Source organism: Crinia signifera, chromosome 19 (genome assembly GCF_055691185.1).
Source record: "Crinia signifera chromosome 19, ASM5569118v1, whole genome shotgun sequence".
Taxonomy (NCBI): Eukaryota; Metazoa; Chordata; class Amphibia; order Anura; family Myobatrachidae; genus Crinia; species Crinia signifera.
The window spans coordinates 25,629,143-25,701,231 of record NC_139226.1 but is presented as its reverse complement, the minus strand read 5'-3'; the positions used below and the strand labels follow the sequence as shown (position 1 = coordinate 25,701,231).

Here is a 72,089-nt window from a genome sequence, read left to right as displayed (position 1 = left end):
GGGATCCGAGGTAGTCCCCAGGGGTACCTAAGTAAGGAAATCCTACTGACCTGGTCCCCGGCGACGACCTCGGCATCCTCTCCAGCTGAAGCGCTGCTCCCATCTGGTACCCGGCTTACAGGACTTTCACCGGCGCAGAGATGTTTCTTCCTCAGCGTCTCTAGACAGAATGATTTCTGGCCAATCAGGAGCCGAGAAAGTCGGCTCCTGATTGGCCAGAAATCATTCTGAATACAGACGCCGAGGAAGAAACATCTCTGCGCATCTAGAGCAGAGATGTTCCTTCCTCAGCGTCTCCAGTCAGAATGATTTCTGTCAATGTCGACCTAGATCATGTCAACTTTTTTAATGTGTCAATCTACTGTCTGTCAACCAATAGTGATCAACCTATTGACTGTTGACCTAGACACTGTCGACCTAATAATTCACACCCCAAACTGCCATCATGGGTTGTAGTTTAGCAAGACCTTGCTTAACTACAACCCACACTGAATCAGGCCCACAGTGCAGGATACAGTGTGCGTCAGATACAGTGCAGGATACAGTGTGCGTCAGATACAGTGCAGGATACAGTGTGCGTCAGATACAGTGCAGGATACAGTGTGCGTCAGATACAGTGCAGGATACAGTGTGCGTCAGATACAGTGCAGGATACAGTGTGCGTCAGATACAGTGCAGGATACAGTGTGCGTCAGATACAGTGCAGGATACAGTGTGCATCAGATACAGTGCAGGATACAGTGTGCGTCAGATACAGTGCAGGATACAGTGTGCATCAGATACAGTGCAGGATACAGTGTGCGTCAGATACAGTACAGGATACAGTGTGTGTCAGATACAGTGCAGGATACAGTGTGCATCAGATACAGTGCAGGATACAGTGTGCGTCAGATACAGTGCAGGATACTGTACAGTGTGCATCAGATACAGTGCAGGATACAGTGTGCGTCAGATACAGTGCAGGATACAGTGTGCATCAGATACAGTGCAGGATACAGTGTGCGTCAGATACAGTGCAGGATACAGTGTGCATCAGATACAGTGCAGGATACAGTGGACCTTATTCTGGTCCACACGCAACGCTGCAAAATTGCAGTCTGGATGAAATGCCGCCCGCCGCTCGCACAGCCACCCCCCCCCCCCTTCACTCAGCAAATTGCGGGGGCTAAATCATTTGATGGTTGCCCGACCATCGAATGATTTGGAAGGTGAATGAAAAACTAAGGCACTCTCCATGCATGTTCCCTGTACAGGAAAAGGGCGGGCAGCTGACATCCGGTGATGTCAGCAGCCCGCCCCCTGGCAGCTGCGCCACTGCGCCATTTGCATTGGAATGCCCGTGAAACGCTTGGCATTCCCATGGGTGCAGCCTATCGCTGCCCCACACTGTGAACAGGAGGGCGAACTACCAGTTCGCCGTGCCCACTCGAACCCAGTGTATGCACATGCGTAGACACTCAACATCGCGCCCCCGTGCGAACGTATGTTATATGCAGTGCAGGATATAATGTGCTAAGGATACAGTGTTTTCAAATATAGTGTGGGACAGATACAGTGCACATCAGATACAGTGGGGGATACAGTATGGTTTGTATACAGTGCAGGTTGGATACAATGCAGGATACAGGTCGAGAGACAAAAGGGGCTGGATGCTGTGACTATTGGATGTAGAGCAGAATATATATAGTGCGACATACAGTGTGGGATAGATACAGTGTGATTCAAATACAATGAGGGATATAGAGCAGGTTGGATACAGTGCAGGACACAGTATGGGTTGGATACACCAAAAGCACAATTACAGGGGGTGCCGGTGTTGTCAGCAGCGCAGGAGTGGTGGTGGAGTCTGCAGCACGGGGCAGTGCAGTTCTGAGGAGGGTGGTGACTAATAAAGTCACTGGGAAACAGATGATTGGCTGAGAGCCCTGATAGACGGTGGATGCTCATTAATTTCTTTATACTCAGCCTGCAATATAACTGCAACATAACATGAGGAATAATGGTCCAATAATCCATGGCTAGTACTCACCGTAGATGTTCAGCTGAATCTGTCGTGTGTAACAGTTTTGTCATTCTGTTTTCTGTTTTTAGACATTATAAAGTAAAAATATAATTTATGGTTAGTACTCACCGTAGATGTTCAGCTGATACGGTTCTATTTTAGTCTGTTCAGTGTTGGTATTTTGAGCATACAGTGTGTATGTCCCCTGATCAGTGTATGTGATATTATCCAGTCTCAGGCTTCCGTTTCTATACATCTCACATCTTCCTGCATACCGACCAATACACTGAGGTTCTCCACCAGGAAAAAGGCCAGCTATTAGGTTTCCGGTACCACCAGCAGCACTGACATAATTATATTGTATTATATTTGGTAGGAATGGGATAGTCACATGAAAGGTAACCGATCTCCCAAGCTCTCCGTCCACCACCTGATCAGCGGCAGCACCTGCAGGGGATAATGCAGCACATCAGCATCACTGCGCTTACACAAATAAGACATGTAACTGTGTCCATATCATTGTCACAAGCTCATAGAACACAGTAATATTGGACTGATACTGAATTTTCTGATGTTTGTTCAGTTCCCAATAAAACACTGAGAGAAACCTGTCACGTATAAGACACCTATAACTTAACATAGGAGATCTACAGGAATGTTACCTGTGATTACTGCCCCAAGCAGCAGCAGCATACAGGGGAGGATACACGTATAGACACCCATTGGTGATACCTCCTGTCTGGGTCTGGTGCTGCAGTCTCTGCCTCTGTGCCCCAAACTGGAACCTTTGTCCTCTACTCTCCAGGTCCCAGCCGGCTTCACTTTCTCTAAAGGGAAATCTGTGAGATATTAATTAATAACCAGATGCTGTGGGATAATGCAGGGTAATAACATACACAGCTTCCTGGTAGCTCTGCCAATAACTCACATCGGAATCGGTACATCTGTCAGAATGAACTTAGGTCGACTGGCAGGAAGGTCGACCTGACTTAAGGTCGACATGGGCCAAGGTCGACATGACTTAAGGTCGGATTTGCATAAAGGTCGACATGAGGAAGGTCGACTGGTCATAAGGTCGATATGGGTTTTTCACTGTTTTTTTATCCAAATGTCGACACAGTCGACATGGACACAGTTGGCAATGAGAATCGGACCCTCGCACCGCTCGCTTCGCTCGCAATGCTTCAGGCACGGTGGCTCGCTGCGCTTGGCACAGCTTTAATAACCTCCTCCACGCCCTAGTGGATGGTAGGGCATGAAATACTGCCTGTTGACACATGTCGGCTCAAAAAACAGTGAAAAACCCCATGTCGACCTTATGACCAGTCGACCTTCCTCATGTCGACCTTTATGCAAATTCAACCTTAAGTCATGTCGACCTTAAGTCAGGTCGACCCTTCTGCCAGTCGACCTAGTGGGGTCGACCTAATGACTGTAGACCTAAGTTTATTCTAATAGATATAGTACTTGATGGCTGGCGCTGCTTCTGGATCTGTGTGCTTGTAAATGTCTGAGTGTATTGGATTGTGGGTCTATGACTAGTTAATATTCTTATCTATGTCAAGAGAACGATAAGGCAGATCTATGGTGCAACTCAATTTTATTATAGTAAATGCAAATACATATACGTGAGGGGGTGGTTGGGGGCAAATGGTGCCGATGGAGTGGGGAAGAAAGAAGTACCTGTGGGGAGCTGGCGTCCCAGACTCCCCAGGGAATGTCCTTATGGCAGGCTGCAGCCTGCTGGGGTGCAGGTTATCCTCTGAGTCGCTTCCCCACGAGATGTGGGGTGTCCGCGGTGCCTTCAGGGATCGGTGGGTGTGTTCTGGGTGCCGGGCTGTCACCTCATCTGGACCAGCTTGCCCCTGCTGCCAGCGTGAATAAGGGATGCAGGCAGCGGGTGTCACTGGCGGTCTAGTGGCCGGCTGCACACTGACACTGACAGCCCAATGATGCCTCGCTGTCGCCTTCCGTATGTCTCCCCGGTCCTGGTGCTCACGTATCACCGCTTGTGCTGCGGTGTGACCGAGCGGTGTCCAGTCCTTCGGGCGCCGGGTGATGACGTCACCGGCGGGAGTTTCGTAGCGGCGGTGGTGAGACGGAGATTGCGGTGCTGAGAAGCTGTGCTGAGTGTATCCCTCGTGGTGGTGGGATGTTCAGCAGACGAGTACGTACTGGAGTGGAAATCTGCTTAATCGCACCGGGTCTCTGATGTGGGATCACGGTGCCGATCGTGGGTGCCGCTGGCGGGGTGGCTCAACGGTGCTGGGTGAGTGCTGGAAAGTGTCCTCCAACGCGTTTCGGTCCTTCTGTGGACCTTTTTCAAGGATACAGTGTCCATTTGCAATGCCAGTTTATGTAGTTCACCCTGGTTTCTGATTGGGTCGTGGATCCCAGTTGCTCATTGGTCAGTGGAATGTGGGCGGGGTCAGGGGCTCCATTCATCGGGAGACTGGTGTAACGGGGGATCGATACAATGTATATTAAATGGGCCTTGGTTGTAACTGTATCGCAATTTGAATACACTGAGCTGATATTGGAATGGAAGATTGTGCTACTGTTTCATATGTCTTAAATGGATATTGGAGAGCATAATGGGGAGTATACTGAAACTGATGATGGAATATGGGATTGTGCTGCTGGTTCCTGTGTTTTGAATAGATACTCGGGAGCATAATGACAGGTTAATGGTGGAGATCTTCTGATGTGGTGGCTACACAGAATAAATGGAAATGGATCATGTTGCTAATTACTCTGTCTGAATCTATAATTGGGAGCTGGACAAGAGGTAGGATGCTGAGAACTTATAGTATGGTGGCCACGTTGAAATCTACATTAAGGCCCCTTGGTTCTAAAGTATGCAAGGTGTATATCCATTTAAGCTCTTCTTTGTCAAGGGCTTTCATGTAATCCCCTCCCCTCCAGTTCCTACTGGGTTTGCAAATAATGAGGTATTGTAGTGAGTGGGGGTTCTGTTCATGTCTTTCTTTGTAATGTAATGATAAGCTGTGTTGCTCAAATCCTTTCTTTATGTTCCTTATGTGCTCAGCTAGTCTAATTTTAAACGGTCTAATGGTGCGGCCAACATACTGCAAGCCACAGGGACATGTGAGAAGGTATATGACCCCTTTACTATTGCACGATAGCTCCTGTCTAATTTTGTGGGTTTGCCCTGTGGTGTTTGAAGTGAATCCATGGATCTTCCTTTCTGTGTGGCCCGTGCATGTCCTACAACCAATACAATCCCCACATTTCCGGAAACCCCTAGAAGGACTGGTTAGGTGCGTCTGTGTGAGGGTTGTGGGCGGGATGTGATTCCGGACTAAGGATTTCTTCAGGTCGGGTGCCTTTCTGTAGACCACCCTTGGTTTTGGTGGAAGTAAACCCCCTAAAACCTCATCCTTTAGCAGGATGTTCCAATGTTTGTGTACCATGTTCTTAATCTGACCTGCTGCCTCACTGTATTGTGTTATGAATAGGACGTCCTCATATCCTGTGTTCTGCTTGTGTGTGGTTTGTTTTGTCAGTAGCTCCCTCCTATCCTTCTCTTGAATTCTGGAATATGCTGCCTGTAATGTCTGTGGATTGTACTTCTTGTCCTCTAACTGTTGTGTGAGAATTGCACTCTGTTCTATGAATGTGTCATTTTTCGAGCAGTTACGTTTAAGTCTGGTGTACTGTCCCAACGGGATGCTTTTGAGCCAGTTGTTGTGGTGCCCACTGTCTGAGAAGATAAAGCTGTTGACGTCAACCGTTTTGTAGTGTGTTTTTGTCTCTAATTGTCCATTCTCTATGTAGATCACTAAATCCAAAAATTCGACCCTGTCTCTGCTCTGATGTATTATTACCCTGTCTCTGCTCTGCTGTATTATTCTAATAGATGACCGCATCCCCTCACATCCTATGTACATAACAGTAACCACTCAGTGATGTGTGGTCTGGGCCGACGCTGGAGGCAGAATAGTTTGGTAGTTTGCTTTAATAGCTTCTACGTCATCAGCATGGTGACAGTGAGCTGCGGTGAGGTAATGGCTGGGGAGGCACTGGCTGGTATCGCAGCCACATCTACATACACACGAGTGGTTACAGTGAGGTGCGGTGAGGTAATGGCTGGGGAGGTACTGGCTGGTATCAGAGCCACATCTACATACACACGAGTGGTTACAGTAAGCTGCGGTGAGGTAATGGCTGGGGAGGTACTGGCTGGTATCACAGCCACATCTACATACACACGAGTGGTTACAGTGAGGTGCTATGAGGTAATGGCTGGGGAGGCACTGGCTGGTATCACAGCCACATCTACATACATGATTGGTTACAGTGAGGTACGGTGGGGTAATGGCTGGGGAGGCACTGGCTGGTATCAGAGCCACATCTACATACATGATTGGTTACAGTGAGGTGCGGTGAGGTAATGGCTGGGGAGGCACTGGCTGGTATCAGAGCCACATCTACATACTGTACACACGAGTGGTTACAGTGAGGTGCGGTGAGGTGATGGCTGGGGAGGCACTGGCTGGTGTCAGAGCCACATCTACATACTGTACACACGAGTGGTTACAGTGAGGTGCGGTGAGGTGATGGCTGGGGAGGCACTGGCTGGTATCACAGCCACATCTACATACACACGAGTGGTTACAGTAAGGTGCGGTGAGGTAATGGCTGGGGAGGCATTGGCTGGTATCAGAGCCACATCTACATACACACGAGTGGTTACAGTGAGGTGTGGTGAGGTAATGGCGGGGGAGGCACTGGCTGGTATCAGAGCCACATCTACATACACACGAGTGGTTACAGTGAGGTGCGGTGAGGTAATGGCTGGGGAGGCACTGGCTGGTATCAGAACCACAACTACATACACACGAGTGGTTACAGTGAGGTAATGGCTGGGGAGGCACTGGCTGGTATCACAGCCACATCTACATACACACGAGTGGTTACAGTGAGGTGCGGTGAGGTAATGGCTGGGGAGGCACTGGCTGGTATCACAGCCACATCTACATACACATGAGTGGTGACAGTGAGGTGCGGTGAGGTAATGGCTGGGGAGGCACTGGCTGGTATCACAGCCACATATACATACACATGAGCGGTTACAGTGAGGTGCGGTGATGTAATGACTGGGGAGGCACTGGCTGGTATCAGAGCCACGTCTACATACATGATTGGTTACAGTGAGGTGCGGTGGGGTAATGGCTGGGGAGGCACTGGCTGGTATCAGAGCCACATCTACATACACACGAGTGGTTACAGCGAGGTGCGGTGAGGTAATGGCTGGGGAGGCACTGGCTGGTATCAGGGCACATCTACAGACACACGAGTGGTGACAGTGAGGTGCGGTGAGGTAATGGCTCGGGAGGCACTGGCTGGTATCACAGCCACATCTACATACACACGAGTGGTTACAGTGAGGTGCGGTGAGGTAATGGCGGGGGAGGCACTGGCTGGTATCAGAGCCACATCTACATACACACAAGTGGTGACAGTGATGTGCGGTGAGGTAATGGCTGGGGAGGCACTGGCTGGTATCAGAGCCACATCTACATACACACGAGTGGTGACAGTGAGGTGCGGTGAGGTGATGGCTGGGGAGGCACTGGCTGGTATCAGAGTCACATCTACATACACACAAGTGGTGACAGTGAGGTGCGGTGAGGTAATGGCTGGGGAGGCACTGGCTGGTATCACATCCACGTCTACATACACACGAGTGGTTACAGTATGGTGCGGTGAGGTAATGGCTGGGGAGGCACTGGCTGGTATCAGAGCCACATCTACATACACACGAGTGGTTACAGTGAGGTGCGGTGAGGTAATGGCTGGGGAGGCACTGGCTGGTATCAGAGCCACATCTACATACACACAAGTGGTTACAGTGAGGTGCGGTGAGGTAATGACTGGGGAGGCACTGGCTGGTATCAGAGCCGCGTTTACATACATGAGTGGTTACAGTGAGGTGCGGTGGGGTAATGGCTGGGGAGGCACTGGCTGGTATCAGAGCCACATCTACATACACACGAGTGGTTACAGTGAGGTGCGGTGATGTAATGACTGGGGAGGCACTGGCTGGTATCAGAGCCACGTCTACACACATGAGTGGTTACAGTGAGGTGCGGTGGGGTAATGGCTGGGGAGGCACTGGCTGGTATCAGAGCCACATCTACATACACACGAGTGGTTACAGCGAGGTGCGGTGAGGTAATGGCTGGGGAGGCACTGGCTGGTATCAGGGCACATCTACAGACACACGAGTGGTGACAGTGAGGTGCGGTGAGGTAATGGCTCGGGAGGCACTGGCTGGTATCACAGCCACATCTACATACACACGAGTGGTTACAGTGAGGTGCGGTGAGGTAATGGCGGGGGAGGCACTGGCTGGTATCAGAGCCACATCTACATACACACAAGTGGTGACAGTGATGTGCGGTGAGGTAATGGCTGGGGAGGCACTGGCTGGTATCAGAGCCACATCTACATACACACGAGTGGTGACAGTGAGGTGCGGTGAGGTGATGGCTGGGGAGGCACTGGCTGGTATCAGAGTCACATCTACATACACACAAGTGGTGACAGTGAGGTGCGGTGAGGTAATGGCTGGGGAGGCACTGGCTGGTATCACATCCACGTCTACATACACACGAGTGGTTACAGTATGGTGCGGTGAGGTAATGGCTGGGGAGGCACTGGCTGGTATCAGAGCCACATCTACATACACACGAGTGGTTACAGTGAGGTGCGGTGAGGTAATGGCTGGGGAGGCACTGGCTGGTATCAGAGCCACATCTACATACACACAAGTGGTTACAGTGAGGTGCGGTGAGGTAATGACTGGGGAGGCACTGGCTGGTATCAGAGCCGCGTTTACATACATGAGTGGTTACAGTGAGGTGCGGTGGGGTAATGGCTGGGGAGGCACTGGCTGGTATCAGAGCCACATCTACATACACACGAGTGGTTACAGTGAGGTGCGGTGATGTAATGACTGGGGAGGCACTGGCTGGTATCAGAGCCACGTCTACACACATGAGTGGTTACAGTGAGGTGCGGTGGGGTAATGGCTGGGGAGGCACTGGCTGGTATCAGAGCCACATCTACATACACACGAGTGGTTACAGTGAGGTGCGGTGAGGTAATGGCTGGGGAGGCACTGGCTGGTATCAGAGCCACATCTACATACACACGAGTGGTTACAGTGAGGTGCGGTGAGGTAATGGCTGGGGAGGCACTGGCTGGTATCAGAGCCACATCTACATACACACGAGTGGTTACAGCGAGGTGCGGTGAGGTAATGGCGGGGGAGGTACTGGCTGGTATCAGAACCACAACTACATACACACGAGTGGTTACAGTGAGGTGCGGTGAGGTAATGGCTGGGGAGGCACTGGCTGGTATCACAGCCACAACTACATACACACGAGTGGTTACAGTGAGGTGCGGTGAGGTAATGGCTGGGGAGGCACTGGCTGGTATCAGAGCCACATCTACATACACACGAGTGGTTACAGCGAGGTGCGGTGAGGTAATGGCGGGGGAGGTACTGGCTGGTATCAGAACCACAACTACATACATACGAGTGGTTACAGTGAGGTGCGGTGAGGTAATGGCTGGGGAGGCACTGGCTGGTATCACAGCCACAACTACATACACACGAGTGGTTACAGTGAGGTGCGGTGAGGTAATGGCTGGGGAGGCACTGGCTGGTATCACAGCAACATCTACAAACACACGAGTGTTTTCTACACTCACACGAGTCATTAGCGCACGCAGGGGGGTTTCTGAGTACCCAGAAACCCCCCCAGGAATCTAAGGGCCCTAGACTGAAAGCTGAGGGTCCCCTCTTTCCAAGGGTACAATAATTTTAAAAATCGGCCCTGGGGAACCGGAGAAATCTGACTTCAAAGCAAAGTCAGATATTTCAGATTCTTTCTGACATTGAGGGTGACATTCTATGGATTGAGATAAATGCGCATGCTTTTATATCGCATCACATCGCCGCTATTCGCCCTTTTTGAAATCGCATTTTTTTGTAATAATTCGCATATTTAATGGGATGCGCTTTGGAGGCTGAAAAGTGCGAAGTGGTGCGAATTTAAGTAACAAAAAAGTGCGAGTTCTTCCCCCGGTCATGTGCGAGTTTTGGACCAACCGGAGTGCGATTTACAAAACTGTTTCCGCATGACTAAGAACCCCCCAACCTATTGGCCCACCTCTGTCCCCTCCATTATGCATCCCACCCCCTATATAAAGGGGCATTGGCGCCATTTCACTCTTTGATAGGAAGTAAGGAGCATGGAGAGGAGCAGTGGCAGTGTGAGTAGAGGAAGAGGTGTTGGTGGCAGAGTGAGGAGTGGCAGAGGGAGCAGTGGCAGAGTGAGGAGTGGCAGAGGAAGCAGTGGCAGAGGGAGCAGTGGCAGAGGGAGCAGTGGCAGCAGCCAGCCAAGTGGGAGAGCCAGCAGTGTGGCAGGCAGTATGGCCACAGCAAGGCCAGTCCCAGACCAGGCCCTGGCCGTCCAGCCCCAGCAGGAGGAGGTGGAGGATCCGCTGGCATCCCCATCCTATAGCCAAGACCTTGACCATACCCCACAGCAGCTGCAGGAGGGCCACATGTCAGAGGTGGAGGAAGATGGAGGTGAGGAGGAGGAAGACACTGGCATGGAGGAGGAGGGGTACATGGCTGGAGTAGAAAATGAGGAGGTAGAAGCTGGCCGCACAAAAAGTGGCCGAAAGGTCCGATTCTCCTATGAGGAAAATGCTGCACTTGTCCTGGCTATCATGCCTGTGTTTGACCGGTTACTGGGGAAAAGTCACCACAAGACCACTGCACAGCGCAAAAGGGCTATGTGGAAGGACATCACCCAGGCGGTGAACGCTGTAAGTCAGCACAAGCACCTGGTCAGAAATGTCAAGAAGAGATTCAATGACATCAAAAGGCAGCTGAAAAGTAAAATGGCCATGGAGTTGGAGGAGGCCACCAAGACTGGCGGAGGAAGCCCCACCACTGTGTGCTACACATCGTATGAGGTGAAGTTGAAGCGCATCATACCCCCTGAGGTCCTGCCTGGCATGCACGTGGCGGATACCGATAGGCCGCAAACGCCATCCAGAGCTGGTAAGTGTGACCACATGCAATCTTAAATAAACATGCCAATGTTTTCTAACTGTAATCTTCACTTGAATTGTTATGCTAAGTAAAGTGCTGCTGTGGAACTACATAGCCCAGCAAGGTCATGCACAAGAAATTGCCTGCTCCTACTTTCAAATTGCTCATAATGCTGGGCCTTGTAGTTCCACAACTGCTCATATTGATCAACACTGTAACATTCTTTCTAGCAGCCTAAGATGTATGTGGCCAAAAACACAGAGGTGTACTGGTGGTTTAGCTGCCATAAGGAAGGATAGAAACATGCAGCTTACACTGACATGTACTACCAGGGAGCGCTGTGGTGTGCAGCACAATAATTACCACTGTTTCTTATAGCAATGTAAAAAAATTTATTAAAAATAAATAAAATATCAACAATAATAATTGCAAAATGAAATATCTGAAGTGCACATATATGTATTATTATTATTGATATTTTATTTATTTTTAATAAATTTGTTTACATTGCTATAAGAAACAGTGGTAATTATTGTGCTGCACACCACAGCGCTCCCTGGTAGTACATGTCAGTGTAAGCTGCATGTTTCTATCCTTCCTTGTTCCGCTTGAGTTACACAAACTCTGACAGGGAGCAGCAGCGGTGTGCATTGGTGTGATCTCTCAGGTGCATAAAAACCAGCGCTTCTATATAGCCCTTCTGGGCTTCCCCTCCTTTCTATGTTTAGCTGCCATGCCTACATACCACAGATTATCCAATAGTTGTCATGTGTACAATAGTTTAATAATAATCTAACAAAATAATCTTGGGGAAAAAAAAAAATGTGGTGAATAAATAATGCAGTCCTTATCCAAAGGAAGTATTGTCCATTATTGTCATTTGAATGCATGTTTGCTGAAAATGCTTATCCATTGCAAGGTCCATAATGGCTGCCCATCTTTTCTTGCACAGATTGTCCATCCCGAAGTGCTGCGGCATCCAAGAAAAGAAGGCCTGTTGCTGCAGAATCTGTGGAAGCAGGTAAATGAACAAAAAACACGCCATTACACATACAGTACACACACCCATGTCACATCAACAATATCTCACACTACATTCATCTCCTGCGGCTACATTGCAACGGAAATGAATGTAATCTGAGCTAGACATGTGACTTATTATTAATGTCAATGTTACATGCTGTATCGGGGTACATGTGTAAGTACATAACACCCCTAGGTATGTGCGTCCAGCATCTCAAGCCCTTTCTAAAACAGTACAGAAGAGAGTCTGGCCTATATATGCATCAGTACTTACCTCTTCATCTGTATCCACAGGTACTATACAACTAGGGACAGACCAAACCGATTCTTCAATGATGGTGTTAGACGAAATGGACATCATTCTTGAACCGGTGGAGACCTTTGCGGCAGAGGAAGAATACAGACCTCATCACAGAGTGATCTTCCCCCAAGTGGGGTGTCTCCCAACCCACCCCCACCCACAAACACCCCCCCACCCACAAACACACCCCATACAGCAGCTTCTGCTTCCCAAGTAGCATAGGCGAATCTAGAATTATGGTAATGGGTGGTCCCAGATCCAGACATAATAGCAGGGGGACCATTGCGCGGCATACGGGGCGTGGCCTCATGGGAAGGAGGAGTGGCCTCACAAAAAGGGGTGTGGTATTACACTTTAGACCATACACAGTAATGCTATTACACATTTTAGCAAACTCCGTAATACCCATTACACATAAAGCCACACGCCGTAATGCCAATTACACATAAGGCCACACACCATAATGCCCATTATACATTGTGCCACACATCATGATGCCCATTACATACTATATAACAAAACGTAATGCCCATTACATATTTGCCACATAAGTGCTGCTTACCTACGTGCTCATTGCTAGGGGGTTCTTGCTTGATGACACCATAGTACCCATTACACATGATGCCGCATACCATAGTACCCATTACACATGATGCCGCACACCACAGTACCCATTACACATGATACTGCACACATAATGTCCCTTACACATGATGCTGCACACATAATGCCCCTTACACATGATGCTGCACACATAATGCCCCTTACACATGATGCTGCACACATAATGCCCCTTACACATTAAGCCACACATTATGCGTAATGCCCCCACATACCGCCACTTGTAGCGTCCCTTAAGCAATGTCCCCAAAAGTGCCACTTACTGTAAATTTTTATATGAGCCTTCGCTGCTGCAGGGAGAGATGGAGAGCGGTGCAGCTGCTTCTATGGGGAGGGGAGCAGAGCGCAGCGCAGAGCACGCCCCCACTCCCCTCCTGGTGTCCCCTCATGGGAAAGCGGGGAGAAGAATTGGAGCGGAAGCTGCAGGGGTGACAGTCATTGACAGCTGGGCAGAGAGCAGGGGGCTGCCCGGCTGTATTCAGAGCACTGCAGGTCACAGTTGTTTGAAAAAATACCCCTTTCACAACAGAAAATGCAGGGATTTACCCGGGAATATGGTCCCAGGATCATGCAGGGACATTCCCAGGCTGACCCCTTATACACCAGCCTAGTCCCTGTATTTTCTGGTGTGAGGGGGAGAGACAACCACTCCCCTCTCCCTACCCCCCTTTAACCAACCAGCTATATCTTCGGAACCAACTGACCCATTTACATGAGACCAGTATCATATTGAAGAACTTTTGAGTTGGCTTCGAATGATTTTGGTCCCGTGAAACTGGGCTGTTTGGTTCCAGAGAAATCTGCCCTCAAAGAACATAAACAGTCATGAAATTACATTTAAAAAAAAAAAAAAACGGTTTAACCTCAATATCCCTGGAACCAATTAACCCATATGGATCCAGTCTTATATCAGATTGAAGGCCCAGCGATTTGGGTTCGACTGAGATCAACCTCGAGCTTCACTGATGCCGGAGGGGGAACTGGCAGCCGCTGAATTGGGTGGGGGTCGGAATTAGCGGGTCCCATGTTATCCTATAGGGAAAACGTTCCAGCTTTGCCTGTCAGTATCTCCGGTTCCCAGGGGGCTCGTTGGAAAGCCCCATCCCTCAGCTAGAAAATGGGCTAATGGGTGGTCCGGGGCACCCCCGGACCACCCCCTAGATTCGCCTATGGCTGTCAGTCCTTATAGACAGTCCCCCCTCAAGGTACTGTAAGTACAACCACGGAGAAGGACGACAGAACAGTATAGTGAACAGATGAATCTGGTGGCAGTACATAAAAAAATCTTAAACAATGATATATATTGATTACAGAAAATGTTATATTAAAAATATGACATTTATTGATACATTAGAAAACCCGTATAAATCCCATATAGGGAACATAACAAACATACACACATTACCTACACAGTATGGTCACATGCTTACAAATTAAACCATTAAAATAGTGCAAATATCACTCTTAAATGAAGAATAACCAGGTATCTAAATTAAATACAAACTCCAGAGGGAAGCGAGTCTCTGCAAAACCTTGGTATTTTCAGGCCCAATGCCGGGAAAAGTTCCTTCGTAAATGTTATGAAGTGGCACAGTGGAAATATGTGGATTAGTGGTGGCCTTCTCACTGCCGCGCGTGTAGACCCGTCTGAGAGCAGGCGTCTTGTTACAGATGCTGAGTTCCAAAGTTCTTGCTGAATCAATATTCATTGTGGTGATTTAACATGGGTTTTCGTATCTGGGCGATACCAAAAACAATTTCCAGATAAATTGCATGTTTTCATCCCAGATTCAGCACATTATCTTCCAAACACAGAAAAATGGCGATAAATGATTAGTCCTGCGTGATAAAGCCTGAGAATACCTCCCTTTATCACACCTGTGAAATGAACAGGTCTAATTGAATTCCCCCATAAAGTATTAGAATGCTTTATAATTATATATTGTTGTTTATACAACGGATATTACCTCACTGGGCAGTATTCAATGTAGATATTGACGACGTGCAGCGAATCCTGTTTAGGATTCGCTGCACAGTCGCCACTGCCCGCCGTGTTCCGGAGCCTCGCTGTCCCCGGTATTCAATGAGGCAGGGGCTCGCTGCCCCTGACCTCGAATTTGAGCTCCTGCGGCGGACGCCGCAGGGAGCCTGAGGACGGCGGCAGGCAGGGAGATGGAAGTCTCGCTGCCTGCCCCAGAACGTTTGTGGGGGGGAGGTGGGCTCCCCGGGAGCCAGGCAGCACAGGCTGCTCCCCGGGAGAGCCAGCAGGGGAGCAGGTATTCACTGCACCCGATCATGCATATGTAATGATCGGGTGCAGTGAATATATAAATATCTAATGAGCGGCTCGGCTCCCGATATTTTTTTTTTATTAAATATATATTCATGTGCTGTAAGCACATGAATAAAAATAGCATGCCCCTCCTCAGAATAAAATTCATGATTTTTTTACACCAAATGTAAAAAAACAAAAAACTTTAATTTAAAAGTTCACATTCCACTTCACCATAAAAAGATAGCGATTGCTACTCGGTGAAGCATGGCGATAATAACCTTGAAATGTATTCGCCATCTGGTCATTGAATACTGTAGGGTGATTCACCTTTTTAGTCAAAAAATCGCCTTACAGCACGAAAATAGCACAAAATCGCCATAGAACATGGCAAATCTGCCTCATTGAATCCTGCCCACTGTCTGTTTTTTAAAAGTTGTTTATAACTAATTAATTTAACAAAGTTTTCAGAGATGCCACCCATATTTAATTGGATAATTCCTCAAAAACATGACCTTCCGGGGATTTGGGGAAGCTCATAAGGTCACCAGAAAGTGACAGGAGAATATTCGGTACATACTGCTGCCCTTGTTATCTTGAGGGAACATTGATCATGTTGCTGTATATGTTTCTGTCCGTGTGTATTACAGTCTGCAGATAAAACAGAAACAGTAATTACATACAAATAAACACAGATCATAAACAGCAGTGAGAGGTTATGTGACTGATGTGTACAATTTGTTATTAAATATTTAACATTATGGGCTATTAAAATACTGCTATTTGGTTATTTAAATATTATTTTTTGATCAGCACGGACAGTGTAATGGTTAGTGTTACTGCCTAACAACGCTGCGGTCATGGGTTCGATTCCCACTGTGGCTCTAACTGTGCTGAGTTTGTATATTCTCCCTGTGCTTGTGTGGGTTTCCTCCGGGTACTCCGGTTTCCTCTCCCAATCCAAAAATATACTGGTAGGCTAATTAGCTCCCACTAAGCTCCAGTAAGCACCACTGGGGCAGGGACTGACGTGAATGTTCAAATATACTCTGTAAAGCTGTGGTATATGTGTGCGCTATATAAGAAACTTATAATAATAAATAAATATTCAAGTGTTCAGCAATGATATACTGAAACCATGGTCAGAAGTTTGTTGCCTACACTATGCAACAGCTTGTTCATGATAAAAATGTGTGTGTGTGTTTGTGTGTATACATCTACAAGAAAACATAGGAGCACTCCATAGTGCAATACCCAAAGCAAGTTTTTATTGTTTAAAAGACTTTGAAGAACAAATAGAATTGAGGTCGCTTTTTTTGTTCTTAAAAGCATTTTAAACAATAAAAATTTGCTTTGGGTACTGCACTAAGGAGGCCCCTATGTTTTCTTGTAGATTGACCGACCCCACGAATCTGGGTGTTTGTGAAAGGAAATAATAAGATTAAAGGGTACTTGTTTCCTATCTGGGCGCCCAGGTTTTCTACGTACGGCACCGTAATGAAATCGGATCGCATCGCATCGTACACATACACCATATTGAACGATGCGATGCGATCCGATTCGATTTCCTATAGGAAACAATGTGAAATGGCTCAATTTAGCCAAATTATCATAGGAACAATAGTAAATGGGCCAAAAACACCCCTGAACATTGAAATGTCCCCCCAAAAGTAGTTGACGCCACCCCGCCATCAACGTGAACCCGAAGCGTGGCGAGCGCAGCGAGCTTGCGAGGGGCGGCGGTACGCGTCCTCCGACCTTTTCATGCCCTACTATCCACTAGGGCGTGGAGCGAGAATAGAATAGCGTGGCGAGCGCAGCGAGCCACCGAGCCCGAAGCGTGGCGAGCGCAGCGAGCCCCGCGAGGGGACGCGGATACCTTCACAGTTATACGCGTCCCCTCGCGGGCTTCCCAGGTGTCCATGGCGACGCGGACACCTGGGAAGCCCGCGAAGGGACGAGTTTACCTGTGAAGGTATCCGCGTCCCCTCGCCACGCTTCGGGCTCGGTGGCTCGCTGCGCTCGCCACACTATTCTATTCTCACTCCACGCCCTAGTGGATAGTAGGGCATGAAAAGGTTTGGAGGACGCGTACCGCCGCCCCTCGCGGGCTCGCTGCGCTCGCCACGCTTCGGGTTCACGTTGATGGCGGGGTGGCGTCAACTACTTTTGGGGGGACATTCCACTGCTCTGTGGGTTTTTTGGGGGTTTCTGGCCCATTTACCATTCTTCCCTATGCTGATTTGGGTAAATTGATCCATTTAACATTGTTTCCTATGGGAAATCGAATCGGATCGCATCGCATCGTACACACACACGATATTGAACGATGCGATGCGATCAGATTTCTCTACGGAGAATAGCATGGTGCGCAATTAACTTAGCGGGCGCCCAGATAGGAAACAAGTACCGATTTAAGTGCTGGATATATGTGTTGTGACTACGAACAGGGGGTGGAGAGGGGCGTGAAGGGCTATTTGGGCTCATTACCATATGCATACGCCCCGCGTTTCATGGGCGTTCCCATGCAAACGCTGGGCGTGCGTATGGTAATGCAGTCGTGACGCACGTGTAGGGGGCGGACATATGACATCGCCGGATGTCAGCTGCCCGGCCAGATCCCTGCTTTTGTACGGAAAAATGTCCGTGTGGTCTGAGGTTGCGGGAGCTGGTGGAGCACACGGTCCTGCATTCGATGGTCTGCGACCATCGAATGATGGGGGAGGTTCCCTGAGATGGAGGAGGCGTATTCCGTGAAAAATACACGTGCGGTCCGTTCGGCCAGCTTCTTACCGCGTACGGACGGAGTTGGCGATCCGTATGGAAGGCGGGGTTTCGCACGCACGGTCCTGGCCGCATATTCGGATCCGGCCGCACCGATCAGAATAAGGGCCTCAATACTGTAGTACTCTGATTTTGGACGTTGAAAGGACTACTACTTCTCTTCTTTTTTCGATTATATCTATCTATCTATCTATCTATATATCTATATCTATATCTATATCTAGAGCAGGGTAGGATTGTTTAGATCCAATAAGGGCACTCACCAGCGTCTCATCATGTAGAATTTATTGGTACATTACCAGTCACAGAAAGGATGTAGGTCTACGTTTCGGCCACCAGGTGGCCTTTCTCAAGACACACAACAATTGACGTCTTCACAGCATGAGGGTCCTGACCCTCATGCTGTGAAGACGTCAATTGTTGTGTGTCTTGAGAAAGGCCACCTGGTGGCCGAAACGTAGACCTACATCCTTTCTGTGACTGGTAATGTACCAATAAATTCTACATGATGAGACGCTGGTGAGTGCCCTTATTGGATCTAAACAATCCTACCCTGCTCTATATTTGGGACACATCTGTGTCGCCTTAAAGGAGCACCCCACATTTTTTCAAAGCTGGCTGGGAGTGCGGAATCTCGAAATATATATCTATATCTATATATATATATATATATATATATATATATATATATATATATATATATATATATATATATATTATTTAGCATCTTGCACCTACAGTATATTATCAGCATCATCCCAGTAGATGTATTTTTTTCATACCTCATAATGTGGATTTTGATTTGCAGAATCTGTTCCCTCCGTCTGTATAAGACATAATAAACATTTTTTGCAAGCAAAACATAAAAGTATCAATATTAATGAATCATACCGCTACAGAAACAACAATGAGAATAATAACTGAGTGAGTGGCCAGTACAGGTTAACAAATCAGTAGGAGGAGTACAGACATACTGTAGTTAGCCAATCAGAAAACTGAAAAATTGAAATACATAAATAAATAAATCAGGTGCATCCAGAAAAGGCGGCCATTCGTCATCATAGTTATCTACATTCAGGACTCAGAGAGGCGTACTGTACTTGCTGAGCGTAATTAAATTAAATTGAAATGTTCTAACTGTACTTGGCCGATGCTTATATAATGTTAATGATATTTTTTTTAACAAAGTGGTAAATATTACATACTGTATCTTAATAAAGAGGTCAATTATAAGTAATTTCTGAGGGGCAAGCAGAACATTTTTATCAATACATAGACATCGCTATTAATCTTTTATATGACGTTCTACCCATTATTTCATTTCTGAAGTAGAGTTATCTTGTAGTGTATGATATGTTACAAGTTCAAGAATACACTGATAAACCAATGTATTCTGACCCCTGTGATATCACAATTCAGTGGCGTAAGTTTGTCACAGAGGCAAGATATATATTGGTACCCCCCCCCCCACCTTATATAATATAATAGTGTACGTGTCTGTTCTGAAATATATGTGTTTTATACACACACACACACACACACACACACACATATATATATCGAGAGAGAGAGAGAGAGAGAGTGAGAGAGAGAAAGAACACATATATATTTCAGAAATCAGTTACAGAAGGATATCAATGGCTTTCTATTAACTGGTTTATTAGTTTTTGAAACTAGCAGGGGAGGAGAGGTGCCCCCTTGGGAGCAGGAGCCCGGCGGCGGATTACTCTATTGCCTCCCAGAGTTCATCCCTGTGTCACAATTACATTTAATATATGGACCCTGGTATCTGTGCACTGGGCTACCAAGAGGGTCCCAGTGCAGCATAGCCCTGAGCCAGAACACTTTAGGTGAATGTGGTTTAAATGTTTGTAGCCCACCTTAAATTACAAACAGTTTCAGTTTTAAAACACAAACCACAAAACCCCACAAATATAAATGATTATCTCTATATTACACCCACACTGCACACAATGTACCTTTGCTCTTCTCAGTATATTTTCATAAATGGGTCCTGATGGAATATTTGTATTCTCATAAACAGGAATATTTGGGGGGACATCTAGAAAAAAGCAAATTATAAATATTTATAAAAAGAATTGTGGAACTGTATGAATTGTATAGATCTCTCTCTCTCTCTCTGTACATACACAAAGAAGAATGGCACTCCAAATAATCCTCAAACTGTCAGATACCGGTGTGCGAAATCTGGATGTCAGTGGTGATCACTTAGACTTCCAATAAGCGACACAACACTGTCAATGCTGCCGTTTCTATTACCAACTATAATCTCCCTGAAACTAGTTTACAAAAGTAGGCAAGTATGGTGCTCCTTGGCCTGTATCTCAGCACTGAGTTGCAGGCCGGGCAGTGATGGAGGCACTGTGGAGGAGAGCGGCACCCTGACTGGGGGGAGGGGCTGGGTTTTGGGAGCTGCAGGGTGCTAGAGTGTACACAGAGAATGTACTACTTGTGGCTCTATTAATGCAGGGTTTATCATACTATTATACAGATCAGTAGTTCCATACTGTATGTGCATTACGTCCATGTGTGGCTTATCTCCTACAGCATAACCATGGTAGTGCGCCCAAAATGGCTGCCTTATTTGGTATGCCTGCGGATAGGATGAGAAACATATGGACTCGATGGGACACTAGCACTAGGGCGCTGAAACCACCCATTTTATGTTATCTCTTCTGGGCGTGACCTATTTGTCCCAAGGTAATCCTACGTTGTGCGCCCAAGATGGCTGCCGCACCTGGTACCTTTTATGGTTGGAATATATAACCCATAGAAGTTATTACCCAAAATGTCTGCACCAACCCAGCAGTATGCTTATTGTGCTCTCTACGTTAAGTCATTAATTCTCTCTGTTTTCCAACTTCATGCAATTCTAATGCTTTTCTAATGCCTTTTATTGTATTTTAAGTGACTTTGAGCCCTATGGGAGAAAAGCGCTACATAAATAAAATTATTATTATATATTACATCTATGTTCGTATAAGCATGAAGAAATAAGGTATATTATAAATATAAATACAGTATATTATAAATAAGCCATAAGTACATACTTTTCTTTACTATGAAGAACACAATGAGTGTAACGATAGCCACCCCAGCGAGCACGCCTATCACGATACCGGCTATCTCCCCGCCATTCAGTCCACCAGGAGCAGCTACAGGATAAATAATAGAACTGTACATCAGGAATTTTCTTTTGATTTTACTTTAAAAGATAACAGAAACGATGTTCAATTGAGTTTTATAGGGGAGGGGCTGGCATGCAGTTGAGGACAGATACAGCTGTCACCGCCCCCAGGCTCTTCCGCCCAGTGCAGCTGCCCCGCCCACTCTTTACACCGCTGGTAGCGCCTTTCTCCCTAGCCTATCCTCACTATACAGATCTCATACAGTGATTGCCTTGTATCCTGGCACTAACACTGTATACTATGTGCAAATTGTTATTGCACAGGAGGAAAACCCCACAGATCGCTCTTGCTTGGACTTTGCCTTGATAAAGCAGCAGTGATACCTATTACAGATAAGACTGGAGAGGAAGTTGTTACATTATTACACTTACCTGTGACACATTGTATTCACTGCAGCCTCACAAATGTAAGAGTTTAGGAATGGTCAGATCCTGCAGCCATGACTGGGATGGCGTACAATACATTGTATGCAAAAGGACCGCATCCGGTGTATCATATGCTATCCTGCTACCGGGTGAGTTGGCGGGGTATTGCATGAGAGGTGATACCTTTGCATTAGTGTATGGGGGCAGAACGTATTTGATGGAGATAAAGTCCCAACCAGCTCCCAACTGTCATTTCTCAAACACAGCTTGTGGCATGGCAGTTAGATAAACTACTAACCAATGAGATCCTCTCTCTTCACTTTCTCACTGTCCATGGCTTAGTAAATCTCCCTCTAAGTTTGAATTTCAGATGTTACTATATAAATCTAGGCTGTATACTATTTACAATAAATACATGGTACTGGTGGACTTTCAGTTATATAAATAATATCACTTACCCTTTGCTGTCACATTGAGTGTAAAGATGAAGGTGGCGTTCCCAATAAAATTGTTGGCTCTGCATTCGTATTTCCCACTTTCTCCTACAGTCACATCAGAGATCCGGAGTCTGGATGTGTAGTCAGTAGAGATCACTATGAATTTACCTCCATTTGGTACAGGAGTGTGATTTGCAACGTACCAGAAGAACTTAGCAGGGAGGACCTTCGGTGTAGGAGCGCTGGTTCGGGACTGGGGTCCAGCTGTCAGAGTCACTGTCATTACTGCCGGCTGCCCCTCTTCCACTGCAGTGTTTGTATTATTGTTATGTCCTGGAGCCTTTGGGGGATCTGATGGAATACAATCAGAAGAACTAGGCTAAGTCACTTCATAGCGTTCCCTCATCCTGACCATCAATGTTCAGTTCTACCTGTAGCTTCATCTTGGCCCAAACATGTGGGAGGAGCTTCCGCTGTCTACAGGAGTATGGGTCATGACATGCGTTGGGTCAACCACTGAAGGTTGACACATGAAATTAGTCAACATGGCTAAGGTCGACACAAGCATTAGGTTAACAATGGGAAGGTTGACCGTCAACATTTTTCAAATTTTTTATTAAAATGTCGGCTCGAAAAAACATAAAAAACTCAGGTCAGCCTTTTGACTTTCGACCTTCCAACCCTGTCCACCTTAGCCATAAACTGTGTCGAGAAGGAGTAGACTCTACGTGATGGGGCACTCATGGTTTTTTTTTTTTTTTATTTTATTTTATAAGATCATTTTAAAAACATCTCGGTTATGTTCACAGACAGGTAAGTGGCAAAATGTGAGTGTAACATCCTGACTGTTTGTGGCTGACAATTGGTCGGATACTAGGTCCTGTAATCCACAATCTTCAAACGGCTGTATTAGGGATGGCCATCATTGCCATTGCCATGGATGGCTGCCATCGATGGCAATAGTGCAACTGGCCATCGATAGTGTGAAACTATGCAATGAATGGCGATCAATATTTTTACCTTTATATTTATCGATTGTCATCCATTTTGTTTGACTGATTGGCCTGTGGGCCAATAAAAACATGGGGGCGAGGCTTCATGGGTGTTGGGGGGCGGAGCTATACTCCGTGTCCCGGCACTTTGAAAAAACAAAAGCAGAGCATCAGTTTTGCTGTGCCATCGATGGAGGGAAACCATCTGGTTCTCCTCCCATCAGTGGTAAAAGTATTCGACATCGGCCATAAATCATTTGAAATCATCGATGGTCGATGGCCATCCCTAGGCTGTATACGTGAATTAATATTCAGTTACAGACTGGTGAGATCTGTTCACTATGAACATAAAGCAAAATTATTAAGGGGATGTTTAGGGACCCGAAAGTAAAGTTTATTTTATAGGAACCTTGTCCTATTGGTGCAGTCCCTGAGCCCTGTCAACCTTTAGTAGTCGACCCAATGCATGTCAACCTAATGAACGTATCCCATCTACAGCGACCTGTTATTACCCCTATATTACACTATAATGTACGTTACCTCCATAGATCATATACATTTGGAGGTTTAGTTAAAATTTGGATAAGAATATTGAATAGAACAATGGGTGACATCACTCTAACATCTTGGACTATGACATCACAGCCATCGGTGATGGAACAGTTATATAAATGTGCAGTAACAGATTCACAATACAGCTTATTATTATGATATCCAAGCTTATCTCACCAAACAGCAGCATACAGCTGTTGGTTCTCCCCATCTGATCCCCCAGGCAGGTCAGATTAGATCCTTGGAGATTACTCTCTAAAGTCAAGTTCCTGCTCACTTGGTTTCGATTGGTCTCTATTGTGTTACTAAATATCATGGTCACGTTGGCTGGAGGTTCCCCTCCCGGCCAGGAGCAGGTGAGCTGGAGACTCTGATTGTAAGGTTGTGCGAGACATTGAATGCCCTCTGCTGGGCGCCCTGCGAGAAGAAATGAAGGAGAGTAATTAGTATACTGAGATTTAAATATGATTATTTGACCTTCTGCATTATTAGATATCTGTGCCCGGGCTCAGGGGTGCGCATTGTACATTATTATTACTAATTGAGCGCATGTCCAACCTGCGGCCCTCCAGCTGTTTTGAAACTACACATCCCAGCATGCCTTGCCATAGTTTTAGCATTCCCTAATAGTAAAACTGTGGCAAGGCATGATGGGACGTGTAGTTTCACAACAGCTGGAGGGCCATAGTTTGGACATACAGTAACTGCTCTTGATGATATCTGCTGTCCTCAATACGTGTCATGGTAGAGAGGGTGAACTACAAGCGATCAGAAAAAGATGCAGGAGGTGAATCCTGGCAGGCATCATGCACTAGGGAAAGTACCCATTACACATGATACTGCACACATAATGCCCCTTACACATGATGCTGAACACCGTAATGCCCATTATACATTAAGCCACACATTATGCGTAATGCCCCCACATACCGCCACTTGTAGCGTCCCTTAAGCAATGCCCCCAAAAGTGCCACAACCTGTAAATTTTTATATGAGCCTTCGCTGCTGCTGCAGGGAGAGATGGAGAGCGGTGCAGCTGCTTCTATTGGGAGAGGAGCAGAGTGCAGCGCAGTGCAGAGCACGCTCACACTCCCCTCCTGGTGTCCCCTCTAGCCGAGTGGACATTTGAAATATTGTGCGCGCTGTTGTTGTGCGTGATGTCGGGGAAACACGCCAGGCGCCGGCACCTCATGATTAAAGGGGGGGCGGGTTGAGGTGAAAGCGGGGAGAAAATTGGAGCGGAAGCTGCAGGGGTGACAGTCATTGACAGCTGGGCAGAGAGCAGGGGGCTGCCCGGCTGTATTCAGAGCACTGCAGGTCACGGCTGTTTGAAATAATACCACTTTCACAACAGAAAATGCAGGGATTTACCCAGGAATATGGTCCCAGGATGGGAGAGACAATCACTCCCCTCTCCCTACCCCCCTTTAACCAACCAGCTATATCTTCGGAATTAACTGACCCATTGACATGAGACCAGTATCATATTGAAGAACTTTTGAGTTGGCTTCGAATGATTTTGGTCCTGTGAAACTGGGCTGTTTGGTTCCAGAGAAATCTGCCCTCAAACAACAGTCATGAAATTACATTTAAGAAATGAAAAAAAAAAAACACGGTTTAACCTCAATATCCCTGGAACCAATTAACCCATATGGATCCAGCCTGGTATCAGATTGAAGGCCTAGCGATTTGGGTTAGACTGAGATCAACCTTGAGCTTCAGTGCTGCCGTAGGGGGAACTGGCAGCCGTTGAACAGGGTGGGGGTCGGAATTAGCGGGTCCCATGTTATCCTATAGGGAAAACGTTCCAGGTTTGTCTGGCAGTATCTCCGGTTCCCAGGGGGCTAGAGACACAGGGCTGGGCTCGTTGGAAAGCCCTGGCCCTTAGCTACAAAATGGGTGGTCCGGTGCACCCCTGGACTACCCCCTAGATTCGCCTATGTATGTGCAGTCTGTCGATAATCGGCCACCATACGAATTCACAGCTGTGGGAACAGGTCTGAATCGGGCCCACTGGATGTATAATCCAGATTAGCAGTGGTACAAGTCATCTGTTGATTATAATCTATTTGTCTGATACTATACATTTATTACTGTCCATTCAACGGTGTATGTGTGATACTCTGTATAACATGGGTTATACGGTATACCGAGCGGGGGTTGGGATCATTTGGTCTACAGCATGATGGTCGACACTCATTAGGTCCACACCATTGGGTCGACATGGGAAAAGGTCGACAAGGGTCTAGGTCGACATGGTTATACAGTAGGTCAAAAGGTCATTAGTTTGACAGGTCATTAGTTCGACAATGTCTAGGTCGACAGTCAAAAGGTCGACATGGGGTTTTTCACAGTTTTTTTACATGAATGTCAACACAGTCAACATGGACACAGTTTAAAGTGCACGGCTCGGCACTAGTTGATGGAAGGGCATGAAATACCGCCTCTTGGCACATATCGGCTCAAAAAACATTGAAAAACCCCATGTTGACCTTTTGACTGTTGAACTAATGACCTTTCGACCTAGACCCATGTCGAGCTTTTCCCATGTCAACCTAATGGTGTCGACCTAATGGCTGTCGACCATCATGCTGTAGACCAGGGGTCCTCAAACTATTTTGCTCTGGGACCCCATTAGACAATAAAAAGTATTACGGGACCCCACCAAGTTACTGCAGAAGGTCATCACGTCACATGTGTAGTCAGCAGACAGCACATACATGGCAGCATTGTGGAGGCACAGAGTGATGGGAGGAGTCTGATATACCATAACCCATCACATCACACGTGTAGTCAGCAGACAGCACATACATGGCAGCATTGTGGAGGCACAGAGTGATGGGAGGAGTCTGATATACCATAACCCATCACATCACACGTGTAGTCAGCAGACAGCACATACATGGCAGCATTGTGGAGGCACAGAGTGATGGGAGGAGTCTAATATACCATAACCCATCACATCACACGTGTAGTCAGCAGACAGCACATACATGGCAGCATTGTGGAGGCACAGAGTGATGGGAGGAGTCTAATATACCATAACCCATCACATCACACGTGTAGTCAGCAGACAGCACATACATGGCAGCATTGTGGAGGCACAGAGTGATGGGAGGAGTCTGATATACCATAACCCATCACATCACACGTGTAGTCAGCAGACAGCACATACATGGCAGCATTGTGGAGGCACAGAGTGATGGGAGGAGTCTAATATACCATAACCCATCACATCACATGTGTAGTCAGCAGACAACACATACATGGCAGCATTGTGGAGGCACAGAGTGATGGGAGGAGTCTGATATACCATAACCCATCACATCACACGTGTAGTCAGCAGACAGCACATACATGGCAGCATTGTGGAGGCACAGAGTGATGGGAGGAGTCTAATATACCATAACCCATCACATCACATGTGTAGTCAGCAGACAGCACATACATGGCAGCATTATGGAGGCACAGAGTGATGGGAGGAGTCTAATATACCATAACCCATCACATCACATGTGTAATCAGCAGACAGCACATACATGGCAGCATTGTGGAGGCACAGAGTGATGGGAGGAGTCTAATATACCATAACCCATCACATCACATGTGTAGTCAGCAGACAGCACATACATGGCAGCATTGTGGAGGCACAGAGTGATGGGAGGAGTCTAATATACCATAACCCATCACATCACACGTGTAGTCAGCAGACAGCACATACATGGCAGCATTATGGAAGCACAGATTGATGGGAGGAGTCTAATATACCATAACCCATCACATCACATGTGTAGTCAGCAGACAGTACATACATGGCAGCATTGTGGAGGCACAGAGTGATGGGAGGAGGCTAAAATAACAGACAATTCAACAGATCTTTCAGGCTCCTTGAATCACTGACAAAGATTAGAAAAGTCATCAGCCTGATGGTCAGCAACATGGAGTCACGACCCCATGCTGAGAAGGCTGGGACCCACTTTGGGGTCAGGACTCACAGTTGAGAACTGCTGCTGTAGACCAAATGACCGCATCCCCCGAGCGGGTACGGTGATAATGGGAATGTGTGGTCTGGTTGGTCAGACATGTACAAGTACTTAAATGTAAAATCCTCATCCCACTCACTACTGCACATGATAGCCGGTCACCAACCTATATTCTTCTTTCACATTGTATTTTTTACTCGGGCGGCGGAGTAAAGCAGTGAAGTGAAGGAGAGCTGGCGGGTGGAGGGGGGCAGCGGCGGGGGCAGAATTTGAAAAACAACAGTTTAAAACACTGGGCAGCCCTCTGACTGGCTGAGAGAGCTCTCCTTCACCTCACTGCTTTACTCCGCCGCCCGAGTAAAAAATACAATGTGAAAGAAGAATATAGGTTGGTGACCGGCTATCATGTGCAGTAGTGAGTGGGATGAATTGTTAGATGGGAGAGAATTAAGAATAGCGGAGAAAGCGGCAGAAAAAAGCACCTGTAAGGGAAAACTTGTTAGTGTATGTTTACGCTCCTTTATAGGAGTGTTAGCGATGTCCGTGGGGAGTCCTGACACTGTCCCTACCTCTATCCAGGCTCTGTGTGCGGTGTGGGAGCTGACGGCGGTAGTTGTAAAAGCCACTCCGCTCCGTCACTTTCACTCCTTCGGCGCGTGTCAGAGCTGCTGGATGAAGATGTCACTGGGCTTGATCTGGGTAACAGGGTGAGGCGGTCAGGTTCTTCTCTCCTCCACGGTCAGCAGGATCAACGCGTTTCATGCGTCAAGCGCACTTTTTAACCCCTTCCCGACATTTGACGTATATATACGTCATGGCCGGGATGTACTTCCCGACACATGACGTATATATACGTCATGACTTTAAACTGTCACTGCGTCTAGGGACGCGGTGACAGAGGGACGATGTCTGCTGTCCCTGACAGCAGACATGTCCCAGCATGCCCAGGGGGGGCGGCGATGCCTCCCCCCCGTCGGCGATCGCTGCGATTGGCTGTTCAATGTGAACAGCCAATCGCAGCGTTTTCCTGTGTTACCGGCGAATCAGACGCGAATCAGACGCTCGGTAACACAGGGATCAATCACCGCCGGGTGTGAGGGGGCGTGAGGGGGTCACCGGTGATGACCACTCCTCACCCCACCTGCCCCCAAGGCTGTGATTGGTCCGTCGGACCGACGGACCAATCACAGACATGGCGCGTGATTTAAACTAACGGTGACTGCGCTGCAGACGCTATTCCGGTCTGGAATTGCGTGCAGAGCGGTCACCGTGCCAATCTGTCGTGATACTGACCTGATCCTTGCCTGATACTTACCTGATCACCGCTGGTAGCGTGCTGCCAGCAGCTGGATGCTTACTGGATCTTGTGACTTCCTGTGTGCTGCTGCTGCAGTGTCATAGAGTGACAGATAGTGACAGATAGTGAGAGATAGTGAGAGATAGTGAGAGATAGTGACAGAGAGTGCTATATTTTGTGTCTGCTGCCCCCCCTTTTGTGCTGATCAGTATATCTGTGCTGATCAGCAACTTTTTGGGGGTGCAGGTTTTTTTTAATATATATACCTGTCAGTTGCACCAAAGGTTGTGCTGCCTGTGCAACTGACTGCTGCCCCCCCTTTTGTGCTGATCAGTATAAATTAACTGATCAGCAACTTTTTGGGGGTGCAGGTTTTTTTTTTTTATATATACCCTGTCAGGTTGCACCCACAGTTGTGTGCCTGCTGCCCCTCACTGCTAATCAGTGTTGCATCACTGCATCACTGATCTGCAGTTTTTTTTTTTTGGAGAGTGCAGTGGGGTTTTGTTTTTACACCCACGTTGCTTTTGTGGGTGTCCTGTGGCCGCTGAGCGCTGATCAGTGACGTACATCACTGAACAGCATTTTTGGCACAGGGTTGATATAATTTTTTTTCTGCAGTTTTTTTAAATTTTTTTTTTTTTGGAGAGTGCTGTGGTTTATTTTTTTTAAATTGTTTTTACACCCACGTTGCTTTTGTGGGTGTCCTGTGGCCGCTGAGCGCTGATCAGTGACGTACATCACTGATCAGCATTTTCGGCACAGGGTTGACCTAATTTTTTTTTTTTTTATTGGGATCAAATTCCTGTATAAAGTATTTTTTTTCTGCACTACATACACACTACACACTACATACCCCCCGTGTTGAAATAAAGTTTGTACCCCCCCTACACTATACACGTGTTGAAACATTACACTTACAGAAACACAAAAATAAAAATGTCATCCCAAATGTCATCCCAGTCATCCAGAAGAATGTATTCAGCGGAGGAGGCATATGCCATGCTTGCCTCTGACTCTGACACAGCCAGTGATGCAAGCGGGGAATTTGAAGGATTCGTCTTAACCTCCTCTTCCTCCTCTAGTGATGAGGGACCCCCTCAAAGACGCCCCCGTAGAGCAGATAACTTTTACACTAGCATCCCCCTGTTTAAGGCCCTTGGTTCAAGAGGTACAGCAGCTTGCGGTACTGTGCGCAAGAACCAAAGAGGCCTCCCAAAAACGCACATTGCCCAAGTACTGAGAAGGGGTGAAAGCAGGGCACAATCCACCGAAAATATGTTGTTGGTCAAATATAAGGACAAGAGGGATGTCCTTATACTGACAACAATTCATGGAGACAGTACCACCTCCGTCCCTGTACGAGGTACCAGTACCCACACCTCAAAACCTAATTGTATCCTAGATTACAATAAGTACATGGGCGGAGTGGATCTTTCAGATCAGGTACTGAAGCCGTACAGTGCCCTGCGGAAAACAAAAATCTGGTACAAGAAGCTGGCCGTGTATATCATCCAGATGGCACTGTATAACGCTTACGTGCTATTCCGTTCTACCAGCCAGAGGGGGACATTTATGCACTTTCAAGAGGAAGTCATAAAGGGCCTTATATTGAGGAACCAGCAGGCAGAGGGCCCCAGTACTTCTAGTACTGGCCCCCGTATTGTACCAGGGAAGCATTTTCCTAACGAAATCCCCTCCACTGCAAAAAAGGGCAGGACACAAAAAAGGTGCAAAGTTTGCTATAAAAAGGGAATAAGAAAGGATACTATTTTCCACTGTGAAACTTGCCCCGACAAACCCGGCCTATGTATAAAGGAGTGTTTTAAAATATACCACACATCTATGGATTATTAGGTTCATCATTTCACCGTGCTTCGGGGGTCTTGCTAATGCCACATAGCACCCACCATTCATTCCACCAGAATCTGAGCTGCAAAATCCAAAAATCACTCCTTCCCTTCTGAGTCCTGCCATGCACCCAACTGGTATTTTTTGGTCACATATGAGGCATTGCCATACTCGGGAGAAATTGGGGCACAGATTTTGGGGTGCTTTTTCTCCTTCATACCTTATGAAAATGAAAAATTTTGAGCCAGAACTGCATTTTTGTGTAAAAAAATTAAATTTTTCATTTGCACAGCCCAGTTGTATCAAAATTGGTGAAACCCCTGGGGGTTTGAAATGTACACTATACCCCTAGTTGAATTCCCTGAGGGGTGTAGTTTGCAAAATGGGGTCACTTGTGGGGGGGTTTCACTGTATTGGTGCTTCGGGGGTCTTGCTAATGCGACATAGCACCCACCAACATTCCACCAGAATCTGTGCTGCAAAATCCATATATCACTCCTTCCCTTCTGAGTCCTGCCATGCACCCAAATGGTATTTTTTGGTCACATGTGAGGCATTGCCGTACTCGGGAGAAATTGGGGCACAGATTTTGGGGTGCTTTGTCTCCTTCATTCCTTGTGAAAATGAAAAATTTTGAGCCAGAACTGCATTTTTGTGTAAAAAATTTAATTTTTCATTTGCACAGCCCAGTTGTATACAAAATTGGTGAAACCCCTGGGGGTTTGAAATGTACACTATACCCCTAGTTGAATTCCCTGAGGGGTGTAGTTTGCAAAATGGGGTCACTTGTGGGGGGGTTCCACTGTATTGGTGCTTCGGGGGTCTTGCTAATGCGACATAGCACCCACCAACATTCCACCAGAATCTGTGCTGCAAAATCCAAATATCACTCCTTCCCTTCTGAGTCCTGCCATGCACCCAAATGGTATTTTTTGGTTACATGTGAGGCATTGCCGTACTCGGGAGAAATTGGGGCACAGATTTTGGGGTGCTTTGTCTCCTTCATTCCTTGTGAAAATGAAAAATTTTGAGCCAGAACTGCATTTTTGTGTAAAAAATTAAATTTTTCATTTGCACAGCCCAGTTGTATCAAAATTGGTGAAACCCCTGGGGGTTTGAAATGTACACTATACCCCTAGTTGAATTCCCTGAGGGGTGTAGTTTGCAAAATGGGGTCACTTGTGGGGGGGTTCCACTGTATTGGTGCTTCGGGGGTCTTGCTAATGCGACATAGCACCCACCAACATTCCACCAGAATCTGTGCTGCAAAATCCAAATATCACTCCTTCCCTTCTGAGTCCTGCCATGCACCCAAATGGTATTTTTTGGTCACATGTGAGGCATTGCCGTACTCGGGAGAAATTGGGGCACAGATTTTGGGGTGCTTTGTCTCCTTCATTCCTTGTGAAAATGAAAAATTTTGAGCCAGAACTGCATTTTTGTGTAAAAAATTTAATTTTTCATTTGCACAGCCCAGTTGTATCAAAATTGGTGAAACCCCTGGGGGTTTGAAATGTACACTTTACCCCTAGATGAATTCCCTGAGGGGTGTAGTTTGCAAAATGGGGTCACTTGTGGGGGGGTTCCTAACTTTTAGCATCTTATGGTGCCTAGAAACCTACATGGTGCCTAAAAAATAATCTCATAAAAAGGAGGCTCCAAAATCAAGTAGGTGCTCCTTCTATTATGAAGCCTGCGGTTTGGTCAACGTGCACACTAGGGCCACATATAGGATATTTATGAAAACAAAAGAATTGGGGGAATCAATTTTTAGTCACATTTCTCTAGTAAAATCTAATGTGTTCCTTAGAAAAATGTATTAAAATTGAAAACCTGCAAAAAAAATGAAATTTTGAAATTTCACCTACACTTTGTTTTAATTCCTGTGAAACACCTAAAGGGTTAACAAACTTTCAAAATGCTGTTTTGAATACTGTGAGGGGTGCAGTTTTTGAAATGGCATCATTTATGGGGGTGTCTCACATACAAGTCCCTCAAAGTCACATCAGAACTGAACTGGTCCCTAAAAAAATCAGTGTTTGAAATTTTCTTGAAAATTTGAGAATTTGCTATTCATATTTTAAGCCTCCTAGTGTCCAAAAAAATTAAAAGGAGGTTGAAATAATGATGAAAACATAAAGAAGACATATGGTCTATGTTAGTTATTAACTATTTTGAGTGGTATGATTATTTGTCTCACAAGCAGAAAATTTAACATTTTGAAAATTGCTAAATTTTCCATTTTTTTACGACATTTTGGTATTTTTCACAAAAAAACACAGACTGTATCGACCCAAATTTACCACTAACTTGAAGTACAATGTGTCACGAGAAAACAGTCTCAAAATCACTGGGATAAGTAAAAGCAAAAAAAAGTTATCCCCACTTAAGTGATACATGTCAGATTTGAAAAAAAGGGCTCTGTCAGGAAGGCAAAAACATGCTGCGTCAGGAAGGGGTTAAAGATATTTTATGACATGCTGCTGCTTGCCGCTGTCCACTAACTGAGCACTGGATGCGAGTCAGTCGCTGCTTGGATGGGGCCATGGAAGAGATGACAAATCCCCCCCACTGATTCAATTGACTGTACACAGAGCCGGCTATTGGCTACTGTGTACAGGATGGGCATGTTAGGGCGGCCTGGGGGGGGGGGGGGGGGGGGGCGCCACACACTTTTTGGCAGGGGGGAGCAAAATTTATAGTTACGCCACTGCCACGGACATCGCTAACACTCCTATAAAGGAACGTAAACATACACTAACAAGTTTTTCCCTTACAGGTGCTTTTTGCTTTTTCCTGCCGCTTTCTCCGCTATTCTTAATTCTCTCCCATCTAACAATTTCGTTTAGCGCTCATTCTCTACAATGCACATTTATTATACCTATTCAGCTGCTTTTTCAAAGTTTTTTAGCGCAAGTGAATCCTCCCAATTGCACTAACTGTTTTAAACTGTTAATAAACCTTCACAGCACTAGGCTACAGCGACGGCCGCCGCCGGTGCTCCTGCCTTCCGCTCCCTGAACCCATTCCGCATGTGATCGCTCATGCAATTTGACAGATATTATGTGCAGAATATAAGATCTATCGACGCGACATTCGACGGCGGGCCCGCACATTGCGTCGGGTGAACAATTCGACATGCATACAATCCTTTCATTCATCGCACAGATGTGGTAGATATCAAAGCATTGTATGCAATATCGCCTACACCAACTAGGTCGACAAGCATTGGGTCAACACTACTAGGTGGACAGGCAGCAAGGTTGACATGGGTCTAGGTCAACATGGGTCAAGGTCAACATGGGTCAAGGTCGACAGGACATTAGGTCAACACAAGCATTAGGTCGACATGGGCAATATTGACAGTCAAAAGGTGGACATGGGGTTGTCGACCTTGCTGCCTGTCGACCTAGTGATGTTGACCCAATGACCGTATCCCGCCTAGTGTATGGGCACCATATCACTATCATTGCTGCTGTTATAATGTCTGGAATCAGGGCCCAGGTCAAAATAGTGACTCAACAACTAAATTCTGAGGTTAAACTCAGAGTTGTAGCTCATGCAATTTTCCTAATACACCAAATATCACTAATGTATCCTAAATTACCACTGTCAAACACAACAGCCATTGAAATGTTTTACAGCACACAGCAATACTCACAAGCCAGGTCCAATGTCACTGCAGGACTGGTCTCATTGTTTGCCAAGTTAGATCCTGTACAAGTGAATTGTCCACTGTCCTTCCTGGAGACAGGGCTGATGGTGAGATTGGAGTTAGGGGGAGAGCCGCTCTGTGTAATGGTATATGATGGATGCTGGGTCCCACCCAATAGTTCTCCATTCAGTCGCCAGGAGAATGTGACGGCTGAGCCTTGGGCGGAGCAATGCAGAGACACAGAATCCTCTCCCTCCCAGAGCAATACTGATGTGTTACTGCGCAGCGTCACCGCGGAGACCGCAGCTGCAATCCAGAGACAGAATAAGGTGGCAGAACAAAGTAGGAAACTAATAGGTTAATAATTCATACGTAATATGTACTTTATTCAGTACATGAGTGGAGTATATGCCCTGATCATACCTCCAACATGACCCATGCCAGGAGGGACACAATGCTCTGCTTCTGGTCTTCCCTCTTAATGCATGATTGCCATCACCTGTTTTTGAACAGGTTAACTAATAAGAAAGGTGTTTCACCGCAGGTGATGGCAATTCTAAATTAAGAGGAAAGTCCAGAGGCAGAGCAGAGTGTCCCAACCTGGAGAGGGTCATGTTGGGAGGCATGCCTGATTCTGGTTCACTCGCAAAAGCAAATTCTCTCTCATATGGACAAAACCATGCTGCACTGCAGGTGGGGCAGATGTAACATGCAGAGAGAGTAAGATTTGGGTATACCTCCCAACATGACCCTCTCCAGGAGGGATACAATTCTCTGTTCCTGGACTACCCCCTTAATCTAGGATTACCATCCCCTGTGGCCTTTCTGATCACTTAACCTGCTCAACGCAGGTGATGGCAATCATAACTTAAGATGGAAGTCCAGAAACAGAGCATTGTGTCCCTCCTGGAGAGGGTCATGTTGGGAGTTATGGTTTGGGTGAGGTTTGTACTTCAAAGTTCAAATTGATAGATATATTGCAGGGTAAAAATACAGTATTTACACTGCACAGAAAAAAATAACTTACCCAAATCTAACTCTGTCTGCATATGTTACATCTGCCCCACCTGCAGTTCACATTGGTTTTGTCCATTAGAGCAAGGTTGCCTACCTGATCCTCTCCCTGGACTTCCCTGGTAATGTATGATTGCCATCACCTGTGGTGACACCTTTCTTATCAATTACCTAACGCCGGCTCTCAGGTGATGGCAATCATACATTACCAGGGAAGTCCAGGAACAGAGCATTGTCTCCCTGAAGGAGAAGGTCAGTTAGACAACCCTGCATTAGAGAGAGAATTTGCTTTTGCGAGTGAACCAGAATCAGGGTCATAATGTATCATGCACTTCATAGGAGACAAACACCATGTTTCAGGGCTGTCCCACTGTGTAGATAAGTGTGATGCATCTATCAAACAGCAAACACTGTATAGTAACAAAGCAGAGAGACAGCTTAAATTAATAAAATATATTTCAGGGGCGGCCAAACCTGTCCTCAAGCTCTACCAACAGTGCATGTATATCCGGCAGCCTGGGGATCTATAGTAGGTATGAATGCAGCATGTTTGAAATGTGACAGTTAGACAGTTGTTTTTTTTTTGTGTAAGTGGGAGCCGGCGATGGTCGCATGCACATGGAGCTCTGACCTCCGTGCTCCCATCCTCGGCCCCCGGAGGAGCAGACTGTAGGGACGGTGGAGGGAGAAGCACCTGAATGGTGGAGTCTGTGGAGGGAAACGGTGGAGGCAGACGAAGAAAGAGCAGAGGAGGACTGCCGACTGTCCCCTTGCACAGGACCTGATCATCAGTCGCGTCACCAGGATGTGCCACCCAGACATTGGCACAGGAGGCGGCATCAGCGTCCGCGACGGCCCCGGCGAGTCTAGGAGTGAGTGAGCACCATTGGCCACGTCACTTGGCTGCGCCACCCGGCCGGGACCGGTGAGTGAATCCGGGAGCTGCGGCATCAGCGACGGCCCCGACGTGACTGGGAGTGACCCAGCTCGATGCTCCAGCTCCGGGCAAACCCAGCAGAGGCGGCCCCCATGGGAGCAGGTACTGCCTCTCTATCTGCCCAGAGAGGCCCCAACTCTGGCCCAGGCCCCACGGACTCACCCCCGCCCTCACTGACTTCCCCATCCACCCCGCACCCCCCCCCCCCCCCCCCCCCCGCACGCCGCCATCACCACCACCACCCATGCTGGCTCTCCCTCTATCCAGGCCTCTTGTTCGCTGCCCCCCCCCCTGCTGCCTGTGAGTAGCAATGTTTAATGTCTACCTATCTGGCTGTTGGAATCACCAAGTGGTGCCGCTGAATGGCTGCTTGGGTGCTGTACAGCTCAGTAGATATATGTTCCCCATGCCCGTGTCCCTCATCAGGATTACATTTAGTGCATATCTGTACGTGTGATATATATCTGTACTGTTACTGTTTTACTTGTTCACACCCTGGTTGTTGCACAGCAATCCAAATCTGATTCCTAGTATACGCAAGTATAACTGGCCAATAAAGCTGATTCTGATTCTGACTACAGCTGTGCACTAGGCAACTCTAGTCCTCGAGAGCTACCAACAGTTCACATTTTCCAGGAAACCTAGCTGCTGCAAAGGTGTAATCATTACTTACTGATACATTTTAAATGATCCACAGGTGGAGCTAATTACTTCACTTGTGATTCTGTGAGGAGATCTGGGAAGCATGCACTGTTGGTAGATCTCGTGGACTGGAGTGTGCTACCCCAGAGCTAGGGAGTCTGGGAAATGTGACAGCTAGAAATATGACTGCACCTGTGCAACAACTAGGGAGTCTGGGAAATGTGACAGTTAGTAATGACTATAGCTGTGCGCCAGCTAGGGAGTCTAGGAAATGTGTCAGTTAGTAATGACTACACCTGTGCACCAGATAGGCAGTCTGATTAATGTGACAGTTTGTAATAACTACACCTGTGCACCAGCTAGGGAGTCTGGGAAATGTGACAGTTAGCAATGACTGCACCTGTGCACCAGCTCGGGAGTCTGGGAAATGTGACAGTAATGACTGCACCTGTGCACCAGCTCGGGAGTCTGCGAAATGTGACAGTTAGTAATGACTACAGCTGTGCACCAGCTAGGGAATCTGGGAAATGGGACCGTTAGTAATGACTGCAGCTGTGCACCAGCTAGGGAGCCTGGTAAATTTAAAAGTGAGTAATGACTGCACCTGTGCACCAGCTAGGTGATTTGGAAAACATGGACCGTTGGTAGATCTCGGGGACCGGATTGGCCAGCCCTGCTCTATTTACTAACGTTCTCCATTTCCATGTATTACTCACCGGCCAGGCTGAGCTGTACGCCATTGCTGGTCATGTTGTTTGCAGGGTTTGAAGCTGTGCAGGTAAAGTTTCCGTTGTCATTGACTGAGACGGGGCTGATAATGAGGGTGGAGTTATCCTCGGTGAGACGGTATCGGGGGTCCTGAGGCAGTGCTGCCCCCTTAAGGTTCCAGGAGAAGCTGACATTTGTACCGGCACTAGAACAGTGCAGCGAAGTTGAATTAATTCCTGGCCAGACCAGCGAGTCTGATGTGTTACTGGTCAGGTTCACCCCGGAAATTGGCTCTGGTGATGACATCACAAAGGTCACATTGCACAAAGACCAGCATACCCAAAATTCTTACATCATGCAGAAATAACGCCTAATTATAGCCAATTTCGCAATAGCTGTGCGTTTCCCAGGTTGGCTTTGCCTTTTAAATTATTGTCACTTTAAAAGAAACAGTAGTAGATTTGTATCTCAAAACATTTCCCCATACTGTGCCCATACAGGTGCGGGAACCCGCTTAAACTCACAGAATTCTTTATATGTTGTGACTAGATGCATTAAAAACTATTTGCAAGAATACAGTGAGATGGAAGCATCTCAAGGTACATGCATCATATATATAGTAGCACTTGTACTAGGAGTCCATTAATGGCATGATTGCATATGGTTTCACCAGCCCTATAGCACCTCAACAGAACCAGCGATGGAACCAGGCTGATTCACGAAACAGTGAAAAGTGAGCTAGTGGTGGTTTGCCATGGCAACCAATCAGCGGCTCTGTATCATTTTATAGAACACACCTGATAAATGTTACTTCAAAGCTGATTGATTGCGATGGGCAACTTGTCCACTGGTTCATTTCTCCTCTCTTTTCACTGCTTCATGAATAGACCCTTGAGTTTGGTTGTGGCGGTGATGACTGCAAAAAGGGTCACCCGCCACCAGCTGCGTGAAAGGATACCACAGATGTCTCTTTCATAAACCAAGTCCCTATAATATTATTTGCTTACTGGGGTTACTGACACACTGTGGTTGAAACCCCCTGACATCACAGACTCCACAGCTCATGCCTTAAGGTGCATACACACTGAGCGATTTTTTTTTGCCCGTCCAATCTATTTTTCCCGGGTTGGCCAACTTTTCATAGTAGGGCGCTATGGAAAGCCATCCACCCCGTCCAGGGCTGGATTAAGCCTTTGGGGGCCTTGATCACTTTAGACAGGGGGGCCCCCTCCCATATGTCATTACTGGCCACAAACTGCACAGGAGAATATTACACTGTTAAAACATAGAGTAAAGGCAGTATAAACTGGGTAACTGCAGGGGGGGGGGATTAATATAAACATAAATAAAATACCACATGAAAAGCCTGTGTTTGTCCCTCTGTACCTTACTCTGTAGGTGCCCTGACACGCTCAGGGCTGCCTCTGATTAAAAACCCTCCCATGATGAGGCCGCTGCTGCTGTCCTCCATGGGCCTGAGAAGCATATGATGAGCTTCCCCAAGCAGAGCTCACCACAAGCTTCCCCGCCTGTGACCACTTGTGCAAAGTCTCATGGGACGTAGTCAACTCCCAGTAATGCACTGCACACTAGTGCAGTCAGTGAGTTACATAGTAGGTGAGGCTGAATAAAGACTTGCGTCCATCTAGTTCAACCTATGTTTACAGTAGCTTATCCCTTGTTGTATAGTATGTTATGATATTTTTAAGACAGATTATGTTACTTTTTCGTACCCATGGATGTTTTTACCCAATAAATGTTTATCAAACCTTATTTTAAACGTATTTATAGTGTCTGCCGACACCACTTCTCCAGGAAGAGAGTTCCAAAGTTTGACTGCTCTGACTGTAAAGAAATTTTTTCTTCTAGATGAACAAAATCTTTTTTCTTCTAATCTAAACTCGTGCCCTCACGTCCTAGATTCCTTTCTAGTAGAAAAAAGGGTGTTTGACAGTTCCTTATATTGGCCCCTAATATATTTATACATGTTGAGCATATCCCCCCTTAAACGTCTTTTCTCTAGTATAAATAGTCTCAAATTTTTTAATCTTTCCTCGTAACTTAAATTCTCCCCTAATAAGCTTTGTTGCTCTTTGGATTTTTTCTAATTCTATGATGTCCTTTTTATAGTGCGGGGCCCAGAACTGCACTGCGTATTCGAGGTGCGGTCTAACCAATGATTTGTACAGAGGCATAATTACTATTGAGTCTCTAGTTTCCATGCCCCTTTTAATACATGCGAGAATTTTGTTGGCCTTTTTTGTTGTTATATTACATTGAGCACTACACCCCAGTTTGTTATCTATTTGGACTTCTAGATCCTTTTCGAGTACTGACTTACCCAATTCATCCCCGCTTAGGTTATAACTAGCACACTGGTTATGTCTCCCAAGGTGCATGACCTTGCATTTGTCCACATTGAACCTCATCTTCCACTTTTTTGCCCAGTCATCTAGATTGTCAAGATCATTTTGAAGCGTGGTGACATCTTCTGATGATTTAATAACTCTGCTCAGTTTTGTATCGTCCGCAAAGATGGATACATTGCTGAGTAACCCCATCCCAATATCGTTAATAAAAATGTTATACAAAATGGGCCCAAGAACTGAACCCTGGGGCACTCCACTTAGTACTAGTATCATATTTGATACTGCACTGTTCATGACCACTCTTTGTTTTCTATTACACAGCCAGTTCCCTACCCATCTACAGATATTTGCCCCTAATCCCATGTCCTCCATTTTATTTATCAACCTCTTGTTTGGTACTGTGTCGAAGGCTTTAGCAAAATCTAGGAAAATCACATCTACAGCTTTTCCATTATCAAGGTTTTTGCTAACCTCTTCATAGAAACCAAGTAGATTAGTTTGGCATGAATGATTTTTCATGAACCCATGCTGGTTATTACTGAGTAAACTATGTTTCTAAATATTCCTGGATACCATCTCTTAAAAATCCTTCAAATAGTTTACCCACTATTGATGTTAAACTAACGGGTCTGTAATTTGCGGGATCCTCCTTTTTTCCTTTTTTGAATAATGGCACTACCTCTGCTATTCTCCAGTCTTTTGGTACCTTTCCTGATGATAGTGAATTATCAAATATATAATGTAGAGGGGAAGCTAATTCCTCCCTTAATTCCATTAGTACCCTCGGATGAATCCCATCTGGCCCAGGTGATTTATTTGTTTTGATTTTGCTGAGCCTCAATATTATTTCCTCGGTAGAGAAATCAATATTGAGGTCCGGCTTGTTCATCCCATTTGTGGTATGTGTGCGTTCCACAGTCTGCTCTCCCTTAGTAAACACTGATGAGAAGAACTCATTTAACAGTTCTGCTTTTCACTTATCCTACGTAAAACTTTTTCCATTGATATCGGTTAGTGGGCCTATGATATCCTTAATTATACGTTTACTATTTATGTATTTGAAAAACTTCTTGGGGTTAGATTTACTTTCAGTGGCTATGCGCTCTTCATAATCCCTTTTAGCTACTTTGATTGCCTTTGCAAATTTTGTTTGATTCTTTGTATTTGGCGAACGCCTCCTCATTTAAGTTATATTTATAGAATTTAAATGCTCTTGTTTTATTGTTGATTGCTGACCTAACTTTTTGTCCAACCATGGTGGCTTTTTTTTATTGAATTTACCCTTAGTTACTTTAGGAATGTATTTAATAATTAATGATTCGAGTACATTTTTTAGAGCATCCCACATTTCCTCAGCATTTATCCCCTCAAAAACTGTTTCCCACACAATTCTTTTTAGGGCTTCTCTGAATAATTCAAAGTTAGCTTTTCTGAAGTTTAGTATTTTTGTCGATCCTTTTTGATGTAATTTACTGAAGTTGATTTCCAGTGAAACCATATTGTGGTCACTGTTCCCTAGGTGTTCAATTACTTTTGTGTTTGGATCTAAATCTATGTTATTTGTTAATACCTAATCCAATAATGCCTTATTACGAGTTGGAGCTTCTACCGTTTGTGTGATAAACTGGTCTTTAAGTGAGCTTAGGAACCCACTGCTTCTTGCTGTTTTACCTGTTTCATTTTTCCAATCAATATCAGGTAAATTAAAATCCCCCATAATCAATACCTGACCCTGATCTGATGATTGTTTGATTTGGTTTAAAAGAAGAGACTTGTCCCCTTCGTTTATGTTCGGTGGTCTATAGCATACCCCTATTAAAATTCTGTTATTAGGTTTTTTGTTATTGTCAGTTATCTCTGCCCACACGGCCTCCGTGTAATCTTCCTCTGCACCTGTGCTCATTTCTTTCTCAGATGATGTTAAGTTATTTTTTAGGTACTTGTTTCCTAGCACGGCCACACCGATTTACATCGGGGTGGTCGTGTCGGAAAAATCGGGTCGATCGCATCGCATGCGATTTGGTCGCATGCGATGCGATCGACGCGACCGACCCGATTTTTTGATTGAATGAAATGTAAATCGGGTCCCTGGGACCCGATTTTACATTGGATTCAATGTAAAATATTCCCAACCCCCCCAAATTTAACGGCGTAAACCCCACCCCACGATAGACGCCAACCCGAAGCGTGGCGAGCCCGCGAGGGGCGGCGGTGCGCGTCCTCCGACCTTTTCATTCCCCTACTATCCACGTCGGCGTGGAGTTGAGAATAGAATAGTGTGGCGAGCGCAGCGAGCCACCGAGCCCGAAGCGTGGCGAGCGCACGCGTATACCTGTGAAGTTATACGCGTCCCCTCGCGGGGCACGCTGCGCTCGCCACGCTTCGGGCTCGGTGGCTCGCTGCGCTCGCCACAATATTCTATTCTCAACTCCACGCCGATGTGGATAGTAGGGGAATGAAAAGGTCGGAGGACGCGCACCGCCGCCCCTCGCGGGCTCGCTGCGCTCGCCACGCTTCGGGTTGGCGTCTATCGTGGGGTGACGACGGGGACATCTATAATGTGAAATGGGTCATATTGGCCCATTTCACATTTTTCACATTTTCTCACGATTTCAATGTTAAAAAATATTTTAACATTGAAGCCTATGGAAAAATCGGGGGCATCGCGTCGGGACCAATGTTAATGGTCCCGACCGACGCGATGCCCCCGATATTTTACCTTTCCCGACACGATTTCAATGTTAAAATATTTTTTAACATTGAAGCCTATGGAAAAATCGGGGGCATCGCGTCGGTCGCGTCGGGACCAATGTTAATGGTCCCGACCGACGCGATGCCCCCGATATTGTGTCTTAGCCGGCCAAATGGACCTGATTTCAAAGGAAATCGGGTCCATCGTGTGGATCGTGTACCTTAACTTAAAGGTACACGATCCATAAGATTGTGGCCGTGCTAGGAAACAAGTACCATTTTTTACATATAGGCACACCCCCACCGCCCTTTCTATTTTCCCTATCTTTTCTGTGGAGTGTATATCCCTCCATGAATAATGCCCAAATGTGCGACTCATTACACCATGTTTCTGTAATACCAATAATGGCATAATCCCACCTCCCATGCACAAAACCTTTTTTTATCTTCATCATCTGCACCAATCAGAAGACAGATAGGGCCGATGAATAAGCAGGGGAGTCTCTCTGCTAACCGCAGTCTGGATTGGCAGTCCTGGGGGAGAAACCACCACCCGTTGGTAGTAGCTGTTCAGTATGTGATAAGCAGAGAGTGCTTCCAATGGGTAGGCAACGGTATTCATGTATTGGGGACTGGGAGCCTGGTGTGTTGGATTTCCCTTGGGCCCTGCAGCCGCTTGGTCAAAATGAGCCACTGAGTCACCTTAATGAAAAGATACAATGATCTCTAGTATATGAGTCACCTTATGTCTATGTCACTGCTTGAGGTCTATTATTTTACTAAAGTGATAATAACGTTTAGTTATATATTTGTGACTGGTTGTTGGACTGTGGGCCACCAATAATTTTTTTTATAGATGAGTCACCCTTTGGCGTTGTCTACAATTTGAATATATCTTCAAACTGTCAACAAGCTCACAATGTTGACATTTGAAATGTCACCATGTGAAATGCCGACATTGTTAGGTTATGATTAGGCTTTACCTATGGTTTAAAAAATATTTTTTTGATACTCTGCGCTGCTGAGAATAAATTCTTACATAGGAAAAGGAGAGGCCAACCGAGGTTGGTATGGAGCGCTTGCCAGGGGTGGTTTAATCAGATATAGCAGCTGCTTAAGGGAGTAGTCAGCTCCCAGATAAAAAAAAAAGTTTAAATAAAAAGTGAAGCAGCGCTGATACTACAATGTAGCAAATTTATTACACAATAAAAGCAAGAATAAAACACATTAAAATGAACCAGATGGTGCAAAAAATGACAAAGATAAATAGAGACTGGACCCAATGTTATAGTCACCAATGGTGGAGGGTAATGAAACCTGCTCTGATCCAGAGGAATTGGAGGGAGTCCTTTACGGCCACTTGAATGGTGTCCTGAAGCGAAGATGTTATTTATGGACTACAACCGATGGCAAGAGTGGAATTAGCCTGATCGGGAGTCCCGCTGATGTAGATGGTCAGGTGTCCAGACAAGGAATGTTGGCTTGAGACTCTCAGAAAGGTCGGCTTTCGATCAGAAATTTTAGCAGGTGGAGCAATCCTTCGTGCAAATGGAGGTCTTAGAGGTGATGAGGGTCCAGGCAGGTGGTGTCACCAACGCGTTTCGCAGTTCTCAGACTGCTTTGTCAAATTCTTACATAGGTCTGCCGGTTAAGAATGATCCGGACACACTGTTTAAATTTGTAACAATTTTATAATATTATTAAAAATGTATCACACAAATACAATTAAATACACATACACTATAAACAGATATAAAATATCTAGAATGTAACTTGATTAGTACGGAATAGCACTTAAATAAAGGGATGTCTTCAGATCTATATTAGTTAATCATGACAAGGCAATATATTATTTAGTATTGGCAGCAGTTCAGTGAATGGCAAATGGTATCCGCTCAATGCAGGGTTAATAAGCCGGTGTGGAGGAAATAACCAGTCCTTTTAGCATGTAGGATAACACGCATATGTTGTTAATTTGGCAAAGAGTCTTTCCCCAAATAGGTCAGAAATAGTTGTAGGCTTTCCCCTTGTATGTACTCACAGTGAGCGTGCCAGTTCTTAGATTGCTCACCTAGATGTAGGCGGTATCCAGTCGCTGTTTGTATAGATTTCACCGCCCGGCGGCTGTTTGAAGTTGTGATGGAAAGCCGGTAATTTTAGACGTCGGGTAGATCCGGAGTGCACAGCTGCACTCTACGGGCAAATGTACCGTCTGTGCTGTTTTCTACCTTGGATGGATAATTGTCAGGCACATTCGGCGTGACTTGTAGAAGCCGAGTAGGATAGTCTGGAGACTCCACAGGAAATAGAATGACGTCAACGCGATTCGTAACCACTGTTCACTGGAAACAATATATCTAAGTTTTTACATGCAAGAGGCATTTGTTTGGACCTGCATTTTTGAGGGCTTGCTGGTTCCTGTAGTGCCACAAGGAGGATTTAGGGGTAACTCCTGATAGGCTAGCTATCAACTTAGATATATTTGCCCGTAGAGTGCGGCTGTGCACTCCGGATCTACCCGACGTCTAAAATTACCGGCTTTCCATCACAACTTCAAACAGCCGCCGGGCGGTGAAATCTATACAAACAGCGACTGGATACCGCCTACATCTAGGTGAGCAATCTAAGACCTGACACGCTCACTGTGAGTACATACAAGGGTAAAGCCTACAACTATTTCTGCCCTATTTGGGGAAAGACTCTTTGCCAAATGAACAACATATGCGTGTTATCCTACATGCTAAAAGGACTGGCTATTTCCTCCACACCGGCTTATTAACCCTGCATTGAGCAGATACCATTTGCCATTCACTGAACTGCTGCCAATACTAAATAATATATTGCCTTGTCATGATTAACTAATATAGATCTGGAGACATCCCTTTATTAAGGTGCTATTCCATACTAATCAAGTTACATTCTAGATATTTTATATCTGTTTATAGTGTATGTGTATTTAATTGTATTTGTGTGATACATTTTTAATAATATTATAAATTTGTTACAAATTTAAACAGTGTGTCCGGATCATTCTTAACTGGCAGACCTATGTAAGAATTTATTCTCAGCAGCGCAGAGTATCATAAAATTCTTTTTTGTCTTTTTCTGTTGTTCTGTGAGTCCAGGTAAACTCACTAGATACCTGCAACAGCTGATTTATATTTATATTTAAATAATTTTTTAAGAATAAGCGCCAGGATTTTGTGGTTTGGTGAGAGTTATTTACTTTATCCAAATTACAATACCCTTTACCTATGGTTTAGGCACTTGGGGGTTTGGGGTTAAGGATTGCAGTAGAAATACTCGCTGGAATGCTACAACATCATTAGTCCTCACCAGAAGCTAGGTTAGGCCTGAAGGGGGAGGGTAACGATTAGGCTAAGGGGGGAAAGGGGGGAGGGTCAGGTTTGGGCACTAAGGGTTAGGGATAATAGTAAAAATACTCTTGCTGCAGCATCACAGGTCCTTACCGGAACCCCTATTGAAGAACCACTGGAACCAGGAAGAAGATACTGGAAACTCCACTGCTGCTGGGTGTAGGCAAGAGACCACTAGATCACCAGGGATGGTTTGTCAACAGTTCTTTATGTGGACATATCATCCAGGTAAGCATGATTTATGTCAACATGGTCTTTATCGACATGCATGATCCATGTGGACAGTTTGAATCTGTCAACACGATTACTGTCAACACGATAAAGGCAACAAGTCTAACCACACCTGTTATTATGTGCCGCAGGTTACAAAGAACAATGATTAGAACCCACCAGGCCTGTTGAGTCAGGTCTTCTGCCAGTTTTCAGGCTCTGTACATTATGACCATACTGGTAACTTACAAACACATCAGTTGGTCTCATACTTCCTAAAAAAAAACACCTTCACTGCCAAAAGTTCTGTGTCCCAGCAATAACATAAACTAGCTCAGTAGGCAGTACTGTAATAAGAAATAGGCACAGGGATAGAACCACATTGTACTCCCCTGTCTGTGTGACATAGGGGGTTATTTTTGGTTCACTCTTTCTGACAAATTCCTTCTCAAATGGACAAAACCATGTGCACTGCAGGTGGGGCAGATGTTACTTGTGCAGAGAGAATTAGATTTGGGTGGGGTTTTACTTCAAAGTGAGATCTATATTGCAGTGTATAAATAAAGCAGCAAGTATTTACCCTGCACAGAAACAAAATAACTCACCCAAATCTAATTCTATCTGCTGCCCCATAGTACCAATGGCTATTTCCAGGGCAGCAATTCCAGTGTTGGCTTTGGCTAAAACTGGATGGAAAATGAAATCCTTATCTTAGGGAAAAGCATGGAATAGCTCTGGGACCACCAGAAGGTACAAGTCCCCCAGTCTATGCTATGACTGAGGTACATTTATTAAGATGGGAGTTCTATTGAAGATGAAGATGGGCTTTGCCCATATCAACCAATCAGATTCTATCTTATTTTTTAGAATGTGCAAAATAAGAAAGTGGAATCTGATTGGTTGCTGTGGGCAACATTCCATCTTCAATAGAAGTCCCATCTTAGTAAATGAACCCTTCACCTTTTACCTTTTTTGATGTAAATGTGCTTCTTATATTCTTATATTCCTAGTAGGTATTTTGGATAACTGGGGAAGAACTTAGGGGAATCTTAGCTTAGTTCCCTTATTTTATGCTTTCATGATTATTCCATTCTCTCTGTTGTGTTCCTCATTCACCAGACTCTTACCTATTACATACATATCCACAGAGTTACTGCTCCTGGTGCTGACCAGGTTCTGGATGGTGCAGGTGTAGGTACCAGTGTCACTCCCTGTTATTGGCTGGAAGTCCAGGAATGACCCCCTGCAGGTCACATGGGGCTTAGAGCAGACGTCTTCCTTGTCCCTATGGAAAGTGTAGCTGGTTACATTCTGTCTGACAGGGTCACAGAGGAGGGTCACGTTCCTGTCGGCAATAAGACCATCTGATGCATTGACCACGAGAACTGGTAGTTCAGTGAGGGCAGCTGGAACACAAAAGAGCATCATTGGTGGTTGCTGAAGCCTCTGATCTGTTCTTCTTGGGTACAAGAAAAACTGGTTCTCCCGTCTGACATTACATTTACTGATGATGATGACAATGATGATGATGATGTTCTGCCCATTCAGTCAGATTTAATTTATAGTAACAAATGAGATGTACAAGGAGATTCAGGAATGAGTTCCAAATGGTCTGTCCCCACTGGTTCCAGCTTGCACAAAGCAGGATATAATGTAAGCGCACTACAATCACATTACTTTCTGTTGATTGCCAGGACAGACAAATAAAGATTCCTTGGTACTTGTTTCCTAGCCCGGCACAACGATCATGATCGTGGTCATCGGGTGTAAAATCGTGGGCATCGCGGCCATCGCATGCTCTAAAAAATCGGGTGCGATGGGCCAGACGCGATGCCCGCGATTTCCCCATAGAGAACAATGTTAAATGCCTCAATTTACCCGCGATGACCACGATTTCCCATAGGAAACAATGTGAAATGGCTCAATTTAACCAAATTATCATAGGAACAATGGTAAATGGCCCAAAAACACCCCTGAACATTTAAATGTCCCCCCAAAAGTAGTTTACGCCACCCCGCGATCAACGTGAACCCGAAGCGTGGCGAGCGGCGGCGGTACGCGTCCTCCGACCTTTTCATACCCCCACTATCCACGTCGGCGTGGAGTTGAGAATAGAATAGTGTGGCGAGCGCAGCGAGCCACCGAGCCCGAAGCGTGGCGAGCGCACGCGGATACCTGTGAAGCCCGCAAAGGGACGCGTTTACCTGTGAAGGTATCCGCGTGCGCTCGCCACGCTTCGGGCTCGGTGGCTCGCTGCGCTCGCCACACTATTCTATTCTCAACTCCACGCAGACGTGGATAGTGGGGGTATGAAAAGGTCGGAGGACGCGTACCGCCGCCCCTCGCGGGCTCGCTGCGCTCGCCACGCTTCGGGTTCACGTTGATCGCGGGGTGGCGTGAAATACTTTTGGGGGGACATGTCAATGTTCAGGGGTGTTTTTTGGGGTTTCTGGCCCATTTACCATTGTTCCCTATGATGATTTGGGTAAATTGACCCATTTAACATTGTTTCCTATGGGAAATCGCGGCCATTGCGTGTGGACCATTTAAGCATTTTTGGCCGCATACGACCCGACCAACGCGATTTTCACTGTTTTCAATGCATTTCATGGAAAAATCGGGGGCATCGCGTCGGTCGCGTCGCAGGCCACTAAAAATTACACCCGATGGCCGCGATTGTGGCCATGCTAGGAAACAAGTACTGATTCCTTATTTCCACGATGTCAGTGCCCGCCCCAAATTCCGAAAAGTGACTCCTGGCTCACTTAGCGGCTGTGTGCACCAGAGCCAAGATGAAAAATCCTTTGATGGCAAGTAACCAGTAAAGGATTTTCATATGTTCGGGCCCTTTGCGAGCAGATGTGTTAGTGTACACATCTGCTCACAGTGTAACAAAGGGATTTGAGTGTCGGAAGGGGGGGGAGGGGGATGCGATCGGTGGGGCATTAACCTGCTAACCTGCTCGCTAGGCTCCAAATAATCGCGGCCTAGCGAGCAGGTCTGAACTACTAACTACAATACAAAATCTCTAAAATTGCACTAATATAATGTCAGTCGCTGATAACACTTGGTCCCCTACTGGTGGGACCCCAAACCCAATATATCCAAAATAGTGTTAAATAGCGCCCAGCTATTTAAACCTTTTGGTATCTCCATGTCTTTCCATGCATCATATATACATGAATAAAAAATCATCATATGTAGTAAAACATTTATTAAAATACAAAATGGTAATAAAAATTATTATTATTAGATTGGATTTCTTGTAATTTTTCAAAGATGAAACATGTACCCAACACGTTTCATCCCACAGGTAGACTTCATCAGGGTTTTTTTTTTAATACAAGAATCTACAAAAGTAGAATACTGTACTTCGATTAATATATTTTTAAAAACAATGATGACTATTACACGTGGAAAGGAAGGAAAGACAATTCAAAGAACAGATGGAAAAAAGAACATACAATTGTATCATTAAGTATTAACAGATATTAATATATTTGGAATCTTTAATTACCAACAAAAGAACCGTTGGTATACTAGATCTCAAAATTGGTATGTATCTATAGCCATACTTTTACTGTCCATGTCTGACTTAACTTTGAAAGAATTTTGAAATATATTCAACTGAAATTTAATAATATAAAACTAATACATACCCAATATAACCCTATTAGGTACACATCTGGGACCTTATTATCGAGGAGAATGAATATGAGCATGATGTTCTTTTTATAATTAAGGAGACTGATTATAAGCTTGATGACCTGTGTATAGGACCTTCATTATACAGTACAGGTAAAAATACAAAAATAGTAGAAAATAATTCCCGATTAATGATAATAGTAATTACCCATCATATTGAATCTTTCTTTGAAAACTATATTTTATTCTTGAATAGGGATGAGGGATAAGCTGCACACACGTACTAAATTCAACTCCTGAGTGCCCGGCACAGATATGTTCGATTTGTAGAAGTACAAACTGATAGCCAGCAACATCAGATAAATGCAAAAAGATTTTTTATGGCATATTAGTAAAGTGCATAAGTGACAATGTACACACAAAGTATACAAAAAGAGATCCGGTACATGCAAATATAGTGCAGTAAAAAAATACTTAGCAGCATAGTGGGAACCGGTACATCTCCAATAAGGTCAAGGCACGACGGCCGTTTCGGTGCAACCAAGCACCTTAGTCATGTGCAACTGACCTACAGACAAGCTGCCAGTATATATACCATAGAAGAAACAAGGTGATTGGCTGAGCGGACACACACCCACGTGCGCCGCGCGTCACAGACAGATCCCAACAATGACGGAAAGCCGGAAGTGTCACAGACGTACTTCCGGTATAGCGTCATGACATCATCCCGCCGGAGGGCACGATCCGCGTCAGCCGACGCTGGATCATATGTGTCCTATCAACAACGGAAGGTAGGCATGGCAACAGCTTAAAGGGGAAAAGGCCGGACTTCTATAATCAAAAGCATAAACAAAGCCATATATGGCGCCGAACCCGTCCACATAATTATAAAAATATAGGGATCGCCAAACAAATAATGTTGCTTAACCATGGTATATACATACAGTGTGCGAAAACACATAAACAAGACAAGGACAAACATGGAGACAAGGCAATAGAGAGAAATAAGTAGAATAAACAGTAATACAGCTACGCAAGATACACTGCATACAATAAATTCAAAGAGTATATACAAGAGTTATGATTCATATTTTAAGCACAGCCAACCACCATATATCATAAAAAACAACTAAAGGATAATTCCTCATTTAGACCGTGAGGTGCCATCGAGCGTAATCTGTGGATCCACATGCATTCTCTCTGCAAGAGAAGCTTATCCCGATCACCTCCTCGTCTGAGGGGAGGGATATGATCTATGGGCATAAAGGAGAAATCTCTTACAGTATGTTTTTTAGCAAAAAAATGTCTCGCCACAGGTGGAGTATTGGCGTCAACACCTTTGAGGGCTTTTTTGAGAGAGGAACGATGTTGGTTTATGCGTTCCTTGAGGAGGCGTATGGTTTTGCCTACATAAACCATCCGGCACGGGCACATAATAACATATATCACGTAACGAGTCTCACAAGTCAGGTGAAAGCGAATTTTGTAATCCTTGCCACTGGCCGGGTCTATAAAGGTATCCCCAGAGCGAATAAACGAACAGTTCACACAGCCATGACATTTAGTCACTCCTGGTCTTGTGGTAAGCCAGGTTTGGCTTTTGGTGGTCCCAATATCGCTTTTAGCCAGTATGTCTCTTATGTTGTTGCTCCTCTTGTAGCAGAACAAGGGTATCTGAGAGCAAGCTGGACCAATGTTAGTGTCACTCTGCACAATATGCCAGTGTTTCAAAATAGTATTGCGTATATGCTTGGACGCAATAGAAAAGGTAGTTGAAAAAATCAGCCTTTCACCTTCCGTGACTTTGTTCTTTTTAGATAGGGACTGTTCCCTGGGTAAAGTGCTGCAGTGCATAATGGCTTCGTCAATTTCTTTAGGATCGTATCCTCTCTCTATAAAGCGCGAGCCCATCTCTTGTAGTGCAGGTAGCAATTCTTCCACCTCTGATGTAACCCGGATTACTCTAAGAAGTTGGGAGAGAGGTAGGCCGTGTTTGAGTGGAAGGGGATGAAAACTGTCCGCCATAAGAAGGGTGTTTTTATCGGTCTCCTTCCTATAAATCCTGGTGGACAATTTGTTAGCTAATTTAAACACAGTCATGTCCAAGTAGTTAATGCTGGATTCACTAAACGATAAAGTGAACCTAATGGTGGTTGGCAGTGCATTCAATGCGTCAATAAACTCAGTGAGCAAGTCCACCCCCCCAGTCCACACCAAAAATAAATCGTCAATATAACGAACATAAAAATGGATATATTGAGAAAAAATGGCATGTGACATAATGTGTTCGGTCTCGTAGGTGTACATAAAAAGATTGGCATACGATGGGGCCATGTTTGACCCCATCGCAGTACCCCTTAACTGCAAATAAAAAGAATTCTGAAAAAGAAAATAATTCTTCCTCAAAATAAAATCCAAAAGCAGTAACAAAAATTCAGTGACCGGACCATGGTAGTGTGGACTGGAGGTGATGGACGAGCGCACTGAGTCGATGCCCTCTTCATGCATGATGTTTGTATATAACGACGTAATGTCGAGCGTGACCAACAAGCTGTCAGCGGGTAAAGTGCCAAGTGCATTGATTTTAAAAATAAAATCAGTAGTGTCTTTAATAAAATATTGCATATTCTGTACCACCGGCTGTAACCAAAAATCAATAAACTGGGACACGGGTTGGCAGAGGGATCCGCAGGAGGAAATTATAGGCCTCCCCGGAGGCTTAACAAGGGTTTTATGAACCTTGGGGAGTACGTATATAAGCGGTATCCTGGGGTGACTTTGAGTAAGAAAAAAAGAAGTAGGTTCATCTATCCAGTTATTATTCAACCCAAGGAGAATAATGGAGTCAAGCTCCTTTTTGTAAGAATAAGTGGGGTCATAGGTAAGCATCTTATAGCACGCTTTGTCGGCAAGCTGCCTCATGATCTCTCCCACATAATCATCTTTATTAAGTAGGACAATTCCGCCCCCTTTATCAGAGGGACGGATAATGACTTTGTTGTTGTTTTTAAGAGAGTTAAGGGCCGCATTCTCCTCCCTGGTAAGGTTGGAGAAGGACACCTTCTGTCTGTCCATAAAGGGGACCACATCCTTCCGGACCAAGTTGACAAAGGTCTCAATTTAAAGGTTAATACCCGGAGGATCAAACGTGCTCTTAGGTTTGAACCTGGTGCGGTCTGCAACCGGGGTGGGACGTGTTGCAAAAAAATCCCTGAGTTTGAGCAGCCTATGGAACTTAAATAGGTCTACTTCAAAGTCAAAGGAGTCTTGTTTATAAGTTTTTACAAAGGATAGTCCTTTTGACAGGACAGACATCTCAGCTGGGGTGGGTATATACCTGGATAAATTAAAAACAACTACTTCCCTCTGCCGCCCTTCCCTGTTGTTTTCACGGGGTTTGTGCTTGACGCCTCCCCTTCGGCAGCGTTTGGGCCTTTGTATTTGCTGCGTGTTACCGTGCCTTTCTGAAAAGAATATTTGTGTGAGTGGTCAGAATCACTGGCAGATGTGTGTGAATCTATGTCAGTGTAATTTCTGTTGGCACGTACCCTGCGCGACTTGTTGGTCCCTCTCCAAGGGGTCCTGGATTCACCCCCTTGTAGCCAACTATAGACTCTTAGTTCTTTATAGTCGTCTTTTACTGCCCTGTATTTGCTTTTTTTAAAAGACAGTAACTCAGTATGGTATTGGCTCAAATTGGTCTCAATTTTAGCGAGCCAATCCTGACTGGCATCAGCCTTGAGGACATCCAAGCCGGTTGCCTCACATGTCGCAATTTCCCTGTCTAGTATCTCCAAATCGGTGTTAACCTGTTCGATAACTAAAATCATGAGTTGAAAAGAACAGTCGTTTAAAATCTGGCACCACTGAGTGCAAAAGGCAGTATTTGATCTCCCTATGGTCGGTTGGTTCCGAATTCGGAAACCACGTGGAATGAACTTCTCTATAAAGTACTGGGACAGAGTCAGCCCATGTAGACTGAGCTCGGTCCTTCTCCTTCTTAATTTAATCAAATCGGCGGAGATCTCTGCTGGACTGTCGACATCAAAAGCCAGTGAGGCAGTGTCGTCGAATAGGATGCGAGTAATGTCCTTGTTATCGAATCTTTTGATATTGGTAAGGTCCGTATTTGGATTCATAGTGTTAGGCACACTATATGTACCAGCAGGTAATCTTGGGTAAAAATAAAAAAAGTGAAAAAATAGAAAAATAGAAAAAAGACAAAAAGAGTTTCTACATGCGGTGGTGCAAAATACCATACAGGTTGCATATAGGGATGAGGGATAAGCTGCACACACGTACTAAATTCAACTCCTGAGTGCCCGGCACAGATATGTTCGATTTGTAGAAGTACAAACTGATAGCCAGCAACATCAGATAAATGCAAAAAGATTTTTTATGGCATATTAGTAAAGTGCATAAGTGACAATGTACACACAAAGTATACAAAAAGAGATCCGGTACATGCAAATATAGTGCAGTAAAAAAATACTTAGCAGCATAGTGGGAACCGGTACATCTCCAATAAGGTCAAGGCACGACGGCCGTTTCGGTGCAACCAAGCACCTTAGTCATGTGCAACTGACCTACAGACAAACTACCAGTATATATACCATAGAAGAAACAAGGTGATTGGCTGAGCGGACACACACCCACGTGCGCCGCGCGTCACAGACAGATCCCAGCAATGACGGAAAGCCGGAAGTGTCACAGACGTACTTCCGGTATAGCGTCATGACATCATCCCGCCGGAGGGCACGATCCGCGTCAGCCGACGCTGGATCATATGTGTCCTATCAACAACGGAAGGTAGGCATGGCAACAGCTTAAAGGGGAAAAGGCCGGACTTCTATAATCAAAAGCATAAACAAAGCCATATATGGCGCCGAACCCGTCCACATAATTATAAAAATATAGGGATCGCCAAACAAATAATGTTGCTTAACCATGGTATATACATACAGTGTGCGAAAACACATAAACAAGACAAGGACAAACATGGAGACAAGGCAATAGAGAGAAATAAGTAGAATAAACAGTAATACAGCTACGCAAGATACACTGCATACAATAAATTCAAAGAGTATATACAAGAGTTATGATTCATATTTTAACAAGAGTGTTTGACGGTGCATATCCCCATCCAAGGCTGAACACAGGTCGTCTAAAGGTGCTGATCGCTGGATCCCTCTTTCTGGTTCCGGACTGGACGTTGGACCCCTGGTTGTAAGACCCTCTTCCATCTGACTGTGAGCTGCTTTTGCCTGGTGGTTTGTACTACATGCTGTTAAAAAGCTTTTATGTTGTAAGTGCAGATTGTAAATTAAACCCTTTTTAAAATCAAGGATAATCTGCACTATATTTTCTCCTATCTCACCCTCTCACATAATTTGTGAGATTGGGTGTGTATCATTTCAGGTTCACCAAAAAGCCTGCAGATTTGAGATCTCCATTTAAAGGGAAACAAACTAATGGTGATATCTCTATGTTTAAGGTTATACACAGAGCGCTGTATGTGAGACACCCCCTTGTTGTTGTTACTATATGTCTTCTTAAGTAGGTTCTGGATGTCCTACTTTAAGGTGTAATTCACATCTGCTGCACTGAGTTCTAATTGCGCACTATATGTTGGCACATTTGTCTGTTTCTATATTTATGTATATATGATGCATGGAAAGACATTGAGATATCAAAAGGTTTAAATATCTGGGCACCACTGAACTACTAACTACATAAGAAACATCCAAGATGTATAGGAGAATTAGAGGTCTGTAAAGTAAAAGATCTCACATAGTTAATATTAACCTATATCCAGATATCTATATACCTTTTCACTACACAGAGGTGACTTCACCAATTCATTACTCTTTGGAATTCTGAAGAATTCCTAAACAAGAATTCATTTTCTTTAAGACTTTACACTTTAACATACCAAATGAATGCCCCTAGCACAGAGTCTGCTTTTCTTTCTCTGCCTTTAGTTTGTGTCTGCCCCTAGGGAGCACCGCCAACCATTAGATCTACACCCGAATGCAGGATTATTGTTTGCTTAGTTGGCTGTCTCCATTATTTACTCTCACACGCTACTGATCACTCTGTTTGATTGTTCTTGGAGGGTTCAGTGCAGGGTCAAAATACTACTAGTTATTAATCCCCATCCCGGCTGCCGCTGCCTATTCATTGCCAATTCTCTATACTGTACCTCTAGTATGTAAGAATGCTGCAACATAACATGAGGAATAATGATCCAATAGTCCATGCTTAGTACTTACTGTAGATGTTCAGCTGAATCTGTTGTCTGTAACTATCTGTATAGTCGGCATTTTGAGCATTCAGTGTGTACGTCCCCTGATCAGCGTATGTGATATCATCCAGTCTCAGGCTTCCATTCCTATACAGCTCACATCTTCCCACATACTGACCATAACACCGAGGATCTCCATTAGGAACCAGGTTAGCTACTGGGACATTGCCTCCAGCAGCACTGACAGTATTCCATATTATTATATTTGGTTGGAATGGGATAATCACATGAAAGGTAACCGATCCCCCGAGAGCTCCATCCACCACCTGAGCAGCGGCAGCACCTGCAGGGGATAATGCAGCACATCAGCATCACTGCGCTTACACAAAAAAAGACAAATGACTGGATTATTGTCCAATAGTACAATTACTGTGACAGGAGGCGTAGGCGGTGTTGGCAGTATGTGGGTGCTGGCAGTGTCCTCAGAGCAAGGTGTCAGCAGTGCAGGAACGCTGGCTGGGTTAGCAGTAGAGGTCTACCGTTTTTTTCGACAGTGCAGGAGAACTAGTGGTATACACAGCGAGGGGTGGCAGTACGCGTCCTCCGACCTTTTCATACCCCAACTATCAATGTCGGCGTGGAGTTTGATTTTATATAGTGTGGCAAGCGCACCGAGCCCGAAGCATGGCGAGCGGCCGCGGATTACTTCACATGTATTCCGCGACCGCTCGCCACGATTCGGGCTCGGTGGCTCGCTACACTATATAAGTGGTGTACAATTAAAAATCGGGTCTGGGGGTGCATTTACCATAGGAATCAATGGGAAATCGCGTTGCATCGCATCACATTCCATTGTAATGGCATTCGATGCAACGCGATTTTAAAATTGTATAGGAACTGTAAAAACCCTTATATCGGGTCAGATCGGGTCCCATCGCATACCTTAAGTAATGGTATGCGATGGGACCCGACGGGCGCCGTGCTAGTAAATAAGTACCAAATTTTTAAATATATTCAACTGAAATTAAATAATATAAAACGAATACATACCCAATATAACCTTATTAGGTACACATCTGGGACCTTATTATTGAGGAGAATGAATATGAGCATAATGTTCTTTTTATAATTAAGGAGACTGATTATAAGCTTGATGACCTGTGTATAGGACCTTCATTATACAGTACAGGTAAAAATACAAAAATAGTAGAAAAAAATTCCCCATTAAGGATAATAGTAATTACCCATCATATTGAATCTTTCTTTGAAAACTATATTTTATTCTTGAATAGAATACTTTGGGTACACGGATTCCCTTCCTTTTTTCCATGAAACCTAGGCTATTTAGACCTGTGAGATTTTAAATAAAGAAATTGAGAGGTACGTAATCCTGGGATACGGTCATATTGTCTACAGCATTTAGGTCTACAAGCATTAGGTCTACACCACTAGTTCGACCTGCATTAAGGTCGACCTGCATTTAGGTAGACATGCATTTAGGTCGACATGACTTAGGTCGACAGGGTCATTAGGTCGACTTTTATAAGTTCGACAGGGTCATTATGTCGACATGGGGAAGGTCGACAGGCAAAATGTCGACATGGGGTCATTTTACTGTTTTATGAGCCGTCATGTGCCGACAGGCGGTATTTCAAGCCCTACCATCCACTAGGGCGTGGTTGGAGAATAAAATAGTGTGCTGAGCGTAGCGAGGCACCGTGCCCGAAGCATGGCGAGCGCAGCAAGCCATGCGAGTGGACGCGGTGCTATGTTGACCGTGTCGACGCTGGAAAAAAATAAAAAAAAAATTAATTTTTTCCCCCCAAAAAAACCATGTCGACTTTTTCACTGTCGACCTAATGACCCTGTCAACCTTATACCTGTCGACCTAACCCATGTCGACCTTCAGTCAGGTCGACCTAAATGCAAGTCGACCTAATGGTGTAGACCTAATGCTTGTAGACCTAAATGCAGTCTGACGAATGATCCCATACCGTAATCCTTCCCCTCTTACATCACCATTCACCATCTAGCGAATGTTATATAGATTTTACTGTCTCCTTCCAAAAATATGGTGTAATAGGTCTCTATTGAATTTGTTCTTATGTAAATTACTGCATTTTCCAAAGATATTTATATCTGTAAAAACTTAATGATACAATTGTACAGTATTTTCTTTTTTCCCATCTATTCTTCAAATTGTCTTTAACTCCTTTCCACGTGTATAATGGTATGTACACACGGTACTTTTTGCCTTTCCGATGTTGACGATATAGTCAACATTGGATCAGAATTGTATGCAGATCGCAAGGGTTTTATCCCTTGCGATCCCGATCCGATTCCGATGCGCGTTCACGTATCGCAAGGCAGAAAGTCTTGTCTGCCTTGACTATATAGTGCAGATCTGCACTATATAGTCAGACTTGTATGCAAATCGGATGTGCCTTTAGATACTTTTCACGATCCAATCTGATCGGTCCGTGGATAGTATCTTCAGGCACATCTGACCATAGGTACACACCATTAGTCTTCATTGTTTTTAATAAATATTGATTGATGTATTTTACTTTTGTAGATTCTTGTATTTAAAAAAAACACCACCACTGATGAAGTCTCCATGTGGGACGAAACGTGTTGGGTACATGTTTAATTTTTAAAAATTACAAAAAAGCCATGTGAATCTCATAATAATAATTGTTATTACCATTTTGTATTTTAATAAATGTTTTACTACATATGATGATTTTTTTCATTTATGTATATATGATGCATGGAAAGACATTGAGATACCAAAAGGTTTAAATATCTGGGCACCACTGAACTACTAACTACATAATAAACATCCAAGATGTATAGGAGAATTAGTGGTCTGTACAGTAAAAGATCTCACATAGTAGTTAATATTAACCTATATCCAGATATCTATATACCTTTTCACTACACAGAGGTGACTTCACCAATTCATTACTCTTTGGAATTCTGAAGAATTCCTAAACAAGAATTAATTTTCTTTAAGATTGTCTTATACACTTCCGCTTCCGGCTTAATGGAGTGAGGAGCTCCGTGCTTCAGCTCCGTCTCCCGCTTCACCCCAAGCCAGCGTTACACGGCTATTAAGCCTCTAAACACCGCCGCTTACCCTCCGCTTAACACTCGCTTCATGGAAGGGAAGATGGACAGATACCACAACCCGCCGGGCACGCAGACACCACAGCGCTCCCAGCAACCGCAGCACGCGGCCACGCAGCCCCAGCAGCAGCGGCAGGAGAGGAGAAGGGCGCCTGCTAACAATGAAGAAAGAGAGCTGCCAGCAGCAAAAAAGGCAGCAGGAGGAGAAAGCGAACCCACTTCATATGTGAGTAAAGGACCAGACGCCCCAGTCACATATAAAGAAGTGATAGAAGCCATACAGGCAGCCATGACACCGCTGCTTTCTAAGGCAGTAGCAGACATCACAGGCCAACTGCAGCAGCTAACGCAGAGAGTCTCACTGACTGAGAATCAAATTGGCGCCGTCACACACGAGGTCTCAGACATCCAGCGCACTATAAAGCGGCTAGATACTGAGAATTATCAACTCTGGAACAGAGTAGAGGACCTTGAAAACAGGTCGCGAAGACAGAATATCCGCTTGGTGGGCTTACCCGAATCGGTCAAGGGTCCTGCCTTAGACCATTTTGTGCGTGTCACCTTACCCTCACTACTACATATTGAATCAGCATGCCAAGACTTGGTAATCGAGAGGGTACACAGGGTGGGCCCACCACCGACACCCTCCAGACCCCGTCCCCGTGCCACGCTATTCCGAGTCCTCAATTATCTGCATAAAGTAGAAATCTGGTCTGCCTCCAGGAAAATCAAAGACCTCGCTTGGGAAGGCAATAGGCTTCATATATTCCAAGACTATTCGGCAGAACTATCTAAAGCCAGAAAGGCTTTCTCCCCCCTCTGCTCCCAACTGGCAGCAGATGGTCGCAGATTTGGTCTCTTGTACCCGGCAAAAATGAGAATATATGATGGCAGCTCATACAAAGACTTCACCAATCCTAAAGATGCTGCAGCCTACGTCAGGGAACTAGCTAAAGAGTCCACTGTTGATATTACAGATACTGCACCCTGAAACACGTGAACGTTTAATATAAATGGTTTGCAATGTTTTGAATCAATCCGCAGCCTTTTGAAACAGGATATGTTTGAGAAAAACACAGACTGCTGCCCTCTTTTCCTTCCCCCCCCCTTCCCCCCCCCCACCCTTTCCCCCCCCCCCCTCTCGCCCAACATTCAGCAGTCACCCTGGCTCTCAAGGATTGCAAACAGATTCCAAATGGTCCAGAGACTGGCTTGATCCTCACAGATGGGAAAAATATAAAAAAGACTGCCATTACCCTACTCTAGCTGCACCCCCCCCCCCCTCCCCCCCCCTCCCCCCCTCACCTGTATTCTAGTTCAAAATTGTGTGCCTTATTTTTTATGACTTAAAGGTAACCTTCAACAGTAGTTGGGAAATAGGGGCGATAGCTCCGTTAAGTTAGTAGGAGGTTGGTTAATAGGTTAATAATATAATGCTTAATTATCGGTAGTTAAAAATCTCACTACACTTGGTAGCCATAGATGGGCATAATATTGTTAAGTGTTTAACATAAGTTGCTAGTGTAAACAAGAACATTCTCAAGAATTTGGGGTGGCGGGTAGGCTGAGATGATAGCCGATGCGTATGATGTGGTCAGCAGTTTATATTTTGTTATATGTTATTTACGGAAGTTCTACCCTATGGGGCTTGACCCTAGGGTCACAAAATCCAGACTTCCATTTATGGAAGTTCTATTCCTCACTTTCTTCTATCTCCCTCTTTTCTCCTCTAACTCCTCTCCCTTCTCTCGTGTTGTCCAAACCCCACCCCCTCCTCCCAGGTGACTCGAAACTAAAATTCATACTGAGGATACCGAGACGGCCTACCGGTAAGCGGTTCGCCCTGTGGCCGCCGGTCCCCCCACTCCCCCTCTACCTTATATATAATAAGAACTATGCATGATTTAAATATATGCTCCTGGAATATTGGGGGCATAAACTCGCCGGCCAAGCGTAGGAAGGTGCTGATGTACTTAAATAAAAATAAAATTGACTTGGCTTTTTTACAGGAAACCCATCTGACCCAGCCCGAGACCTTAAAGATGCAGATGCTCGGTTGGTTGGATGGTGGTGGCCTCGTCCTCCTTCTCATCCAAAAAGAGAGGAGTAGTCATCCTGGCAAAGCGCAATCTCCCTCTGGAAACCTCTGCTACAATAACCGATGAAAACGGCAGGTACGTGGTGGCCTCTGTCTGTATCGCTAGCAAGAAGTACACACTGGCAAATATATATGCACCAACACCTTACTCAAAGCAATTTATGCAATCACTAATAGCAACACTCACACCTTACATGGGAGAAAATCTCATAATAGGAGGTGATTTTAATCTAATAACCTCACCAACTTTAGACAGATCTCATATCAGATCCAAACTCCCCCCCGCCCCAAAAATAGACATACCACTATTCATGGACTCCCTCCAAGTGATTGATGTGTGGAGAGCACAGCATCCCGTAGAAAGAGACTTCACGTGTCTCTCGTCTGCTCATGGGACTTTTTCCCGCATTGACTATATTTTTGTTTCCCACACCCTATTTCCGCAACTCACACAATCTTCTATAGCCCCGATAGCCATTTCAGACCACGCAATGTTGATGACCACATTTCAAGCTGTAGAAAAGACAAGTGTCAGCAAACTTTGGAAATTCCCAGCTAGATTTTGCAAATCACACACATTTAAAAAACTCCTAGAGACTGAAATAAAAAGTTACTGCGATAATAATGAGGAGACTGCACAATCCAAACCAGCTATGTTTTGGATGGCCCTAAAACCAGTCCTGAGAGGTGCTGTGATATCTTTCACCGCCGCTTCCAACAAGAATTATACAAAGAAATATATGTCACTACAACAAGCATTGACCACTGCATATCAAAAATTCAAGAATTCCCCCACACCGACACTCAAAAATGAATACCATCTAGCTAAAACGCACTTCAATGAATATATGAAAGACATGGGAGACAGATATTTATTTTCGGTACATTATAAGTTTCACAGATTCGGCAACAAAACCGGCAAACTGTTATCCAACTTAATGAAAGGCACACGTAAACCAACTATAGTTCTACCCCTACGCAAATCTGACGGTTCACTAACATCCACAAATGAACAAATAGCACAAACGATGCAAAGCTTTTATGAGGCATTATACTCCTCCCACAATAATGAAAGCACAGATCTAAACTCATCGCCACAAACACAAGACACCCCCCTCACCGGTTGGGATGATTACTGTGACCGGACGCCTGCCCTTAGCTCTGGCTACGCCCTTCGGGTCCACAGATTGCGGTTCCTGGTCTCACGGGACCTGGCCAATAGGGGATTCCCTGTTACCGTCAGTAACCGTCTGTTACCGACTCCACCCACTACGCAGTGGGTGGGGTTATCGCTGCCACCACCAGACTCCTCCTACGTGGCGTCTGGAACCACGGATACCTCCTCAGGCCCAATCGCTGGCACCTGAGTACTACCTGCGTCGACACGCTGCTGGTGTCGACTGGTCCCCCACTGGTCACGGACCAGACCTCTGCTTTGGTAGCTGGCAGAGCGGAGACTCGGAGACGCTGGATGCTATGCCCAGAACAGCCGGAGAACGGAATTATTGCAATTAATTCTGTTGGTCGCAGATGAAGCAGACTTCTTGGGCAAAAGATGGTTTATTGCCAATGGATCTGAAAAGATCCCTTCTCCTTTCAGAGGTATACAGCATACAGATGTTACAGCATTCAGATACAGGCAGAAGTACAACTACTTGGGCTCACAGGCCCTGCTTATATAGGCAGAAAACTCTTTGACATTGTCAGATCCTCCCCCATACATTTACAATTTGCATCTCAATCTGATACGTTACTTCCCGTGCATAACGAACCAAGATTACATACTACAAAGGATAAATCCAATTTCCTTAGAATATATAACTTTCAGGAACAGGGGAGATATTTATCTCCTGGTAGCATGTTTACATTACGAAACACAAATGTCTGTGCCTCATCAACACCTCACACACAGGATGTCCTGGGCTCAGGGACCCATCACATATGGTACACAAATTTCCTTTTTAGCACCTCTTATACAGGGCTTCAGACACAGAGCCTACTCCCTGCTGTGTTTTGGACACTCACAGACCTTCTGACAAGAGGGGCAGATTAGCATTTCATTTCCTCAACACCAAGATTTGCTAAATTCCTTCCCCCCAGAAATGTACAAAGTGCATTGTAAGTCCAGAATGCATTCCTCAATATTCAATACAATATGCACAATATATGATGCAGTCCTAGCTCAGTGCCAAACATATATTTCATAAGTACATATAATCTGTGCCTGGTGCCCAGCAGCAGGCTACAACTTACATCAGCACTGCAGAAGGGGTCCTGTCCCAGCTCAGTGCTACTCATACAGTTTAAAACATGTCAAGTGCCCTTGTTCTGAATAACGGCAAAGCACAGAGAGTTAACCCCTTCAGTGCTGTAGCCGCCATTAACCCCGTGTGCCGGGCTCTCCGGCCACACTTCTTCCCCCCCCTTCAAGCGGGAAACCAGAGGGCCATGTCCCAACGACTTGGCTCCTGGTCCCGCAGCCCATTTGGGGGTTACTGGGAGTGCCTGGGGGTGTGGGCCCCCAGCCTAGACAGTTCCTCCAGACTGCAGTGGGCCATATCCGGTTGGTGCTGAAAGTCCACACAGTTACCACAGTGTCCAAGTCCAAGGCCCCACAACAACAGTCTGTCTGTTTCCCCCAATGAAGGGGGCAAACCTTCATCAGGTGGGTGTTCCTTCACCCCAGTGGGGTGCCAGTGGCACCATCTGTGCCAAAGCTGGTCTGCTGCATACACAATTGCCACCCAGTGTGTCCAAATTGTGGCATACCCCACCTTCCACCATAGCAGTATTCTGCTCACACAAGCCACAGGGTGCTCCTGCCCACATGGCTCCTCCTGGCTCAGTACTGCTCCCAGTCCGTGCAGTGACGCAATAGTCCGTACCACAATGTCCTGGTAATAAATATGCGTCATCAGCACTGGAGCTGGTACCAGAGCCTCCTTCAGCGACTGGAATGCCAACTCACAAGCAGGTGTACAGTCCACTGTCTTGGGAAGACCCTTCCTAGTCACTACTGTAAGGGACGTCACTACCAAACTAGAGTCAGGGACAACTGGTCTGTAGGGCCTTACAGTTTCTAAGGTCAGTACCTGTCTGGGGGTTGTGGGCTGGGGACAGCCTCTGGTCGCCTCTACCTTCCCTGGTATGGGCCTACCCCTGTCTCCTCCCACACTATCCTCTAGGCACTGCACCTCTGTCACTTCTCCCGGGCACCCGTCTGCAACAACCGTCAGACCTGCCCTCCTGTCCTCCTCAAAGGACCTACGTTCTGGGGAACCCACCCTCTCTGGTGTATCCCCTCCTACCTTCCTGACTACCCTGGGCCTGAACCCTTCCTGCCCGGGCACACTCCCCACCCCCACTCCATCAAGGCCGCTGCGAGCTTGGCACCGAATGCCTGTCAGGGATGGGTCAGGGAGCGGAGCCTCCTGAACCCCCTGCCAGTGCCCCTTACTTTCTTCTAAAGGGGGACACTCTACAGGGGTATCTAGGTTGGGATGTCTAGGGTCATTCTGGTTTGGGTCAGTCATGTAAAGGTCAGTGTGGTCACTCATACTCACCGCTGGAGTTGGCAAACCACTAGGAACAGGAGCATCGCTGGGCACCCTCACAGGATACAACAAGCTGGCACACACATCCTCTGCGTTGCTAGGGGACGTAGGCACACCAGAGGCAAAAGGCATGCTGGGGAGATGCGCTGATCTAGCCGCTGTAGTCTTTTCCTCTGGGCTGGTTGATGCTGTGGTTGGCTGTGCTGGCAGTTGTCTGGCCGCTGTGGTCTGTTCCTCTGGGCTGGGCTGTTCTGGTGTCGGTGGTAAGTACTGTAGTCTGGCAGCTTGACTCCAGGCGATGGCGTTAGCAAATGTAGTAACGATTCCACCCCCAAGATCATTCCCCAGGACTACATCTGTTGGGAGGCCATCCATGACGGCAACATCTCGCAACTCTGGTCCAGCCCCCCAATCCAGGTAGACTCTGGCCATGGGCACCTCTCGCTCCGCTCCATCTGCCATTGTAACTTTGGCAGTGCGACCCTGCAAGATTGCAGCAGGATCAATCAGTCTGGGGCTCACCACAGTGATTGAGGCCCCAGAGTCTCTCAGGCCTTCCCCCTGCAGGGGCCCCACTTGGACCGCCTGTAGGTGCCGCCACATATTCTGTAGAGGCCGCATGGCCATGCAAGTGACTCTATCAGCAGAGTCTGCCTGCTTCTCACCACACTCCATCGGACTGACTGGAGGGGGTACAGTCTCTGTGGGCTCATCTCCACGGGTCAAGCAAGCAAGCCGGGACCCAGCATTCGGATTGGTAGCGCGAATCTGGGGTGCCGGCAGTGTGGGACAGTTCATCCTCAGATGTCCGATTTTCCCACAGCTGTAGCACTTCTTGACCAGGTGGGGCTCCGATGATCCCTGATTACTCGCAGGGACGCTGCGGGACGATTGCTGGCCAAGAGCACCCGGGTTGGAAGATGCTTGCTTTGGGGGGCGATGAGCTGAAGAGGGGTGTCCCCCTGGTGGTACAGTCCTTTGTAGTGGGCTGCTACTTGGGCGTTTCAGCCCCTGTGACCGAATTGCCACATACTTGTCCGCTAGCTGGGCAGCCATCTTTACGCTCGGTGGCTCCCGATCTAGCACCCACTCCTTCACTTCCTGGGCACACCTGCGGTAGAACTGCTCCCTGCAGATCACATCAATCAGGGTGTCCCAGGTTGTGGCCTTTGATTCCTGCACCCACTTCACCAAGTACTGCCGCAGCTGGGTGGCAAACTGCTCGTGGGTGCTGCCCGGATTCTTTGGCAAGTCCCGAAACTTTTTCCTGTAGGACTCAGGAGTTACAAAAAACCGTTGGAGGAGGGCCTTGGCGACAACATCATAGTCCCCACAGTCCTCATTGGCCACTCCTCGATAGGCCTCCAAGGCCTCTCCATGCAGGGTGGGCACAAGGTGTCTTACCCACTCCTGTTTGGGCAAATCATGTAGTTTACAAGTCCTCTCAAAAACTTGCAAATGTCCATCAATGTCCCCATCACTGTCGGCAAACTTGGCAAACTGAATCCGTCCCGCTCGGGGGGTAGCAGCTGACAACGGTCCTCGGGGTACCACGGCCTGTGGTGCCCGCTCCGCATGCCACATCCGAATGATGAGCATGCGTTCTTGTTCCGTTGCCCTTTCTCCTAGTTCCGCTAGCCGATCCGCTAGGCTATCCGTGCCGCCCACCCTGGGACACACGGATCCTGGCCCTGCTAGGGAGTGTTGGGAAACATGGCTGCTGCTAGAGGGGGCGGGGCTTGTGAGTCTCACCGGGTCCAGATGAAGGTCCTCTGTGTGGCTGTCCTCCTGGACACGGTCACCATCAGCGTGCTGCACCTCCTCCCGACTTGACTCCTCCAAGCGCTTGAGCGCCGCCCTCATTTCGTTTACAGTTGCTTTGGAAGGGATATCCACACCCTTCCCCCGACACACGATCTCGAGGTCATCCTTCGACATTCCATTGAAGTCCGCCATCTTGCGCGTTCTCCTGGCTGCCGTTACTCTTCCCTGAGTAACGCGGCTTCTCCAATCGGGTGACTGAAGAACCGCCTGGGTTATCCCACCGGCTTGCCACCAATTTCTGTGACCGGACGCCTGCCCTTAGCTCTGGCTACGCCCTTCGGGTCCACAGATTGCGGTTCCTGGTCTCACGGGACCTGGCCAATAGGGGATTCCCTGTTACCGTCAGTAACCGTCTGTTACCGACTCCACCCACTACGCAGTGGGTGGGGTTATCGCTGCCACCACCAGACTCCTCCTACGTGGCGTCTGGAACCACGGATACCTCCTCAGGCCCAATCGCTGGCACCTGAGTACTACCTGCGTCGACACGCTGCTGGTGTCGACTGGTCCCCCACTGGTCACGGACCAGACCTCTGCTTTGGTAGCTGGCAGAGCGGAGACTCGGAGACGCTGGATGCTATGCCCAGAACAGCCGGAGAACGGAATTATTGCAATTAATTCTGTTGGTCGCAGATGAAGCAGACTTCTTGGGCAAAAGATGGTTTATTGCCAATGGATCTGAAAAGATCCCTTCTCCTTTCAGAGGTATACAGCATACAGATGTTACAGCATTCAGATACAGGCAGAAGTACAACTACTTGGGCTCACAGGCCCTGCTTATATAGGCAGAAAACTCTTTGACATTGTCAGATCCTCCCCCATACATTTACAATTTGCATCTCAATCTGATACGTTACTTCCCGTGCATAACGAACCAAGATTACATACTACAAAGGATAAATCCAATTTCCTTAGAATATATAACTTTCAGGAACAGGGGAGATATTTATCTCCTGGTAGCATGTTTACATTACGAAACACAAATGTCTGTGCCTCATCAACACCTCACACACAGGATGTCCTGGGCTCAGGGACCCATCACATATGGTACACAAATTTCCTTTTTAGCACCTCTTATACAGGGCTTCAGACACAGAGCCTACTCCCTGCTGTGTTTTGGACACTCACAGACCTTCTGACAAGAGGGGCAGATTAGCATTTCATTTCCTCAACACCAAGATTTGCTAAATTCCTTCCCCCCAGAAATGTACAAAGTGCATTGTAAGTCCAGAATGCATTCCTCAATATTCAATACAATATGCACAATATATGATGCAGTCCTAGCTCAGTGCCAAACATATATTTCATAAGTACATATAATCTGTGCCTGGTGCCCAGCAGCAGGCTACAACTTACATCAGCACTGCAGAAGGGGTCCTGTCCCAGCTCAGTGCTACTCATACAGTTTAAAACATGTCAAGTGCCCTTGTTCTGAATAACGGCAAAGCACAGAGAGTTAACCCCTTCAGTGCTGTAGCCGCCATTAACCCCGTGTGCCGGGCTCTCCGGCCACAATTACACTTTCCCATCCTTAACCCCTTCCCAACATTTGACGTACATTTACGTCATGGCCGGGATGTACTTCCCGACACATGGCATAAATGTACGTCATGACTTTAAACTGTCACTGCGTCTCGAGACGCAGTGACAGAGGGACGATGTCTGCTGTCCCTGACAGCAGACATGTCCCTGCATGCCCAGGGGGGGCTGCGATGCCGCCCCCCCGTCGGCGATCGCTGTGATTGGCTGTTCAGTGTGAACAGCCATTCACAGCGTTTTCCTGTGTTACCAGCGAATCAGACGCTCGGTAACACAGGTGTCAATCACCGCCGGGCGTCAGGGGGCATGAGGGGGTCATCGGTGACGATGACACCTCACCCCACCCTCACCCCACCTGCCCCCAAGGCTGTGATTGGTCCGTGGGACCCACGGACCAATCACAGCCAAGGCGCGACATTTAAACTAACGGTGACTGCGCTGCAGACGCCATTCCGGTCTGGAATAGCGTGCAGAACGGTCACCGTGCCTGTCTGCCGTGATACCGACCTGATCCTTGCAAATACCTTACCTGATCACCTGATCACTGCTTGTAGCGTGCTGGACGCTTCCTGGATCTGACTTCTTGGGACTTCCTGCTGCTGCTGCAGTGTGATAGAGAGATAGAGAGATAGAGAGAGAGATAGAGAGAGATAGAGAGATAGTGACAGAGAGAGCTATATTTTGTGTCTGCTACCCCCCCTTTTTGGGGGTGCAGGGGTTTAAATAACTGTCAGTGCTGCTGCTGCAGTGTCATACAGTGATAGATAGTGATAGATAGTGATAGATAGTGAGAGGTAGAGAGATAGAGAGATTTGTGTCTGCTACCCCCCCTTTTTGGGGGTGCAGGGGTTTAATTTTATATATATAACTGTCAGTGCTGCTGCTGCAGTGTCATAGAGTGATAGATAGTGATAGATAGTGAGAGATAGAGAGATAGAGAGAGATAGTGACAGAGAGTGATAGAGAGTGTATATTTTGTGTCTGCTACCCCCCCTTTTTGGGGGTGCAGGTTTTTTTTTATACATATAACTGTCAACTGTCAATAACTGCTGCTGCTGCAGTGTCCTAGAGTGATAGATAGTGAGAGATAGTGAGAGATAGAGAGATAGAGAGAGATAGTGACAGAGAGTGATAGAGAGTGTATATTTTGTGTCTGCTACCCCCCCTTTTGTGCTGATCAGTATAACTGTGCTGATCAGCAACTTTTTGGGGGCGCAGGGTTTTTTTTTTTTTTATATATATACCTGTCAGTTGCTGCCAGTTGCACTGTCAGTTGCACCAAAGGTTGTGCACCTGCTGCCCCTCACTGGTAATCAGTGTCGCATCACTGATCACCTTTTTTGTTTTTGTGTGGTCTTTTTTTAATTTTTTTTTACACACACTGTGATTTTGTGGGTGTCCTGTGGCCACTGTGCGCTGATCAGTGACGTACATCACTGATCAGCTTTTTCGGCACAGGGTTGATCTATTTTTTTTTTTTATCAAATTCCTGTTGCCTTTGAGCGCTGTTCAGTTTACTGACCAACATCTGTGCTCAATTTTTGGCGCAGGACCTTTTTTTTTTTTTTTTTAACCCCTTCAATTTTTTTTTTTAACCCCTTCAATTTCATTTTTTTAACCCCTTCAATTTTTTTTTTATATTGGGATCAAATTCCTGTATAAAGTATTTTTTTTTTTTCTGCACTACATACACACTACACACTACATACCCCCCGGGTTGAAATAAAGTTTGTACCCCCCCCTACACTATACACGTGTTGAAACATTTCACTACCAGTAACACAAAAATAAAAATGGCATCCCAAATGTCATCCCAAATGTCATCCCAGTCATCCAGAAGAATGTATTCAGCGGAGGAGGCATATGCCATGCTTGCCTCTGACTCTGACACAGCCAGTGAGGGAAGCGGGGAATTTGAAGGATTTGTCTTAAGCTCCTCTTCCTCCTCTGGTGATGAGGGACCCCCTCAAAGACGCCCCCGTAGAGCAGCTGAGACCCCCCCCCCAATAATTGATCTCGTATGGACCCCACCACCAGACAATTTTGAGCCCCAGGTTCCTGAGTTTTTGGCCATGCCAGGAATCCAATTTGATTCCACAGGTCTCAGAGAAATTGACTTTTTCAAATTATTTTTCTCTGATGATTTTATAAATTTAATGGTGGACCAAACTAATTTATATGCCCAGCAGTTTATTGCTCAAAACCCCACGTCATCATTTGCTAGGTGGACCCCTGTAGATGCAGTAGAGATGATGATGTTTTGGGGTCTGGTGTTTCATATGGGCATAGTAAAAAAGCCAGAAATTAGGCAATATTGGAGTACAGATGTTCTGTACAGCACCCCATTTTACCGTATGGCCATGACCCGGACTCGTTTTGAGACAATTCTTAAATTTATACATTACACCGATAATGCACAGTGCCCACCCAGAGATGATCCCACCTTTGACCGGCTATTCAAAGTCAGGCCGGTCATTGATCATTTCAGTGCCAAATTTGCAGAGATGTACATCCCTGAAAAATTTATTTGCATTGACGAGTCCCTTATACATTTTAAAGGAAGGGTTAAATTCCGCCAGTACCTTCCCAGTAAGAGGGCAAGGTATGGCATAAAAATGTATAAGCTGTGTGAAAGCACCTCAGGGTACACCCACATGTTTAGGGTATATGAAGGGAAGGATTCAAGAATTGAACCGCCAGAATGCCCCCCCTCCCTCGTAGGTGTTAGTGGAAAAATTGTCTGGGATTTAGTGCACCCCTTCCTGGATAAAGGTTATCACCTCTATGTGGATAACTTTTACACTAGCATCCCCCTGTTTAAGGCCCTTGGTTCAAGAGGTACAGCAGCTTGCGGTACTGTGCGCAAGAACCAAAGAGGCCTCCCAAAAACGCACATTGCCCAAGTAATGAGAAGGGGTGAAAGCAGGGGAATATGCACCGAAAATATGTTGTTGGTCAAATATAAGGACAAGAGGGATGTCCTTATACTGACAACAATTCATGGAGACAGTACCACCTCCATCCCTGTACGAGGTACCAGTACCCACACCTCAAAACCTAATTGTATCCTGGATTACAATAGGTACATGGGCGGAGTGGATCTTTCAGATCAGGTACTGAAGCCGTACAGTGCCCTGCGGAAAACAAAAATCTGGTACAAGAAGGTGGCCGTGTATATCATCCAGATGGCACTGTATAACGCTTACGTGCTATTCCGTTCTACCGGCCAGAGGGGGACATTTATGCACTTTCAAGAGGAAGTCATAAAGGGCCTAATATTTGGGAACCAGCAGGCAGAGGGCCCCAGTACTTCTAGTACTGGCCCCCGTATTGTACCAGGGCAGCATTTTCCTGATGAAATCCCCTCCACTGGAAAAAAGGGCAGGACACAAAAAAGGTGCAAAGTTTGCTATAAAAAGGGAATAAGAAAGCAAACTATTTTCCAGTGTGACACTTGCCCCGACAAACCCGGCCTATGTATAAAGGAGTGTTTTAAAATATACCACACATCTATGGATTATTAGGTTCATAATTTCACCGTGCTTCGGGGGTCTTGCTAATGCCACATAGCACCCACCATTCATTCCACCAGAATCTGAGCCGCAAAATCCAAAAATCACTCCTTCCCTTCTGAGTCCTGCCATGCACCCAACTGGTATTTTTC

At 45.9% G+C, this 72,089-nt stretch overlaps 1 protein-coding gene across 1 annotated transcript; it reads right to left on the bottom strand.

Annotated features, from left to right (window-relative positions):
• Positions 1-15,652: 15,652 nt before the first annotated feature.
• LOC146041499 (cell adhesion molecule CEACAM1-like) lies at positions 15,653-58,310 on the bottom strand. The gene is made up of 11 exons (XM_083161467.1): positions 58,301-58,310; positions 56,310-56,624; positions 47,520-47,798; positions 37,754-38,038; positions 34,451-34,750; positions 23,836-24,075; positions 22,136-22,465; positions 21,175-21,279; positions 20,083-20,165; positions 18,886-18,927; positions 15,653-15,970 (listed from the first exon to the last, which is right to left on the bottom strand). Exons 1-11 carry the CDS (start codon positions 58,308-58,310, stop codon positions 15,911-15,913), a joined length of 2,049 nt encoding a protein of 682 aa, XP_083017593.1. The 3' UTR covers positions 15,653-15,910.
• Between the last annotated feature and the right edge of the window lie 13,779 nt (positions 58,311-72,089).

Excerpts from the sequence above, each read along its gene's own strand:
- LOC146041499 (XM_083161467.1), bottom strand. Across the intron at positions 47,799-56,309 it reads GATTCAGCTGAACATCTACA|CTGCCCTCACTGAACTACCA; the intron begins GTAAGTACTAAG and ends TTTGTGTTCCAG. Across the intron at positions 15,971-18,885 it reads ATCAAAATCCACATTATGAG|ACTGTAATACACACGGACAG; the intron begins GTATGAAAAAAA and ends TTTTATCTGCAG.